The 67,535-nt window shown below is 46.0% G+C and overlaps 1 protein-coding gene across 5 annotated transcripts; it reads left to right on the top strand.

Moving 5' to 3' along the window:
- The first annotated feature begins 40,161 nt into the window (after positions 1 to 40,161).
- LOC135006851 (nuclear receptor subfamily 1 group D member 1-like) lies at positions 40,162 to 50,517 on the top strand. 5 transcript variants are annotated; one of them, XM_063952065.1, is made up of 8 exons: positions 40,162 to 40,861; positions 45,416 to 45,703; positions 46,231 to 46,319; positions 47,224 to 47,368; positions 47,472 to 47,890; positions 48,576 to 48,761; positions 48,850 to 49,060; positions 49,924 to 50,517. In XM_063952065.1, exons 1-8 carry the CDS (start codon positions 40,831 to 40,833, stop codon positions 50,121 to 50,123), a joined length of 1,569 nt encoding a protein of 522 aa, XP_063808135.1. In that variant the 5' UTR covers positions 40,162 to 40,830; the 3' UTR covers positions 50,124 to 50,517. The 5 variants fall into 5 exon arrangements, with proteins under 5 accessions (XP_063808135.1, XP_063808134.1, XP_063808133.1 ...); XM_063952064.1 differs by lacking the exon at positions 40,162 to 40,861 and adding an exon at positions 41,583 to 41,665; XM_063952063.1 differs by lacking the exon at positions 40,162 to 40,861 and adding an exon at positions 42,230 to 42,322.
- Positions 50,518 to 67,535: the final 17,018 nt, after the last annotated feature.

Raw genomic sequence — 67,535 nt, 5'->3', positions numbered from 1 at the left:
TACAGTGCGGTAGTTCACGGCTGTGGCTACCTCTGTGTCGGCACACGGCAGGCAGTCCGTCCGACCAGAATTGTATTATTTATTATTATATACCTACCACCTAACCGTGGTTTTTTTTTCATTCTTTATACCGTCATAGTGTCATCCTAATTGTTACGAGTATACTACTATCTCTTTATCAACCAGTGTACAGTGCGGTAGTTCACGGCTGTGGCTACCTCTGTGTCGGCACACGGCAGGCAGTCCGTCCGACCAGAATTGTATTATTTATTATTATATACCTACCACCTAACCGTGGTTTTTTTTTTCATTCTTTATACCGTCATAGTGTCATCCTAATTGTTACGAGTATACTACTATCTCTTTATCAACCAGTGTACAGTGCGGTAGTTCACGGCTGTGGCTACCTCTGTGTCGGCACACGGCAGGCAGTCCGTCCGACCAGAATTGTATTATTTATTATTATATACCTACCACCTAACCGTGGTTTTTTTTTTCATTCTTTATACCGTCATAGTGTCATCCTAATTGTTACGAGTATACTACTATCTCTTTATCAACCAGTGTACAGTGCGGTAGTTCACGGCTGTGGCTACCTCTGTGTCGGCACACGGCAGGCAGTCCGTCCGACCAGAATTGTATTATTTATTATTATATACCTACCACCTAACCGTGGTTTTTTTTTCATTCTTTATACCGTCATAGTGTCATCCTAATTGTTACGAGTATACTACTATCTCTTTATCAACCAGTGTACAGTGCGGTAGTTCACGGCTGTGGCTACCTCTGTGTCGGCACACGGCAGGCAGTCCGTCCGACCAGAATTGTATTATTTATTATTATATACCTACCACCTAACCGTGGTTTTTTTTTTCATTCTTTATACCGTCATAGTGTCATCCTAATTGTTACGAGTATACTACTATCTCTTTATCAACCAGTGTACAGTGCGGTAGTTCACGGCTGTGGCTACCTCTGTGTCGGCACACGGCAGGCAGTCCGTCCGACCAGAATTGTATTATTTATTATTATATACCTACCACCTAACCGTGGTTTTTTTTTCATTCTTTATACCGTCATAGTGTCATCCTAATTGTTACGAGTATACTACTATCTCTTTATCAACCAGTGTACAGTGCGGTAGTTCACGGCTGTGGCTACCTCTGTGTCGGCACACGGCAGGCAGTCCGTCCGACCAGAATTGTATTATTTATTATTATATACCTACCACCTAACCGTGGTTTTTTTTTTCATTCTTGTATACCGTCATAGTGTCATCCTAATTGTTACGAGTATACTACTATCTCTTTATCAACCAGTGTACAGTGCGGTAGTTCACGGCTGTGGCTACCTCTGTGTCGGCACACGGCAGGCAGTCCGTCCGACCAGAATTGTATTATTTATTATTATATACCTACCACCTAACCGTGGTTTTTTTTTCATTCTTTATACCGTCATAGTGTCATCCTAATTGTTACGAGTATACTACTATCTCTTTATCAACCAGTGTACAGTGCGGTAGTTCACGGCTGTGGCTACCTCTGTGTCGGCACACGGCAGGCAGTCCGTCCGACCAGAATTGTATTATTTATTATTATATACCTACCACCTAACCGTGGTTTTTTTTTCATTCTTTATACCGTCATAGTGTCATCCTAATTGTTACGAGTATACTACTATCTCTTTATCAACCAGTGTACAGTGCGGTAGTTCACGGCTGTGGCTACCTCTGTGTCGGCACACGGCAGGCAGTCCGTCCGACCAGAATTGTATTATTTATTATTATATACCTACCACCTAACCGTGGTTTTTTTTTTCATTCTTTATACCGTCATAGTGTCATCCTAATTGTTACGAGTATACTACTATCTCTTTATCAACCAGTGTACAGTGCGGTAGTTCACGGCTGTGGCTACCTCTGTGTCGGCACACGGCAGGCAGTCCGTCCGACCAGAATTGTATTATTTATTATTATATACCTACCACCTAACCGTGGTTTTTTTTTCATTCTTTATACCGTCATAGTGTCATCCTAATTGTTACGAGTATACTACTATCTCTTTATCAACCAGTGTACAGTGCGGTAGTTCACGGCTGTGGCTACCTCTGTGTCGGCACACGGCAGGCAGTCCGTCCGACCAGAATTGTATTATTTATTATTATATACCTACCACCTAACCGTGGTTTTTTTTTCATTCTTTATACCGTCATAGTGTCATCCTAATTGTTACGAGTATACTACTATCTCTTTATCAACCAGTGTACAGTGCGGTAGTTCACGGCTGTGGCTACCTCTGTGTCGGCACACGGCAGGCAGTCCGTCCGACCAGAATTGTATTATTTATTATTATATACCTACCACCTAACCGTGGTTTTTTTTTCATTCTTTATACCGTCATAGTGTCATCCTAATTGTTACGAGTATACTACTATCTCTTTATCAACCAGTGTACAGTGCGGTAGTTCACGGCTGTGGCTACCTCTGTGTCGGCACACGGCAGGCAGTCCGTCCGACCAGAATTGTATTATTTATTATTATATACCTACCACCTAACCGTGGTTTTTTTTTTCATTCTTTATACCGTCATAGTGTCATCCTAATTGTTACGAGTATACTACTATCTCTTTATCAACCAGTGTACAGTGCGGGTAGTTCACGGCTGTGGCTACCTCTGTGTCGGCACACGGCAGGCAGTCCGTCCGACCAGAATTGTATTATTTATTATTATATACCTACCACCTAACCGTGGTTTTTTTTTTTTCATTCTTTATACCGTCATAGTGTCATCCTAATTGTTACGAGTATACTACTATCTCTTTATCAACCAGTGTACAGTGCGGTAGTTCACGGCTGTGGCTACCTCTGTGTCGGCACACGGCAGGCAGTCCGTCCGACCAGAATTGTATTATTTATTATTATATACCTACCACCTAACCGTGGTTTTTTTTTTTCATTCTTTATACCGTCATAGTGTCATCCTAATTGTTACGAGTATACTACTATCTCTTTATCAACCAGTGTACAGTGCGGTAGTTCACGGCTGTGGCTACCTCTGTGTCGGCACACGGCAGGCAGTCCGTCCGACCAGAATTGTATTATTTATTATTATATACCTACCACCTAACCGTGGTTTTTTTTTCATTCTTTATACCGTCATAGTGTCATCCTAATTGTTACGAGTATACTACTATCTCTTTATCAACCAGTGTACAGTGCGGTAGTTCACGGCTGTGGCTACCTCTGTGTCGGCACACGGCAGGCAGTCCGTCCGACCAGAATTGTATTATTTATTATTATATACCTACCACCTAACCGTGGTTTTTTTTTTCATTCTTTATACCGTCATAGTGTCATCCTAATTGTTACGAGTATACTACTATCTCTTTATCAACCAGTGTACAGTGCGGTAGTTCACGGCTGTGGCTACCTCTGTGTCGGCAGTCGGCAGGCAGTCCGTCCATCCATAATTGTATTATTATTATAATATATACCACCTAACCGTGGTTTTTTTTTCATTCTTTATACCGTCGTCATAGTGTCATACTAGTTGTTACGAGTATACTACTATCTCTTTATCAACCAGTGTACAGTGCGGTAGTTCACGGCTGTGGCTACCTCTGTGTTGGCAGTCGGCAGGCAGTCCGTCCATCCATAATTGTATTATTATTATAATATATACCACCTAACCGTGGTTTTTTTTTCATTCTTTATACCGTCGTCATAGTGTCATACTAGTTGTTACGAGTATACTACTATCTCTTTATCAACCAGTGTACAGTGCGGTAGTTCACGGCTGTGGCTACCTCTGTGTCGGCAGTCGGCAGGCAGTCCGTCCATCCATAATTGTATTATTATTATAATATATACCACCTAACCGTGGTTTTTTTTCCATTCTTTATACCGTCGTCATAGTGTCATACTAGTTGTTACGAGTATACTACTATCTCTTTATCAACCAGTGTACAGTGCGGTAGTTCACGGCTGTGGCTACCTCTGTGTCGGCAGTCGGCAGGCAGTCCGTCCATCCATAATTGTATTATTATTATAATATATACCACCTAACCGTGGTTTTTTTATACCACCTAACCGTGGCAGTCCGTCCATAATTGTATACTAGTATCCAATCCATCCATCTCCATTGTTTACCTGAGGTGCCTTTTAGTTCTGCCTATAAAATATGGAGAACAAAAAAGTTGAGGTTCCAAAATTAGGGAAAGATCAAGATCCACTTCCACCTCGTGCTGAAGCTGCTGCCACTAGTCATGGCCGAGACGATGAAATGCCAGCAACGTCGTCTGCCAAGGCCGATGCCCAATGTCATAGTACAGAGCATGTCAAATCCAAAACACCAAATATCAGAAAAAAAAGGACTCCAAAACCTAAAATAAAATTGTCGGAGGAGAAGCGTAAACTTGCCAATATGCCATTTACCACACGGAGTGGCAAGGAACGGCTGAGGCCCTGGCCTATGTTCATGGCTAGTGGTTCAGCTTCACATGAGGATGGAAGCACTCAGCCTCTCGCTAGAAAACTGAAAAGACTCAAGCTGGCAAAAGCACCGCAAAGAACTGTGCGTTCTTTGAAATCCCAAATCCACAAGGAGAGTCCAATTGTGTCGTTTGCGATGCCTGACCTTCCCAACACTGGACGTGAAGAGCATGCGCCTTCCACTATTTGCATGCCCCCTGCAAGTGCTGGAAGGAGCACCCGCAGTCCAGTTCCTGATAGTCAGATTGAAGATGTCAGTGTTGAAGTACACCAGGATGAGGAGGATATGGGTGTTGCTGGCGCTGGGGAGGAAATTGACCAGGAGGATTCTGATGGTGAGGTGGTTTGTTTAAGTCAGGCACCCGGGGAGACACCTGTTGTCCGTGGGAGGAATATGGCCGTTGACATGCCAGGTGAAAATACCAAAAAAATCAGCTCTTCGGTGTGGAGGTATTTCACCAGAAATGCGGACAACAGGTGTCAAGCCGTGTGTTCCCTTTGTCAAGCTGTAATAAGTAGGGGTAAGGACGTTAACCACCTCGGAACATCCTCCCTTATACGTCACCTGCAGCGCATTCATAATAAGTCAGTGACAAGTTCAAAAACTTTGGGTGACAGCGGAAGCAGTCCACTGACCAGTAAATCCCTTCCTCTTGTAACCAAGCTCACGCAAACCACCCCACCAACTCCCTCAGTGTCAATTTCCTCCTTCCCCAGGAATGCCAATAGTCCTGCAGGCCATGTCACTGGCAAGTCTGACGAGTCCTTTCCTGCCTGGGATTCCTCCGATGCATCCTTGCGTGTAACGCCTACTGCTGCTGGCGCTGCTGTTGTTGCCGCTGGGAGTCGATGGTCATCCCAGAGGGGAAGTCGTAAGCCCACTTGTACTACTTCCAGTAAGCAATTGACTGTTCAACAGTCCTTTGCGAGGAAGATGAAATATCACAGCAGTCATCCTACTGCAAAGCGGATAACTGAGTCCTTGACAACTATGTTGGTGTTAGACGTGCGTCCGGTATCCGCCGTTAGTTCACAGGGAACTAGACAATTTATTGAGGCAGTGTGCCCCCGTTACCAAATACCATCTAGGTTCCACTTCTCTAGGCAGGCGATACCGAGAATGTACACGGACGTCAGAAAAAGACTCACCAGTGTCCTAAAAAATGCAGTTGTACCCAATGTCCACTTAACCACGGACATGTGGACAAGTGGAGCAGGGCAGGGTCAGGACTATATGACTGTGACAGCCCACTGGGTAGATGTATGGACTCCCGCCGCAAGAACAGCAGCGGCGGCACCAGTAGCAGCATCTCGCAAACGCCAACTCTTTCCTAGGCAGGCTACGCTTTGTATCACCGCTTTCCAGAATACGCACACAGCTGAAAACCTCTTACGGCAACTGAGGAAGATCATCGCGGAATGGCTTACCCCAATTGGACTCTCCTGTGGATTTGTGGCATCGGACAACGCCAGCAATATTGTGTGTGCATTAAATATGGGCAAATTCCAGCACGTCCCATGTTTTGCACATACCTTGAATTTGGTGGTGCAGAATTTTTTAAAAAACGACAGGGGCGTGCAAGAGATGCTGTCGGTGGCCAGAAAAATTGCGGGACACTTTCGGCGTACAGGCACCACGTACAGAAGACTGGAGCACCACCAAAAACTACTGAACCTGCCCTGCCATCATCTGAAGCAAGAAGTGGTAACGAGGTGGAATTCAACCCTCTATATGCTTCAGAGGTTGGAGGAGCAGCAAAAGGCCATTCAAGCCTATACAATTGAGCACGATATAGGAGATGGAATGCACCTGTCTCAAGTGCAGTGGAGAATGATTTCAACGTTGTGCAAGGTTCTGATGCCCTTTGAACTTGCCACACGTGAAGTCAGTTCAGACACTGCCAGCCTGAGTCAGGTCATTCCCCTCATCAGGCTTTTGCAGAAGAAGCTGGAGGCATTGAAGAAGGAGCTAACACGGAGCGATTCCGCTAGGCATGTGGGACTTGTGGATGCAGCCCTTAATTCGCTTAACAAGGATTCACGGGTGGTCAATCTGTTGAAATCAGAGCACTACATTTTGGCCACCGTGCTCGATCCTAGATTTAAAGCCTACCTTGGATCTCTCTTTCCAGCAGACACAGGTCTGCTGGGGTTGAAAGACCTGCTGGTGACAAAATTGTCAAGTCAAGCGGAACGCGACCTGTCAACATCTCCTCCTTCACATTCTCCCGCAACTGGGGGTGCGAGGAAAAGGCTCAGAATTCCGAGCCCACCCGCTGGCGGTGATGCAGGGCAGTCTGGAGCGACTGCTGATGCTGACATCTGGTCCGGACTGAAGGACCTGACAACGATTACGGACATGTCGTCTACTGTCACTGCATATGATTCTCTCAACATTGATAGAATGGTGGAGGATTATATGAGTGACCGCATCCAAGTAGGCACGTCACACAGTCCGTACTTATACTGGCAGGAAAAAGAGGCAATTTGGAGGCCCTTGCACAAACTGGCTTTATTCTACCTAAGTTGCCCTCCCACAAGTGTGTACTCCGAAAGAGTGTTTAGTGCCGCCGCTCACCTTGTCAGCAATCGGCGTACGAGGTTACATCCAGAAAATGTGGAGAAGATGATGTTCATTAAAATGAATTATAATCAATTCCTCCGCGGAGACATTGACCAGCAGCAATTGCCTCCACAAAGTACACAGGGAGCTGAGATGGTGGATTCCAGTGGGGACGAATTGATAATCTGTGAGGAGGGGGATGTACACGGTGATATATCGGAGGGTGAAGATGAGGTGGACATCTTGCCTCTGTAGAGCCAGTTTGTGCAAGGAGAGATTAATTGCTTCTTTTTTGGGGGGGGGTCCAAACCAACCCGTCATATCAGTCACAGTCGTGTGGCAGACCCTGTCACTGAAATGATGGGTTGGTTAAAGTGTGCATGTCCTGTTTTGTTTATACAACATAAGGGTGGGTGGGAGGGCCCAAGGATAATTCCATCTTGCACCTCTTTTTTCTTTTCTTTTTCTTTGCATCATGTGCTGATTGGGGAGGGTTTTTTGGAAGGGACATCCTGCGTGACACTGCAGTGCCACTCCTAGATGGGCCCGGTGTTTGTGTCGGCCACTAGGGTCGCTAATCTTACTCACACAGTCAGCTACCTCATTGCGCCTCTTTTTTTCTTTGCGTCATGTGCTGTTTGGGGAGGGTTTTTTGGAAGGGACATCCTGCGTGACACTGCAGTGCCACTCCTAGATGGGCCCGGTGTTTGTGTCGGCCACTAGGGTCGCTAATCTTACTCACACAGTCAGCTACCTCATTGCGCCTCTTTTTTTCTTTGCGTCATGTGCTGTTTGGGGAGGGTTTTTTGGAAGGGACATCCTGCGTGACACTGCAGTGCCACTCCTAGATGTGCCCGGTGTTTGTGTCGGCCACTAGGGTCGCTAATCTTACTCACACAGCTACCTCATTGCGCCTCTTTTTTTCTTTGCGTCATGTGCTGTTTGGGGAGGGTTTTTTGGAAGGGCCATCCTGCGTGACACTGCAGTGCCACTCCTAGATGGGCCCGGTGTTTGTGTCGGCCACTAGGGTCGCTTATCTTACTCACACAGCGACCTCGGTGCAAATTTTAGGACTAAAAATAATATTGTGAGGTGTGATGTGTTCAGAATAGGCTGAAAATGAGTGTAAATTATGTTTTTTGAGGTTAATAATACTTTGGGATCAAAATTACCCCCAAATTCTATGATTTAAGCTGTTTTTTAGGGTTTTTTGAAAAAAACACCCGAATCCAAAACACACCCGAATCCGACAAAAAAAATTCGGTGAGGTTTTGCCAAAACGCGGTCGAACCCAAAACACGGCCGCGGAACCGAACCCAAAACCAAAACACAAAACCCGAAAAATTTCCGGCGCTCATCTCTAGTTTTAATACGTAGAGAACCCGAAATGCTGTTGCTAAGGGCAACAGCAAAACCCTAAAGGGTTACCAACGGGTGTGGCAGCAAACTCCTTGGTCAGAGATGGAATAGTAGGCACAAGGAGAGTCTCCACAATCCTAATTCTCACTTGCAGGGCCCAGGTTCAGATTACTGCCACTAAACTGACACATGGACGCCCTGCACAGTGAGAGAGGATTAAGCATGCAGGTCTGAAAGTACAGCCACAAACCTGCTGGGTTCACAGAATAGCAAAAGAACCTCAGCAGGCTAAACGACTGACTCCAGTCTTACTGCTAGGTCTGGATTGGCAGAGTGTAGTACCAAATCCCCAGGCCTATTTGCAGTAAGCAATAACAAATACAAAGCTACACAGTACTGGCTAATTTTCAGGAACTGACTAACCAACAAAGATTCAGCAGCATCTGCTTAATCTGAGAAGAGGCCTTATAAAGCAGGTGCTGTCCACGCCCCACTCAGACCTCACAGACTGTGAGCACAAAAACCAGCACCGGATCCCCTGCCTGTAACCACTGCACAGCAAAAGACCCGAACCGGAGTATCAGCTGCGCTCAGGTTACTCCGCTAGCACTTGTCTCCCGGTTGCCATGACGACGTGGCAGCACAGGGCAGGAGACCCTAACACAGCCATCCTCTAGGACGTAAGAGAAATGGGATAGTACAAATGCTTTAATTGCATTGCTTTAAATTTCCTGGGGTAGAAAAGTAGTAAGGTACTACTGTAGTTAAAATACATTTATAAAGAAAGTGACACTTCATACTGTATCTACAAATGTGGAGAATTTATAAATAACCCTATTCACTCATTTGTATTCATAGTGGAGGCAAATATAGACAGAAAGATAGATCGATCAATCTGATGTGGATTGTTAGGTATACATGAATAAGCTGTTCATACACATGTGCACATGTATTTATATCATATATGAGTGCTCTGGGTTGATGTCCCTCCCAACGTGACGAGCAGCTTCCTGCAAAGTGACTTTGAGCAGTCACCGTCTCCTCCTCGTGAGGCCTTCCCTTGCACATGTCTCTGCAGCAGGCTGTGCAGTGTGATAGGGAAGTGTCTCATTGTGTCACATGCAGGGGCCATGTGACTACTCCCAGACTCCCTTCTCTGCTGTACAGGAGATGTTTTCTCTCTCTCTGACTCACATGTGTCTGGGAATAAAAACACTGCTGTTAAATAATACACAGGAATTCTTTGAGGCTAGTATTTAACCTTTTGTTATCCACACCATCTTTGTTGCACGTTTAAAGCTAATATGAATTTATGACCAATCACAATGACCAAAGTCAGTTAAATTCTTTATGAACTGACATGTTATCCCACTAAATACAGTATGGAAATGACCCATGTTCTGAGTTAATTATACCGGAGTTTGTTGACATCCAGTCATCCTGTAATATGTAAAAGGACCACTTTTGCGCTGTACTGCCTAACTGGAGAATAGACAAGGTGCGAACGCAGCTCTGCGGTTGGGAGGCTGCGGTCATGTGACCGACGCCAGAATCCCACACCATTCAACAGACCGGCACTGGATCACCAACAGCTGACATCCCGAAGGCGAGTACCGGGGTTAGGGGTTAGGGCCCAGGGGTTTAGGGTTTGGGCACTATGGGAAGGGGGGGGTAGCAATAGCCGCCACCCCAGGAGGGTTAGCCATAGCCGCCACCTCCTGATGGTTAGGGGAGAATAAAAATGCTTACCCCGTCCACTGTCAGGATAGTCAGCGTTGGGATGCCGCTGTGTCGGTCATGTGACCGCCAGTATTTAGATGTATTCCGCTATACCCTTTGCTTGTATCACTGTAATGAGTTTATGTGACAGGTGGTGCATGGTTTCCGCTTATCAATTACACCAGAATCTGTCCAGAATGGTCTTTATATTAAACTACCACAATCTATGTAACTGGGGACCTTTGCAGTTGCTCCCAAGGTGCTGTAAATGCAACAACTGACCTTCATTTTCTCAAAAGGTCTAGTCCAGGAGGAGGGTGGATGGTAGGAATGATATTTATATCATTACAGTATATCCCCTCCCTCCTATGAAATTGCTTTTCAGATTGCTTTGCCATAGAAGTCCAGCTCCTCTATGGATGTAAATAAATGAAACACATAGCAGAATGAATTGTTAGTCAGTTAGTTAGTTAGTTAGTTAGTTAGTTAGTTAGTTAGTTAGTTAGTTATGCAACTAAAGAAAGACATGGACATTTCAGTCAAATAAGATTTTGTATAGTATTTATCTTGCAGATAACAGAAACATGTTTTTATCCTAATTTCTATGTAATAGAGAAGTGATGTTCCAGTAGTCTGTGTATTGCTATTATTAGTGATCTTCTTATTACTTTCCATGTGCATAGCAGAATGGGGGAGTCAGTGTAAGATCAGCTCTTTTGGTGTGCTTTCCCTTATGCCATGCATAAAGAAACTCCTTATTTACGTGGTGAATGTACAGACCTGCATACTAGCGACCTACATTTTTACACAGGCCAAAATGCGGTAACACTAGTACAAACTAACCCATATAAATATCCTCCATATTACCAAAGATCTAGATTGCCCTGGTCAAATCCAGTGTTCCCACAACTGGTAATTGGAATAACAGACCTTTATCTATGCAGTGAAAAATATTACATAGTTCTTTAAGGAGAATGTTTTATAAATGTACACAAACATACACTCTAACATTAACATACACTCTAACATTAACAGCTACAAGTGAAAACGTGGAGACCCAGAGGAAACTCACAAAAACATAATGAAAACATACAAACTCCAAACAGAAGTTCACACAAATAGTATCCTTGCTAGAATAGAGCCTAAGGTCATAGCATCAGTGTGAAGTCAGTAACCTAATAGCAGCTAGACAAAATACATTGGGACTGCCTTAGTATACCGACAGCGACATCCCGGCCACCAGTATGCTGGCAGCGGGGCGAGCACTAGAAAGCCCCTTGCGGACTCCCTGCGCTTGCCACGCTGCAGGCACGGTGGCTCGCTACGCTCGCCACAGATTATATCCCATAGAGGAAGAAGCACCTACCTCACCAGTAGTCCAGCAGCGGCATTTCACCGCTAGTTGGGATTCCGGCATTGGCATTGTGACCGGCAGGATCCCGACTAGCGGTATTTGAACCGCTTCCCCTCCGGAACCTCTCTACAGGTCTTTATGGCTACATCTACAGGAAACACCAGGATTAAGTAAATTCCGTAAAATAATCTATCTATTGTGATAATAGCACTGGTAAAGTTATAAGTGGGAGATAAGTTATAAATGGGAAATATGTTTGTCCCAGGTTTCTGACCTACATGATTTAGAACCCCAGGAAAATGTCTGTTTCTGAAAAAAAACTGATTTGGTAGATTTTGGACATTAGTAAAAGGTGGTTAAGGGTTCCTGAGGATATGGATGGAGAGAGAGGGCGGGATCCATCCATTAGGTCTATGCCAGGTCTGCAACCTGAGAGCAAGCTAATTAGTACCTGCACCTGTAAGAACCTTGTATAAGGTGTGTCAAAGCATTACTCAGGGTCTCACCAGTTGAGGTCACAGGCAGTAGGCTGGTTCACAAACACTGTGATGTACTGACCGAGAGTACTGTGCATATGCCTATGTTTGTGGTGGTGGGCATTAGGTGCTACCACTTAGAGTAAGGGAACCATTGTGTTTAGTATTGTGTATCTGTACTGCACAATTATCTATCTATCTATCTATCTATCTATCTATCTCTTTATAAAATGTTTTAATGTACTAAACTATAGATGTGTATTTTGTTTGTTAAACACATAAAACAACACACACATGGAAAATTGATAATTTGGTTTACGCTGAAAGCTAGCACATCAGTGATCCAATGTTACAGCTAATCGATATAGAAATACGAAAGCCCTCTTTCACTGACTGACTGACTGACTGACTCATCACCAGGGGTGTATCTAGGAGTCCGAGCGCCCCTCGCAAAGTAAGGGGATGCCCCCTCCCCCCATATTTGAAATAGGGAAGGCGTGTGTGCTGAAAACAGGGCATGGCCACAAAATAGTACCACAAATTCAGATTACAACACACAGTAGTGCCCCTTACTAATTTTACGCCACACAGTAGTACCCCTTATTCACATTATGCCACACAGTAGTGCTCCTTACAGTGTGAGCTTAATTCAGACCTGATCGCTGTGCTACAAATTTGGTTGTCCTGCGATCAGGTAGTCGCCGCCCAAGGGGGAGTGTTAATTCGCCCGTGCAAGTGTGTGATTGCATGTGTAAAATATCCCTTAGTCAGCGGACAGCTGCAAATCCGTTTACAACTCACTCACCACTGAATGTTTTTTCCAGTGTGTGCAGTCCAGGACTAACTCCTACAGTGCGAAAAGAACAGGTTGATCGGGTTAGGAGCCGACGTCACACACCCTCCCAGAAAACGCTTGGGCACGCCTGTGTTTTCCCTGACACTCCCAGAAAACCACCAGTTACCACCCACAAATGGCCTCTTCCTGTCAATCAGCTTGTGAATGGCTGTGCAATCAAAATTTTCACACCAGCTTGTTGCTGTTTGGTGACACATGTGCATTGTGGTGAATACCCATGCACAGTCACTCGATAATTGCCCGCTGTGCCCACAGCAGCAATCAGTCTGAATCAGGCCCTGTGGCCAGTATTTAGCAGCAGCAATTTACCATGATTTATTAACCTGCCCGGAAAAGTATTTATGGTCAATGTAGTAGGGAATACCAGTGCTGGTGGCTGCCAATCATACAATATGTGAACAAACAGAAGCAAATCCTGTCCCTCACCACACAATTGAACCTATGGATGACATATAAACACAATTTACTTAATGTAATATTTCTTCTAAATTTCTGAATAATAAACTTTTGGCCTAGCGGTGCCGTGAAAAAAACAATTCTGATTCTCTAGGGTGCCGTGATTAAAAAAAGTTTGGGATCCACTGGGGTAGTGTGTTCTCCATATTCCCCCCACCCCCTACACACACACACACACACACACACACACACACACACACACACACACACACACACACACACACACACACCTGGGCAGTGTTCTCTTTTCTATTACCCCGTGCAGTGTGCGCCACTGTACATCCTCCCTCTCTCCACAGTGTGCAGTGTGCTCCTACTCACAAAAGGATCTGTTTGAACAGCGTGTTTTCCCTGGGCAGGGGGGCTGACACTTGTCACCTCCCGGCCGCTCCTCACCCCTCCAGCTGGACCTGCAGGAGCTGCTGCGCCCGCTCCCCTCATCAAGCACTGTGGCCCGGTGTCTCACACTGGTCGGCTGGAACGGGACGGGTGTCACCGCATGTACTTACTGTTAACAGCGCCGGTGCCCGGTACCGCACTACCGTGATAAAGCGCTAAATAAACTACAGCTCCCAGCAGCCCTTGCTGCCGGGGGCTCCCAGCAGCAAGGGCTGCTGGGAGCTGTAGTTTTAGAGCATCCTTACTGTAGTGCGGTACTGAGCACCGGCGCTGTTAACAGTAAGTAGATGCGGTGCGAGTCTCCATCCTGGCCAGGCACTGCTCAGAGGGACTGGGGCACACTAGGTTCTACCCCTGGCCGCGGATGACACTGCCGGGTGGCGCCCCTCTTCAGCCGGCGCCCCTGGCAAGTGCCTTCCTGGCCAATGGGTAGATACGCCCCTGCTCATCACTAAGGGGGACATTTACTAAGCAGTGATAAGAGCAGAGAAGTGAGCCAGTGGAGAAGTTGCCCCATCAACCAATCAGCAGCTCTGTATAAGTTTATAGTATGCAAATTATAGATGTTACTTCAGTGCTGATTGGTTGCCATGGGCAACTTCTCCACTGGCTCACTTCTCTGCTCTTATCACTGCTTAGTAAATGTCCCCCTAATTCTCTTACTTTCCAATATGTTAGGAAGCTGAAATGCAACGTAGGTATTCTTCAGGTGGGAAATAAAAAAAAGTACGTAATTAGAATTTTAATAAACCTCCCCTAAGGGGATGAAAAGGGTGTTGACATAATGAAGTCATTACCGATGCGGGGCTTGCGTTGCGTGAACGATAACGCCCAAACAGACAATAGGATCAAAATTTGGATTTGCACCTCCAGTTCTAGAACTTAATAAACTACAAAAATGGTTGTCATACCGCCGCCGCGGCCGCCGGCCTTGTCTCTCCGGGGGTGCTGGCTGTCCGGGCGGTCGTCCTCGCTGGCGGCCTCTGCCTCCCGGCGCTCCGGCGCCCGTAGTGTGGACGTCGCGGGTGCGCCCGACGTTCACTGGGGACGGGTGACGTCATCGGCGCTCCTCCAATCAGGTGCTGGCGGGAAGTACAAATTCAGACGCCGGGCAGAGCTCCGGCGCCTGAGTATCATCGCTACTACTACTGTACCTGTGATCTCCAGAGCTCCGTGCCTCAGCACCTCCGTGCCTCCAGCATCTCCGTGCCTCAGCACCTTCGTGCCTCAGCATCTTCGTGCCTCGGCACCTCCGTGCCTCAGCATCTTCGTGCCTCGGCACCTCCGTGCCTCCAGCATCTCCGTGTCTCAGCACCTCTGTGCCTCAGCACCTCCGTGCCTCAGCACCTCCGTGCCTCAGCACCTTCGTGCCTCAGCATCTTCGTGCCTCGGCACCTCCGTGCCTCCAGCATCTCCGTGCCTCAGCACCTCCGTGCCTCCAGCATCTCCGTGCCTCAGCACCTCCAGCATCTCCGTGCCTCAGCATATTCGTGCCTCGGCACCTCCGTGCCTCCAGCATCTCCGTGCCTCAGCACCTCCGTGCCTCAAAGCACCTCAGCGTCTCTAAGCGCCTCAGCGCCTTCAAACACCTCAGTACCTCTAGCATTTCAGTGCCTCTAGCACCTCAGTGCCTCTAGCACCACTACATCGCTCACGGTGAGCTTTTGGTACTCTCCACCAATTCATCAGCACCTTTACAAGTCTTGTCTTTCAGGAAACCTTCAAGCGCCCACCCGTGCCTTCTGCCTACCGTCCTAATCCTGCATGAGGAAGACCTACATCCGGCCATCTCTGCTGCGACCCAGTAGCGGTTCCTCTTCCCGGTCACCGGAAGAAGCCCCGAGTCCACAGCACTTCCAGACCAGGTCAGTGATAGAATACTCAGGCCCCATGGACCCGGGGGATTGGAACACAGAGTCGAGTGCCATCCAAAGTTTGGCTTCCCGAGTTCAGACTCAAGAGGCGACACAGGGCCAGGTGATGCAATATCTCCAGGAATTGTCCGGCCGATTGGATCAAATTCAAGCATCCTTAGCTTCCGTAATTCCGGTCCCAGTTCCCGTAACTGCTCCAGTTGCTGTTTCCAGTAATGTCCAACCTCCGGCTGGTACCAGGTCACGTCTTCAGCTTCCTACTCCTTCCCGCTATAATGGGAACCCAAATAATTGCTGTGGTTTTCTAAATCAGTGCGAGGTGCACTTCGAGCTTCTCTCTCATAATTTCCCTACGGATCGCTCTAAGGTAGCGTATATCATTTCCCTGCTTGAAGGGTCAGCGTTGGATTGGGTGTCTCCGTTATGGGAACGATCTGATCCCGTGGTTTCCAACTACACCAACTTCATCACGTCCTTTCGAAGAATCTTCGACGAGCCCGGCAAGATGACCACTGCTTCTTCCGACTTGCTCCGTGTTCGTCAGGGCTCCCGTTCCGTGGGTCAGTACGTGGTTCATTTCCAGACCATTGCCTCTGAACTTCGCTGGAATAATGACGCTCTGAGGGCTGCCTTCTGGAACGGTCTCTCCGACCGGCTGAAAGATGAGTTGGTCACTAGGGATCTGCCAGATCCATTATAAGAGTTGATCTCCCTTTGCGTCAAGGTGGATCTTCGGATGCAGGAGCGTGGAGGAGAACGTAGCCATTCAGATCGTTCAAGGTTGCGGCATCCTACTCCTAGACCGGCGGCTGGGCCCAGCTCTGACGAACCCATGCAAATTAACCGTTCCCGACTGTCTCCGGAGGAACGACAGCGTTGTCGTGAGGGTAAACTTTGCCTTTACTGTGGAGCCGCAGATCATTTCCTTAAGTTTTGTTAATCCCGTCCGGGAAACGGGCAGGCCTAGCTTGTTCCGGAGGAGTCAAGTTGGGGGTCACGACTAAATCTTCTCCAATTTTGGATTGTTTGCTTCCTGTGTCTTTAATCACCAATTCAGTCTCCAAGTCTTGTGAAGCCTTGTTGGATTCGGGAGCTGCGGGAACTTCGTTTCTTCCTCCTGTGTCCAAAGCATGGATTTAAAGGTACGGCCTATCGAGCGGCCTATTTCGTTGACGGCTATTAACGGTACTAGAATTTCCAAGGGTCTCATAACGTGGCGCACGGAGCCAGTTAAGCTGCAGGTCGGGGCTCTACATCAAGAATGTCTGGAACTCTTGGTGATTCCGGAAATGCATCACGATCTGGTCCTTGGAATGCCTTGGCTCAAAATTCATAATCCCCACATTGACTGGAAGTCTTCTCAAATTCTGTCTTGGAGTTCTTTTTGCCACGCTAACTGTCTCACTCCCGTTTGTCCGCTCCGTGTCTCTTCCAAGTCGGATGAAGAGCATATTCCGGAGGCGTATCAAGGGTTCAAGGATGTGTTTTCGGAACAGGCGGCTGATCAGTTACCACCTCATAGGCCTTGGGACTGCCCTATTGACCTTGTCCCAGGGAAGATGCCACCCCGTGGCCGCACATATCCTCTGTCACTTCCCGAGACTCAAGCTATGTCGGACTATATTAAGTCCAATCTGCTCAAGGGATTCATTTGCCCCTCTTCCTCCCCTGCTGGAGCAGGCTTCTTTTTCGTGAAAAAGAAGGACAGGGGGTTGAGACCATGTATCGACTACCGCGGCTTAAAACGATATCACCATCAAGAATAAATACCCCTTGCCACTAATCACAGAGTTATTTGATAGGGTTCGTGGCGCCCGCGTTTTCTCCAAACTCGACTTGAGGGGAGCTTATAATCTTATACGCATCCGAGAAGGGGATGAATGGAAGACCGCCTTCAATACCCGGGATGGGCATTACGAATACCTGGTGATGCCGTTCGGCCTTAGTAATGCTCCTGCTGTCTTCCAGGGATTCGTCAACGAAATCTTCCAAGACATGTTGTATCAAAGTGTTGTGATTCATATTTGGACGACATACTGATTTTTTCCAAAGATCTTCTTGAACACAGGACTCAAGTCAAAGAAGTGCTCCACCGTTTACGAGAGAATCATCTCTATGCTAAGCTCTCCAAATGTACCTTCGAAGTAACATCAATTCCATTCCTCGGTTATATCATCTCGGGGACGGAGCTTCACATGGATCCGGAGAAGCTCTCTGCCATTCGTGACTGGACTCAGCCTCTCTCTTTAAAAGCAATACAAAGATTCCTGGGCTTTGCAAATTACTACAGGAAATTCGTTAGGGGTTTCTCCACCATTGTTGCGCCCATTACTGCCTTGACGAGAAAGGGCTCGAATCCGAGTTTGTGGCCTCCCGAAGCCATTGAGGCTTTTTCCCACTTGAAGTTAGCTTTCATGTCCGCTCCAGTTCTCCAACAACCAAATTTTGATGAACCTTTCTTCCTAGAAGTTGACGCATCTTCGGTCGGAGTTGGGGCCGTTCTCTCTCAGTACTCCTCAGATAAGAAATTACATCCGTGTGGCTTCCACTCTCGTAAATTCTCTCCGGCCGAACGGAATTACACTATTGGAGACCAGGAACTTTTGGCAATTAAATCTACCTTGGAAGAGTGGAGATATCTCTTAGAAGGGGCCAAACATGTGATTACCATTTACACGGATCACAAAAATTTGTTGTATATCAAATCCGCACAATGCTTGAATCCCCGCCAAGCGAGATGGGCACTTTTCTTTACTCGATTTTCTTTTGTTATCAGGTACCGGGCCGGGACTCTCAATACTAAAGCGGATGCACTGTCCCGTTCACAAATTTCCACAGACGAGGATGATTCTTTTGAGCGGAGTTTAATTCTAAATCCAATTTCTGTCTCCGCTGCTTCAACTACTCAAGCTCCTCCTCCTGGAAGAATGTCCGTACCAGCTAGATTCCGGCCGAGAATACTACAGTGGGCCCATATCTCCAAGTTTTCCGGTCATCCCGGCGCCCAGAAGATGTACAAGTTTCTGCAAAGATCTTACTGGTGGGACACCATGAGGAAGGATGTACAGGATTACGTTAATTCTTGTCCACAGTGTACACAACATAAATCTCCTCGCCTGCCTCCTGCTGGGTTGCTTCGTCCTCTGCCCATTCCTGTGAAACCCTGGACTCACATTTCCATGGACTTCATCACTGACTTGCCCTGTTCCAAAGGTTGCAACACCGTCTGGGTGATCGTCGACCGTTTCTCGAAGATGGCGCACTTCGTTCCATTGACTGGTCTGCCGACAGCTCCTAAACTAGCCCTACTATTCATCTGAGAACATTTTCGGTTGCATGGGTTGCCTCAGGAAATAGTCTCTGATCGAGGGGTACAGTTCACCGCAAAGTTTTGGAAAGCCCTCTGCTCAGCCTTACAGATTAAACTTAAGTTTTCATCCGCCTATCATCCCCAAACGAATGATCAAACGGAACGAGTCAATCAAGATCTAGAGACTTTCCTTCGCCTTTATCTCTCCCCTTCACAGGACAACTGGGTGGAGTTGTTACCTTGGGCGGAGTTTGCCCATAACCATTCATTTCATTCTTCCACTGGTGAGTCTCCGTTCTTCGTCAACTATGGGTTCCATCCACGAGTTCCGGAATTACCAAGTCTTCCGACAGAAGAGGTTCCAGCTGTAACGTCCACTCTACTGCACTTCAGACAAATTTGGTGTAGGATTCATGCTAGTCTTAAAAAGGTTTCTGTCCGATACAAGTTCTTCGCCGATAGGAAACGACGAGCTGCTCCTCAATACAAGGTTGGTGATAGGGTATGGCTGTCCACACGTAATCTCCGGTTGAAGGTGCCCACTATGAAGTTTGCTCCAAGATTCATCTGTCCTTACTCTGTGCTACAAGTCCTGAATCCTGTGGTCTGTAAATTGGGTTTACCTTCTCACCTACGTATTCCAAATGCCTTCCATGTTTCTCTTCTTCGTCCTCTCGTCCTTAATCGTTTTCATTCAAAGTCCTCTAGCCCCACCTCAGTGGAAGCTGAAACAGGAACAGACTTCGAGATCAAAACAATTCTGGACTCTCGTTACCTTCACAAGAATCTGCAATATCTGGTGGAATGGAAAGGGTACGGTCCTGAGGAGAGAAGTTGGATAAAGGCTTCTGAGGTCTCGGCTCCTCGACTAATCCTGATTTTCCATTCTAGACATCCTACGAAGCCAGGAAAGTGTCCAGGGGCCACTCCTAGAGGAGGGGGTACTGTCATACCGCCGCCACGGCCGCCGGCCTTGTCTCTCTGGGGGTGCTGGCTGTCCGGGCGGTCGTCCTCGCTTGCGGCCTCTGCCTCCCGGCGCTCCGTCCGGCGCCCGTAGTGTGGACGTCGCGGGTGCGCCCGACGTTCACTGGGGATGGGTGACGTCATCGGCGCTCCTCCAATCAGGTGCTGGCGGGAAGTACAAATTCAGACGCCGGGCAGAGCTCCGACACCTGAGTATCATCGCTACTACTACTGTACCTGTGATCTCCAGAGCTCCGTGCCTCAGCACCTCCGTGCCTCAGCACCTCCGTGCCTCCAGCATCTCCGTGCCTCAGCATCTTCGTGCCTCAGCATCTTCGTGCCTCAGCACCTCTGTGCCTCCAGCATCTCCGTGCCTCCAGCATCTCCGTGCCTTAGCACCTCTGTGCCTCAGCACCTTCGTGCCTCGGCATCTTCGTGCCTCCAGCATCTCCGTGCCTCCAGCATCTCCGTGCCTCCAGCATCTCCGTGCCTCAGCACCTCCGTGCCTCCAGCATCTCCGTGCCTCCAGCATCTCCGTGCCTCAGCACCTCCGTGCCTCCAGCATCTCCGTGCCTCAGCACCTCCGTGCCTCCAGCATCTCCGTGCCTCAGCACCTCCGTGCCTCAGCATCTCCTTGCCTCAGCACCTCCGTGCCTCCAGCACCTCCGTGCCTCAAAGCACCTCAGCGTCTCTAAGTGCCTCCAAACACCTCAGTACCTCTAGCATTTCAGTGCCTCTAGCACCTCAGTGCCTCTAGCACCACTACATCGCTCACGGTGAGCTTTTGGTACTCTCCACCAATTCATCAGCACCTTTACAAGTCTTGTCTTTCAGGAGACCTTCAAGCGCCCACCCGTGCCTTCTGCCTACCGTCCTAATCCTGCATGAGGAAGACCTACATCCGGCCATCTCTACTGCGACCCAGTAGCGGTTCCTCTTCCCGGTCACCGGAAGAAGCCCCGAGTCCACAGCACTTCCAGACCAGGTCAGTGATAATGGTCCTGTCACTTTTTACCGTATCTGCTACGGGTGCTCCTCAGGTAACGCCAAGAACCATGGATTAATAATTACTTATATTAAGACGTCTCAAATTTACACCTCTATAGATTTACCAAATTTGTAACACTAATTTATTTACAATCGTGAAAATCAGAAACTTCCATGTGATGAACAGCAGGGGCATATCTACCCACTGACCAGGATGGCACTTGCCAGGGGCGCCGGCTGAGGAGGGACGCCTCCCGGCAGTGTCATCCACAGCCAGGGGTAGAACCTAGTGTGCCCCAGTCCCTCTGAGCAGTGCCTGGCCAGGATGGAGACTCGCACCGCATCTACTTACTGTTAACAGCGCTGGTGCTCAGTACCGCACTACAGTAAGGACGCTCTAAAACTACAGCTCCCAGCAGCCCTTGCTGCTGGGAGCTTCCGGCAGCCCTTGCTGCTGGGAGCTGTAATTCATTTAGCGCTTTATCACGGTAGTGCGGTACCGGGCACCGGTGCTGTTAACAGTAAGTACATGCGGTGACACCCGTCCCGTTCCAGCCGACCAGTGTGAGACACCGGGCCACAGTGCTTGATGAGGGGAGCGGGCGCAACAGCTCCTGCAGGTCCAGCTGGAGGGCTGAGGAGCCCCCTTACCCAGGGAAAACACGCTGTCCAAACAGATCCTTTTGTGAGTAGAAGCACACTGCACACTGGGCCTAATTCTGAGTTGATCGCAGCAGGAACTTTGGTGGTCATTCCGAGTTGTTCGCTCGCAAGCTGCTTTTAGCAGCTTTGCACACGCTAAGCCGCCGCCTACTGGGAGTGAATCTTAGCATAGTAAAATTGCGAACGAAAGATTAGCAGAATTGCGAATAGACACTTCTTAGCAGTTTCTGAGTAGCTCCAGACTTACTCGGCAACTGCGATCAGTTCAGTCAGTTTCGTTCCTGGTTTGACGTTACAAACACACCCAGCGTTCGCCCAGACACTCCCCCGTTTCTTCAGACACTCCCGCGTTTTTCCCAGAAACGGTAGCGTTTTTTCACACACACCCATAAAACGGCCAGTTTCCGCCCAGAAACACCCACTTCCTGTCAATCACATTACGATCACCAGAACGAAGAAAAAACCTCGTAATGCCGTGAGTAAAATACCTAACTGCATAGCAAATTTACTTGGCGCAGTCGCAGTGCGAACATTGCGCATGCGCAATTAGCGGAAAATCGCTGCGATGCGAAGAAAATTACTGAGCGAACAACTCGGAATGAGGGCCTTTGTTAGCAGTTGGCCAAAACCATGTGCACTGCAGGGGAGGCAGATATAACATGTGCAGAGAGAGTTAGATTTGGGTGGGGTGTATTCAAACTGCAATCTAAATTGCAGTGTAAAAATAAAGCAGCCAATATTTACCGTGTACAGAAACAATATACCCACCCAAATCTAACTCTCTCTGCACGTGTTATATCTGCCCCTCCTGCACTGCACATGGGGAATAATTCCAAGTTGATCGCAGCAGTATTTTTGATAGCAATTGGGCAAAACCATGTGCACTGCAGGGGAGGCAGATATAACATGTGCAGAAAGAGTTAGATTTGGGTGGGTTATTTTATTTCTGTGCAGGGTAAATACTGGCTGCTTTATTTTTACACTGCAATTTAGATTGCAGATTGAACACTCCCCACCCAAATCTAACTCTCTCTGCACATGTTATATCTGCCTCCCCTGCAGTGCACATGGTTTTGCCCAATTGCTAACAAAAATCCTGCTGCGATCAACTTGGAATTACCCCCATGGTTTTGCCCAATTGCTAACAAACTTTCTGCTGCGATCAACTCAGAATTACCCCCATTGTGGAGAGAGAGAGAGGATGTACAATGGCGCACACTGCACGGGGTAATAGAAAAGAGAACACTGCCCAGTGGTGTGTGTGTGTGTGTGTGTGTGTGTGTGTGTGTGTGTGTGTGTGTGTGTGTGTGTGTGTGTGTGTGTGTGTGTGTGTGTGTGTGTGTGTGTGTGTGTGTGTGTGTGTGTGTGTGTGTAGGGGGTGGGGGGAATATGGAGAACACACTACCCCAGTGGATCCCAAACTTTTTTTAATCACGGCACCCTAGAGAATCAGATTTTTTTTTTTCACGGCACCGCTAGGCCAAAAGTTTATTATTCAGAAATGTAGAAGAAATATTACATTAAGTAAATTGTGTTTATATGTCATCCATAGGTTCAATTGTGTGGTGAGGGACAGGATTTGCTTCTGTTTGTTCACATATTGTATGATTGGCAGCCACCAGCACTGGTATTCCCTACTACATTGACCATAAATACTTTTCCGGGCAGGTTAATAAATCATGGTAAATTGCTGCTGCTAAATACTGGCCACAGGGCCTGATTCAGACTGATTGCTGCTGTGGGCACAGCGGGCAATTATCGAGTGACTGTGCATGGGTATTCACCACAATGCACATGTGTCACCAAACAGCAACAAGCAGGTGTGAAAATTTTGATTGCACAGCCATTCACAAGCTGATTGACAGGAAGAGGCCATTTGTGGGTGGTAACTGGTGGTTTTCTGGGAGTATCAGGGAAAACACAGGCGTGCCCAAGCGTTTTCTGGGAGGGTGTGTGACGTCGGCTCCTAACCCGATCAACCTGTTCTTTTCGCACTGTAGCAGGGACGTGCAGTCAGGGGAGGCAGGGGAGGCAGTGCCTCCCCTGTCATTATGATTAAAATAATAGAAAGAAGATACATAAGACACATATTCTGTGTCATATGTATTGTACCCTCTTTATATTAATTTAATCATTTTAGCCCATCTAATACGTTTGGGAGGCACTGACAGCTAGTGCCTCCCGTAGCTAGTGATAACGGGACAAAGCGGGGGGGGGGCGGGGCCATGCGCTGGGCTGGAAAAGCCCATTACAAAAAGACTAGAATGCGGCACTTATACAAGTGCCTCGCTGGCAGGGAAAGCACGCCCCTGCTAGCGAGGCACCTGTGATTGGACAGCGGATCCAGTGCTGGATCCGCTGGTCCAATCACATAGACGCGGCCGGGAGAAGCAGCGCCGGGACCAGTCATACTGCTCCAGCTGCGGCGGCGCCGGGATGCCCAGGAGTCCATGCGGGGCTGACTTCATTAAGTGCAGCTCCCCCTCCCTGCCTCCTTACTCACAGTGTCCTTGCTGTTGCTGCCGCTGCTGGTCCGGCGCCTGTCACACACAGGCAGAGCCTGAAGACAGTGAGTGCAGCAGCAGCGGTACAGGGAGGAGGGGGAGAGCGGAACGGCAGATCTTCCTACTGTAATCTAGGTAAAGTGTTTTCCGTGTCCCCCCCTCCCCCTACTAGCTAATGTGTGTGTTCCATGTCCCTCCCTCCCCCTACTAGCTAATGTGTGTGTTCCATGTCCCCCCCTCCCCCTACTAGCTAATGTGTGTGTTCCATGTCCCTCCCTCCCCCTACTAGCTAATGTGTGTGTTCCATGTCCCCCCCTCCCCCTACTAGCTAATGTGTGTGTGGCATGTCCCCCCCCTCCCCCTACTAGCTAATGTGTGTGTGCCATGTCCCCACTCCCCCTACTAGCTAATGTGTGTGTGGCATGTCCCCCCCCTCCCCCTACTAGCTAATGTGTGTGTGGCATGTCCCCCCTCTCCCCCTACTAGCTAATGTGTGTGTGCCATGTCCCCCCCTCCCCCTACTAGCTAATGTGTGTGTGGCATGTCCCCCCCCTCCCCCTACTAGCTAATGTGTGTGTGGCATGTCCCCCCCCCTCCCCCTACTAGCTAATGTTTGTGTGGCATGCCCCCCCTCCCCCTACTAGCTAATGTGTGTGTGGCATGTCCCCCCCCCCCTCCCCCTACTAGCTAATGTGTGTGTGCCATGTCCCCACTCCCCCTACTAGCTAATGTGTGTGTGGCATGTCCCCCCCCTCCCCCTACTAGCTAATGTGTGTGTGGCATGTCCCCCCCTCCCCCTACTAGCTAATGTGTGTGTTCCATGTCCCCCCCTCCCCCTACTAGCTAATGTGTGTGTGCCATGTCCCCCCTCCCCCTACTAGCTAATGTGTGTGTTCCATGTCCCCCCTCCCCCTACTAGCTAATGTGTGTGTTCTATGTCCCCCCTCCCCCTACTAGCTAATGTGTGTGTTCCATGTCACCCCCTCCCCCTACTAGCTAATGTGTGTGTGCCATGTACCCCCCTCCCCCTACTAGCTAAAGTGTGTTCCATGTCCCCCGCTGGCCCAAACGCTGGCTAATGTGCACGGCGACAGCGGTGGGAAGCCACAGACCCAGCGTGAATTGAGCGGCGCCCGGTGCTCTCCTCCTACGCCATCTCTCAGACAGAAGCCCCTGCTTGACGGCCGGCGGCTGTGTAGAGCGCACAGCCGCTCACCGCCGCCAGCCGCCCACCGCCGCCAGCCACTGACCGCCACCAGCCGCAACAAATGAGTCAGGTAATGTTCACCTGCTGTCACCCTCTTTCCCTGTCGTTACTGTCCCTGTCCCTACTGTCACACTCTCTCTCCCTGTCGTCAATCTCTCTCCCTGCTGTCACTGTTGTCACTCTCTCTCTCTCCCTGCTGTCACTGTCGTCTCCCTCCCTGCTGTCACTATCGTCACTCTCTCTCTCCCTGCTGTCACTGTCGTCACTCTCTCTCCCTGCTGTCACTATCGTCACTCTCTCTCTCTGCTGTCACTATCGTCACTCTCTCTCTCCCTGCTGTCACTCTCTCTCCCTGCTGTCACTCTCTCTCCCTGCTGTCACTGTCGTCACTCTCTCTCCCTGTCGTCACTCTGGCTCTCCCTGTCGTCACTCTGGCTCTCCCTGCTATCACAATTTCAGCTCATTCAGTGTGCTATAATGTGAATTTCGGCTCATTCAGTGTGCTATAATGTGAATTTCGGCTCATTCAGTGTGCTATAATGTGAATTTCGGCTCATTCAGTGTGCTACAATGTGAATGTCGGCTCATTCATTGTGCTACAATGTGAATGTCGGCTCAGTCAGTGTGCTACAATGTGAATGTCGGCTCAGTCAGTGTGCTACAATGTGAATTTCGGCTCATTCAGTGTGCTACAATGTGAATTTCGGCTCATTCAGTGTGCTACAATGTGAATTTCGGCTCATTCAGTGTGCTACAATGTGACTTTCGGCTCATTCAGTGTGCTACAATGTGACTTTCGGCTCATTCAGTGTGCTACAATGTGAATTTCGGCTCATTCAGTGTGCTATAATGTGAATTTCGGCTCATTCAGTGTGCTACAATGTAAATGTCGGCTCATTCAGTGTGCTACAATGTAAATGTCGGCTCATTCAGTGTGCTACAATGTGAATTTCGGCTTGTACCATGTGCTATAATGTGAATTTCGGCTCCTACCGTGTGCTACAAGGTAAAAGGGGCACCAGTACTAGATAGTATAAGGTGTTCTACTACACTGGACACGCCACCTATTGGGTGACCACGCCCCCTTTTCTGGAGCGTGCGCGCCTTCGACGCGCACATACTTGCATCCTTAACTGTTGCATACCCCCACCTCAAAATTTCCACTTCAAACACTATATATATATATATATATATATATATATAAAAATGTATATATCAGTGCCTCCCCAGCCAATGACCTCACCGCACGTCACTGCACTGTAGGAGTTAGTCCTGGACTGCACACACTGGAAAAAACATTCAGTGGTGAGTGAGTTGTAAACGGATTTGCAGCTGTCGGCTGACTAAGGGATATTTTACACATGCAATCACACACTTGCACGGGCGAATTAACACTCCCCCTTGGGCGGCGACTACCTGATCACAGGACAACCAAATTTGTAGCACAGCGATCAGGTCTGAATTAGGCTCACACTGTAAGGAGCACTACTGTGTGGCATAATGTGAATAAGGGGTACTACTGTGTGGCGTAATATGAGTAAGGGGCACTACTGTGTGTTGTAATTTGAATTTGTGGTACTATTTTGTGGCCATGCCCTGTTTTCAGCACACACGCCTTCCCTATTTCAAATATGGGGGGGGCGCCCATCCCCTTACTTTGCCAGGGGCGCTCAGACTGCTAGATACACCCCTGATGAACAGTAGAGCAGCTAGTTATAAATTTATAAGAGTAGTCCAGAAATAGTATGTGCTGCAGGTTTGGAATGAGAAGAGAGGATATGGAGCAGATAGAGCTGTATCAAACCTTTGAGAGAAATTAGGTGGAGAAGTTGTCCATTGCAATCAATCACCTTATAGCTTTAATTTATCTAGCTCTAGCAAAGTCTGTAAAATGATAAGCAGAAGATGTTTGTCATAGGAAGCTTCTCCACTTTATCTCACTTGACCAGTGGTTTCCAAACTCGGTCCTCAAGGACTCCTAACGGATCCCGTTTTCCAGGTCACCCGGCAGCTGCACTGTGTATCCTCAACTGTCACATTTTAAAAATCCACAGGTGTCCTGGAAAGCATTAACTGTTAGTGCTCCTTGAGGACCGAGTTTGGGAACCACTGCTCTAGAAGGTTTGATACCTCTCCCCAGATAGATTGTGCACACTGTAGCACTTGAAAAGGGGTCATGGCCATGCATCATCAGTGTGTAGCCTCACATTATCATCTCTCCCATCATCTGTGAGTTCAAATTTGGGATCCTGCATGTGCCCAAAAAGGGAATGTGGCCTTGTGGTATGCTCCCGTCTATATTACTTGCTGTGTGCATCTATTCACCCACTATGCAGAGCAGTGGTGTGAGAGTGCTCCCCCCCAATTTCTCTGCCCCCTCTATGTGACACCATGGCCCACCGTTTGGATGGGACAGTCCTATGTGACAAAGTTACAATGGTAACTCTTATAGCTCTGTAGGCATGCAGGCAACGCAATATTAGATATGAAGTGGGCGCTCGTTAGTGTGTGCATCCATGTCCATTCTGTTTTGGACTAACAGGATTAGAGTGCGTTTACCAGGAGCAAGCAAGCCTGCGCAAGCATTGAATGTGTAATATTACCAACCATGTGTACAAGCCTTTAGTCTATGACTAAGTAATGAGTCTATATTTATATGTGTCATTTCTATGCTTCTCCCAGGAAAAAGTGTTATATCTTTCTGTGTCTATCTTTGTATTCTGATTCTACAGGCAAATCGTTGTTTGCCCGTCAGATTCGTGTCTGCACATGTGTGTATATGTGTCTACATGTGAGTGCTGCATCAAAAGCGTTAAAACTGCAGGTGACACGTGCTATACTGTCAGTGAATCTGTTACATGGCTGAGGACACCCGCCGCCTGCCGGTTACAATACACGCGTGACTGGCACTGCTAATCCTGGCTGAGCCACGGTGCAGTCAAACAGCAGAGCACAGAGCAAAGCTCTTAAACTGAGTGCTTAACCCATACTGCTCTGGGGACACACGTGCGTAACTATATTATTATATTTTCTAAGTCCATCTATCAAGCTCTCTATCTGATCTGAACTGCATATGGTTGTATCATTGTTTAAGTATGAATATATAGGTTTGTGTGCATGTACACACAGCACACACAATGTATAAATACAGTAAGATCACGAGTAGACAGAAACGTGCAGAGGATGTTCTCAGACACCTGCTGTCTGCCTCACATATAAATGAGGACAGCTGCACAGAGTCCCTTTGAGAACACTATGTCAGGATGTAATATGCAAAAAATAAAAATAAAACGTGTGTGTTTTTTTCTTTTTCCGACACAGGTTTACAAGTGCATAAGCAGTAACCATAATATGATATAGATTTATAATTCACCCCAATAATTACAAGCTTCTATAGCCAAGCTGACATGATTTAGCAGTGTTCTTATTGCATATGTCAATATCCCCGGATATAATTACTGACCAGCTGCACAGTGCCATGTCTAATTGCACTTAAAGGTTGTGTCTCCCTTACCCGAAAATCCTATATCCAAAATCCAATTTTTTTTTTTAATACTGACTGAGATAGTGCCACCTTTGCTGTCTGATGGTTGAATGTATACAAATTGTGTTTGATGGACCAAATTGTAAAAATATTGTTTAAAATTGCCTTCAGGGTATGTGTATAAGGTGCGTTTGAAACATAAATGCATTCTGTGTTTAAACTTGGGTCCCATTCCCAAAATATTTAATTATGGTATTCAAACATCCCAAAATATGGAAAAATCCAAAATACTTTTGGTCCCAGACATTTAAGATATGGGAGACCTAACTTGTATGGATATGTGTTCTTATTAAGTAAAATGGAATATTATTTTATGTACGAGGCCTGCATTACCATTAGGCAAACATAGGTTTTAAATAGGGTAAAATGGTTTGTGGGATCTTAAAACACATAGGGGGAGATTCAAATTTTTGAAAAGTCAGTTGGGAGTCTGATTTTTCCTGTCTATTAGACAGGAAAAAACAGACACCCAACCGACTTTTCAAACATTTAAATCTCCCCCATAGTATCACTCAAAAAAATTTTTTCACTGCACTGTCAGCATCTGAAGCTGGATTGCCGATCACTGACTTGAAGGAAAAGCAGCCAGCAACTTCTTACATGAAAAGCTGCTGACTGCTGCTACTCCACATCAATGTTACACTGAGAGTGCATCCCTTGGCTACGATATCACTGCCAACCGCTACACTCCCCCCCCCCCTCCGCCCCCCAGACTGGAGAGCCTAGGATGCCGTCCCCACCAGCGATCTGGTAAGGGGTACGGTTGTTTAGGGCACTACAAGCGCTTCTGCCAGCTCTGTGTGAATGCAAGGTCATTTACTTGCATAAAGTTCACGAGCAGTGGTCAGCACAATAAAATGCAATAATATATGGATTGGGGGGGTAATTCCAAGTTGATCGCAGCAGGAAATTTTTTAGCAGTTGGGCAAAACCATGTGCAGTGCAGGGGAGGCAGATATAACATGTGCAGAGAGAGTTAGATTTGGGTGTGGTGAGTTCAATCTGCAATCTAAATTGCAGTGTAAAAATAAAGCAGCCAGTATTTACCCTGCACAGAAACAAAATAACCCACCCAAATCTAACTCTCTCTGCACATGTTATATCTGCCCCCCTGCAGTGCACATGGTTTTGCCCAACTGCTAACCAAATTCCTGCTGCGATCAACTTGGAATTACCCCCTGGGTGTAGTTATACTATTATTATCTTTAAGAGGAAATCAGACAGCTTTGGGTGCCAGTGAAGAAGTAATCCATAAAAAAAGGTTGAAACGGTGCATTATATGGCCCATAATAAACAATTCGGGAGGGTCTGGAATTACCAGTACACTCTTGCAGGTGCCTGCTCTTTTTTTCTCTACATCGGCGGGATGTAATGGAGTCCGAGATTGCAAGAGGTGCAGGATGACAGATGATCTCTGACTTTTTTTTAGAGGGGCAATAACTTACAAGGCATGGTTTTGCCAAGTAAGTGTTTGCCCCTTTAAAAAAACGTCTGAGATTGGACGGTATCCCGCCCCTCCGGCGTTCTAAGTCTCCGTTACATCTCACAACATGTGTGAGTTGGCATATGGATAGAGAAGCTTGGCACTCATGGAAGTTCTCCACAGGAAAAAAGAAAATGCAAGTGCACACTCTAAGCACTAAGAACACTGGTAATCGGATCAATTATAATATACCCTACAACTTGGCATAATTGCGAGCCCACCTACCTCATCACAGTGACCTCATCAGGTGGGTCCCTAACATCTCTAATACAGTGTACTCACATATTATATACATTTAACCATGTCTTATATGTCATAGTGCCTATTCTAATATGTAGACAGCAAATGCAAGGACCCATACTAATTAAAAACACCTAAGGACAGGTGGGTTGGATGCTAGTCCAGATAGGTGTCTCTACCTTCAAGTGTATATACAAACACAATTACAGAGTAAAGAGAGAGAGAGAGAGAGAGAGAGAGATGGAATGCACACCCTAATTTTCAACATAAGAGGTGCTACTTTGCTGAGACTTGTACTGCCACACAGAAAATAAAAGAAAATGCAGGTTTCATGTTGTGGGTCAAGAGGAAAAAATTGGTTTATACGCAGACGATATGATATTATTTCTGAAGGATATATCCATTTCATTGCCTGCCCTTCTGGACTTGGTAAAGGTATTTGTCTCTTTCTCAGGTATCTGTATTAATTGGGACAAATCAGTGGTGTTTCCGTTAAGTCCCTCCACGTCACCTCCCCCCTCCTATGATCTCCCCCTTAAATGGTGTACACAGTTTAAGTATCTCGGCATTCAAATTTCTCATTCTCCTAAAGATTTTGTCGCCTTGAATTTGAGCCCCCAGATTGATAATTTACGTATAAAGACGCAAATTTGGCAGAAGCTCCCTTTAACTGTTACGGGACGTGTGAATGTTGTCAAAATGATTATCCAACCCAAATTTCTTTATATACTGCAGAATACGCCGGCTTATATCCCTGTCTCACAATTTTTGTTGATTTCCAGATATATTGCCTCCTTTATTTGGGGTGCTAAACGGGCCCGTATCGCATATAAAACACTTAGCAGACTCAGAGCAGAAGGTGGTCTGGCATTGCCGGATATGCGTCTGTATTATTTAGCTGCTCAGCTGGTACAACTCTGTGAGTGGGTTGCCCCTGGGGACTATGGGAACCTCCTAGTGACCCTTTTGGATAAAGCTGGCCTATTGTTTTCTCCGTTGCAGTTTCTACTAGCACGTACTTCATTGTCCTCTCTTCCCCATTGTTACAACAGGCTCGTAGAGTATGGCTAGCACTGAGAAATTAATGGGAGATTCCATGATGGACCCCTGTTCTCCACTCTGGAATAATTTGTATTTTTCTGAACTTTATGGTTTGGAGGGCAGCTCTGGCTGGACCTCTTTTGGGGTGTCTGCCTTGGGGCACCTTTATCAGGATGGTGTGCTCCATAGTTTTGATTATTTATCTACTACATATGCCATCCCTAGACATTATTTTTTTCGGTATTTACAGCTCTGGCATGCACTCTCGGCACAGTGGCGGGGTTCTTTTCCACAACTCTCTGAATCCCCTGTTCATACAATTATCCATACGCTGCCTTCTTGTGGAAGGGTCTTGGTTCTCTACTCCTCCCTCCTCTCCTTCTCTGGTTTGGATGGGCTGAGCGTCCTCCGGGCTAAATGGGTACTAGATTTGGGTCCAATTAATGATGAAGATTGGGACCATATCCTGGCCTCCCCGTGTGTGGCCTCGGCGAGTGCTAGATTCCAGCAGATACATCTGTACATCCTGCATAGGGTCTACTGGACTCCTTGTGGTTTGTTTAAGTTTGGAGGCTCGGCTTCTGATAGCTGTCCGAAATGTTCTGCTCCAGCTGCTGGGTTCTGGCACTTGCTTTGGCAGTGCTCACGGGTGTACGCCTTCTGGGAGGATGTCACGGCCTCTGTGTCTCACACGGGTATACGGATTCCGCTGATGACCCCGCGTATTTGTATATTTGGCCTTGATTTACAGGAATCACTCCTGCTTCATTCTCGACTTTATGTCAACACTGCTTTAACATTGGCTAGAGTGTGTATAGCCCGCACCTGGATGGCTCATGCCCCTCCGTCGTCTGCTGAATGGGTTGCCTTGGTGAATACTACTCTCTCCCATGAGCGTTTTATGTACACTAAACGTAACTGTCCACTGAAATTTGAAAAGATATGGGGTTCTTGGAGGAAATCTCTGCACTTTATTGATCCTCCGTCTTACATATTGTGTGATAGTGTTGTGTACATAGGTGTGCGCAGGGGGGGTGCCTGGTGCGCACAGGCACCCCCTAATGTCTGGCACCCCAATCTCACATGCCTGATGCAGCGATTGCCGAGCAGGCTGATTACTGTCCCCTCTGCGCTGCACCCTGTCAGGACTGCATTACTGACCAGACGCCTGGGTTAATCAAGGGTGCCATTGCCACCGGCTTTCAAACTCCCGGCTCCACCTCCATGTACAAAAACAGCATGATGTGATTACGTCATGCTGCTCGCACGCCCACCCGTCACATGCCCACCTCTCTCCTTCTATGCTATGCCAACGCCAGCCACTGATGAGGATCAGCATGCAGCCAGTGTTCCTCTTAGGAAGACAAATTCAATACTGGCAGGTGGCCGGCATCAGCTTTGACACGTCACTCGTTTTTCCAGCAGCAGCAGTACTAGTCTGCAACTGTCAGTGAGTGACTGACTTGTAAGTAGGCTGCTGCAGCTTGCAGGGGAAAGAGAGGGGCAGCCAGACCAGGCTGAGGAGGAGCAGTGTAATTGCAGTGAGTGCCATCAGGGGTGTTTGTTTGGTGCACACCACAACATCTGACAATGTATCTGCTTTATTAGGATTGGTACAAGGGTGGATATTTTATATTGCGTTGACCGTCAATAGATGTGCTAGACACGCCCAAAAGGCGGTGCTAGACACACCCCTCCGACGGTGCACCCCCTAATAAAATGTGCTGCGCACGCCTATGGTTGTGTACAGTGCTGGGTTGGTCCCGGCACGGTCCAGTCTACCTCCCACACATCTCGACACGCAATTTAGCCTGAAATATGTTTGCGGATTGTATTGGTACTGAATGGCTATATGCTTGATATATAGATATACCTCCTTATCATGCGGCATAGCTGATGTTTGGTGAAAATGTCTGAAAAGCACAAGTATGGTTTTGTAATTGTTTATTTGTACATTTGTACTGTTTTATGTTGTTCTGTTTTTGAAAAGCAATAAAAAACACTTGATTAAAAAAGAAAAGAAAATGCAGGTGCACACTCTAAGCACTAAAAACATGGTAATCAGCACAATTATAATATACTCTATGATTTAGCATGGAGTAAAATTTAGGTTCTTAGCACAATTTTTGGCAAAAATGTGAGCCCACCTACCTTGTCACAGTGACCTCATCAGGTGAGTCCCTAAATCAGGAATCTTGATATAAGAATTACATTATAAACATCTAATAAAATGTAGTCGCTTTTTAGGTTGGAAAGGAACTTCATAAATACTTGATAATTGACCATTCAGGTATTGGTTTGCATTTTAACTGTCTTCTGGTGAATACAATTATATGTATCCTACCTACTTACAAGTAGCTATTGGCGTTACTATTGGGCAGCTTAATGCCTCTGAGTGCCTCCCATCCTGTAAGCCCCCACATCTCAGTTATAGTTTGCACCATCAAGCCAATGCCTAAAGGGTTATATCCAAGAGCAGGGGACGTAGTCAGAACTTTGTGGGCCCCAAAGCAACATTTTGAGGGGGCCCCTATACCAATGCTTCTGGAGAGACACCTCTCCGCAACAGTTAATTTCTTACCCCATAATGGTGCTCTAGCTCGTTTTCTGAACTATAATAGTGCCTTAGTTAATATAATGCCCTATAATAGTGCCCTAGTTTATTTTATGAACCATAGTAGTGCCCTAGTTCACATTATGTCACATTGCAGGCTGCCAGTACACATTTTGCAACACAGTGCCACCAATTCACATTATGGCATACGGTGTCCCCAACAGTGGCAAATTTCCCATTAGGCACATGAGGCACATGCCTAGGAGTAGCACTTGTTTGGGGGCGACATTTAGATAGTTGTGTAGGTATTGTCAGCCCAAAATGTACCAGTAACTGTAAAATATTTCCACTGTACTGTACCATATGCCATCTAGAATGGAGTTTAAATGGGAAGGACATGCACATACTGCTCCTGTAAGCTGTTCTACGTAGTAAATATGTATACATATAGTAATTAAAAAAAAAATCATAGTGGGTTTTTATTATTGTATTAAATTGGCTATCATTAAATGAGAGCTTATAACCAATAAATGAAAATAATAAAATTAGGCAAAGGGGGGAGGGGTATTATTGTTGTGCCTAGGGGGGCCCTCACCATTAAATCCACCCCTGGTCCCCAGTTCATATTATGCCACATCAGGGACGTGCAATCAGGGTAATCAGGGGAGGCAAAGATTCCCCTGTCAAACTCCTGAGATTTTATATAAAAACTATTAGAATGATACAAAGTAAATATTTATAACATAAACATCTTCTTTGTTTATTGTAATCCTGTTTATAGATAATAGGGCCCACAAATTTGTGCTAGGTGCGTTTTTAGCCTTTACAATGTGTGCTATGCGATTTGGACTAAGTGGGTATGCTATTTGAACTAATTTGAACTACATCCAATTTTGAATCACTACAATGTACTATGGGGGTGATTCCGACTTGATCATAGCTGTGCTAAATTTAGCACAGCTACGATCAGGAACACACATGCGGGGGGACGCCCAGCACAGGGCTAGCCCGCCCCGTATGTCAGTCCCTGCCCCGTCGCAGAGGCGCAAAAGCATTGCACAGCGGCGATGCTTTTGCACTTCAGGAGTAGCTCCCGGCCAGCGCAGCTTTTGCGTGCTACTCGTCGCTGCCCGGGATGCAGCGGCTGTGTGTGATGTCATGCAGCCGTTGTGGCCCACCCCCCGCACGGTCCGGCCACGCCTGCGTTGACCAGACCATGCCCACAAAATGGCGGCCAAATGCCGCCGTGCCGCCCCTCCTGCCCAGCGACCGCCTCTGCCTGTCAATCAAGCAGAGGCGATCGCTAGGTAACGACAGCCACCGGCTGTCAGCCATGCACCGGCGCATGCGCAGTTCTGACCTGATCGCTGCGCTGCGAAGAACTGCAGCGAGCGATCAGGTCAGAATGACCCCCTATGTGCGATGTAGTACAAAAATACCTGCCTGCACATACAATTTTGCCTTGAGATATGGACTAGACGGGAGCGTGCACACGGTGCGATTTGAACTAGACGCAATGCTATTTGAACTACATAGATCAAATAGCATGCGAGAATCGCACCGTGTGTGGGCACCATGATACTCGTAAGCTTTGTTTAGATCCCTGGAGCTGCAGGGAGATGAGAGATGAGGCAGCAACAGCCCTGCCTTGGTTTTACAGTCAGACACTGCTTTGCAGAGCTGAGGACGAGGCCACACCACGGGCAGTAAAGCTGCACAGAAAGGGAGCCAATAGAGGCATGTCTCTGAGTGTGGGGTGGGCCTTGTGCACTGATGGACACTTGGATGTGTCATGTGGCCAGGAAGTGCACTGTAGTTGGAGCTCAGTCAGCAGCAGCAAGAGAAGACACAGGGATGCAGGTAGGAGACTAAATGGACACTGTAGCTTAGTGTGGCGAGGGGAGAGTTACAGTGAGTAGGAGGGTAAACAGGCTACCAGCATTCAGACCCATCCCCATGTGTGCATCCCCAGCCATTCACCTTACTGTGCCACACTATATTGCATCCACTTCATATTGTGCCACACTGCAGTGCCTCAGTTCATATTATGTCACATTATAATGCCCTCCTGTTCATTTTATACCACATTACAATGAGCAGGTCCAGGTACCTAGATATATTACAGGCACCAAGGCTAAAGTTTGCTATACCAGACAGTGAAAAATGTATATAGCACATGTAACTGTGACAGGGAAGGTGGGCCCATCTCAGTTCTGGGCCCCAGAGCAGCTGCACTGCCTGCACCAATGGTAGCTATGCCCTTGTGTAAGATAAATCATTGTAGGCAGCAGGTTGCATGTGAGGGATGCTGATGGTCAGATGGACAAGAAAAAAGAAAGATGGTGACCATGGGGGTATGAGAGGGATAATCTGGTGATTTTAATTTGGATTTATTTTGACACAGTTAAAATATACCCTTTGGGTCTGATTAAAAGTGACTGCATCTACAAATTGTAGAAATGAGCATGCATCTGAGGCTATCACAGGTGTATAAACATCTCTGCAGATCTGTGGACTTTTCAGAGTAGCACTGAAGTCAGCTGGATTACCACTAAATGGATGGAACTGGGCGACAATGGGACATTCACATTTGGATGTTTGCTGTGGGAATGTAGATGAATTGCGGGCTATTTAGAAGTGAGCATGCCTTGGCCGGCAATGTAGCCTGGACAATATTTTGAATCAGACATCAGTACATCTGGCCTGCAGCCTTGCTAGCCAACCAGATATTAGGTTACAGTTTATGTATTTTTTTTACAAAAGACAAGTGTGCAAGTAGATGTGAAGTGGGTATTGGTGGAAGGGAGGGGCAGTAGACTGCAGCTTTGCCTCAGGCACTAAGAAATCTAGCACTGCCTCGGCCTACAGATGGGTACACACGGAGAGATCTGTGCTTAAATTCTAAGCAATCGGACTAGATTGCTTAGAGATTAAGCAAGGATCTCTCTGTGTGTAGGGTTCCGGCGACAGCGCGTCGCTATCGCCAGCTCTAGCTTTGGCATGCATGCATGCCAAATCTAATGAGATCACCGCTGTGTTAAATGAGCGCTCCCCCCTCCACCCCCGTCTCTCCCCCTCGCTCAGCACACATCAGCTAGATCGCCCGGCACACATCTCCCCCGCCTGTACGAGGTTTACTTCTGTCCTGTCAACTAACAAGTATAGCTTCAATTTGGAAATACAGACTGGGCTTTATATTGGCTTTAAGGATTCTTTTGTTTCAACAAAGTTTCAGGTTTACAACATAACCTTTTATTGAGGCAGAGTAGCTACTATTATAAATTAGTCCTATTGTGTACCAATTTATAATTGAATTAATCATGTTTCATATTTTTTACACTAGTCACCAGTGTCCTCCTATTGTTACATTTTTAACAATAATAAACAAAGGACAGTACTTAAACAAACTACATTATTCATGAACAGCTGAACTGAAAGGTATGTTATTAATTGAAAACTAATGTATAATTAGTATCTTTAGAAAACTTTAGGAAGTTCTGAATTAATTGGTTATCTTCAACTATTTTGCTGCAGGAATATTTTAATTAAAAGTAATCAACAAAAGCTCTTTGCCATACAGCGTTTCACCCAATAGTTTGAAAATGAGTTTCCATTAACAATGTTTCATTGGCAGGAGCAGGTAGACAATCGCCTGGCAGTCACAGAAATCAGGGGATCTAGCTGGTGGTAAGATCCCCTGAAAATAATATTTTACTAGAAGACAAGTCCTTCTAAAGCACTCTAACCTATACAAATAATAATGCATACTCAGGGGAGAGTGGAGTAAGATGAGACAGTGGATAGGCTTACCCACTCCCTGTATATAAACAACACTTTGTTGCCATGTGACAAGAAATTCAGGAAGCACTTGACTCATCATTCCTCTCTGGCTGTGATGGAGGTAAGCACATGGTAAATTGCATTTTTTATATATTTTTTTTTTACAAGAAACTGTTTTTTTGCCATGTCAAAGGAAATTTTCTACATGTCAGGTATAATGTCTGTTATGTCACAGAATATTTATCCAGGTCTAAAAATATACATAATAGATGTTGCTGATTTGCCAATGTATAAAACCATATAAAGTATTTAGATAAAGATTAGCCTGAATTACTTCTACCTCTTTCACACTGAGCTTTTGACCTGAGTTATTGCCAGGTTACCTCTGGTCACGGCTTGGTGCGAAAGGATCCAAAGGAGGGAAACATTCTTCAAAAGGAAGAGAAGTATTAGAACTCGAGGACATACACCGAGACTGGAGGGGGGGAGGTTCAGGGAAAATGTAAGGAAAAATTACTTCACAGAAAGGGTAGTGGATAAGTGGAATAGCCTCCCATCAGAGGTGGTAGAGGCTAAGACTGTAGAGCAATTTAAACATGCTTGGGATAGGCATATGAATATCTTTAGAAAGAATTAAGGTTCAAAAAGGGTTGAGATTGCCTAAAGGATAAAAAAAAAAGGGGGCAGACTATATGGGCCAAGTGGTTCTTATCTGCCATCAAATTCTATGTTTCTATTATCCCCCCAAAAAATAACCCATGTCCAGTTACCAGGTAATGCAACCCAGGTAGCTTGCAGGATTGGTTCCAGGAAGGACCTGGATTACCGGTCAGTGTGAACCGGGACCTGGGTCTAGTTCACAGCATAGGGAGAGCAGCATTCCCAGCGCTTGGAGATGATGTCATCACTAAGCACCAGCACTGCACCTGTGTGCAGTATAAATAGTGCTGACTGGGAAAAACCCAGGCCAGAGCCACGGTATGAAAGAGGTCTATCCCAGGAATACCTATATTGGAACTGAGTTCCATAACCCTGGTCAGACACGGGACTTTGGTGTGAAAGGAGTATGAGCTAGGCAGTTTATTCCAAAATGGTGGCTGTGGGATAAATGGAGCTAGTTTGAAATTGAGGGAGACAAAGTGAGTGCAAGATTTCACAGAAGAATCCAGAGGAACAATGGCAAAGAGAAACCAAGTTTTGCATTTAAGAAAAATGAGGTGGCATATTTCCCACAAAGGGGGAGCTGTATCAAAGCTCTGACAAAGTGGAAGGAGATAATTGTGGGCGGATGTCTTCACCTGGCCAAATCAGCGCGTCAGAAGCTGCACTTTATGGCAGCCCAATCTTATACAAACTGCTCGCACCCCCATATGGCCGTGAGAAGTTTTGTGTAAATATGGGCGGATGAGGGTTGTGAGATGCGGTGCTGTTGCCTTTGTTTAAACACAGCACAAATGGCAATTTGCACCCTCCTCCCGCAATTGAGTTCCCTCCAAACCAATAATTTCCTGTCATTTTCAAACACAGCCTGTAATGACAGGGTTGTGTCTATGTTACCTTCGTGCTCAGGACCTGGAAGTGACAAAACGAGAGGGCAGGAGAGAACTTCCGCCCTTACAGCACCTAGATGTTTTCTTTGTTCTCCGCTCGTTTGGGGTCAATTTTTTTTCTATGCAGCATTGGACCCTCACGGGCTCGATTCACTCGCCATGCTTCGGGCTCTGTGTCTCGCTCCGCTCCCCACAGGTTACTATTCCAAATAGATTGTGACATGGACCCAGGGGGTTATGGGAAAGGTTCTCTCCACGAAGGTAAAGTAGACGCTACCGTAACGACAGGTGCTGCTTTTTGTACAACTTATCTCTCTCTCATTTATTGTTCTCCAAATTTCCCTCTAAGTGATTTGCTGAAGATGCTACTACAACCTCAAAAAGCTGGATAGATAAATGAACAACAATGTAAAAGTATTCTGCTGTTCCTTTTCTGAATCCTCATCTAATAGAAGATTGATCTGCAAATATGTGGAGAAACCAAGGAGATTGCGTACCGCTGTCTGTAATCAAGTTCATACATAAATGTATTGTAACATTCTACAATCTGCGAGAACATTTTTTGTAATGAACAGTAATCTTTCAATTTTCTTTATGAGAACGGTTTGGAGGGTTTTGCATGCCTGATAGCAGTGGATAAGTGATATAAACAACAAGTGTCATTGTTTATTCTCTGTAACTGTAAACAAAGTTTAGTGAGAAAAAAAAAATAAGAAAGCCCAGTGGACTCCCCTGGCCGCAGACCTAACCGTGCATGCGCATTGCGAGACTGCTGTAGAAAGTGTGTCACTGGGGCACGAGGCTCTCCCAGGAGTCACGTGGTCCTTGCTTCAGTGCCGCGTGCCGGGCCCGGAGGGACAGCCGCTTGTGCGCAGGCGCAGTGCTGCAGTGAGCAGAGTCAAGCTGTCTAAAGCAGACTGGAGGCGTGCGAGGGAGAACATTGCAGAGCAAGGAGGGTGGAGAAACAGGACGTGTGTTGCCGAGCTCTCCTCTCGGGGAACAGTCTGGATAGCTGCAGCGCTGCTCGTGTTTTGACAGGAGATACTGCAGAGTGAACAGCATTCCAGTAAAGGGTGCACTGGCATATAATTTTTTTTTTGTGGATCTTCATAGATTCATTCTGCCAAAATCCCGTTGATTTAGCTCCTGATTGGCAGTGCTAGTGTGCTCCACGGCTGGCTGCAGTCCTATGCTTATTGTCATTTTGGTAACGCAGAGGGCATCAGACTCATCACCTCTGCAGGACGCAGCTCCCATTTTTTTTCTTAAAGGAGCATCTAGAGTAGAACAATATATATTTGGTTCACCAATGCAGCAGCTGCTGGCAAAATATTCTATAAATTCTCCATGTAAAAGGAATTACTACAGTGGATCGCTGCACCCAGGGGGTATATAAAGGACACGAGGACTGCAGTGTAATATTAGACGTCTTGCGGTGAATGATCCCGGAATTTCAACCATGACCACTATGGATTGCAGTAACAACACAGGTGAGCGGGGTTTGAGGGTGTAGACACTGCGATCATCGAGTCCCTGCTAGAAGGGGCAGGTCTTTGCTGTGACATGTTACATGTCTGCTTGCCTCTGCAGTAGCCTGGTTACAATATTGCTATTTTTTTCGTTGTTGTTGTCATCCTGCTATTTCTGTTCCCAAGCGTTAGATACTCATTATTATAACATAATGCAGCAACGGTCACTGAGATTCCTAGCATGTATGGAGGGATCAGAGTAACGGCATTCCTTCGTAGATCACGTGTTGTGGGATCCTGGCTTCTCTAGCACAGAAGTTGTAATCTGCCACTGATATGACCCTATAGGGCGCAGTTAACCATTCTAATCACTAGATTACCACTATGTATCTTCAGTACAGGCTGTCTTATGTATTTTTTGGCTGTATTTTTTGTATCTGCACCCTCTGCCTTTAAAAAAATAAAAATAAAAAAAATGCATTATTGTGATCAACTACATTAAAATATAAATATACTTTCAGCAATGGATGTTTCATATTTAGAAGTCATCCTATGTATAAAATGAAAGCATGAGTGGGAGGGTACCCTGGCCTGCAGAGCTTGCAGTCACATGGAATGAGGAAAGTAGGTCATCCGAGCTGTGTGTGAGCCAGATCCTCCCATCTGCTTCACGTGTTCTCCCGCCCTAGCCATGTGCACAGTGTTTTCATTCCTGCTTCTCTAGTCTGAGTCCTGATTGGATAGCTGCTGTAGCAACGCCCCCGGAGGGAACTTCATGGACACGCCCACAGATGGGCATGGGACTGGAGTCTGGGTTACTGCCTGGTCAGTTTAACCCCATTCATAATCTGGAGGAGATGTACTAAACCTTGGAGAGAGAGAAACTACCAGCCAATCAACTCAATTGTCATGTTACAGTCTGTGTTTGAAAAATGACAGTAGTTGGGTAATTTCTCTCTCCCAAAGCTTAGGACATCTCCCCCCCCAGTGATATGGGACAGTGTAATTTGTCTCCAGTGCCTGTAGAGCAGAGTGCAGTTTTGCAGATACTCTGCTTTGTCCATTTGTAGTAGGTAAATGTGGTTCCTGATCAGATCCATCTGCTCTGCCACTTTGAGAATGGACAGCCAAAACATGGTGGAAGATGCCTTGGGCAACCTGTGCTTTTATATTTTATGATATTGAGTTTTTAACTTGTATGAGACTTGTAGTTCCACAGTTGCAGAGAGCCTGCTGTCGTCTAGATTTTCATTGTGATAAAAACAGGCAGTGTAGTTTTTGTTGGCACTATTCTAATTCATACTTGCCTACCTGACCCTCTCCATGAGGGAGAAAATGCTCTGTTCCTGGACTTTCCTGGTAATGTATGATTGCCATCACCTGTGGTGAAACACCTTTCTTATCAATTACCTAGCTCACCACAGGTAATGGCAATCATACATGTCCAGGAACAGAGCATTTCTCCCACATGGAGAGGGTTAGGTAGGCAAGTGTGTTCTAATTGTTTCAGACCTAACAATTTCTTTGAGCCCATATTAAATAGAATAACAGGCTAATCAGGGAAAACATACTTTGCAGCGATTTGTTGCCCAGCATGAGACCGGATAAGTAATGTAACTAACATACCCTTAATACTTCTATTAAATTACTAATCTTGCAAAGTTAGTGACTCGTGCAGAACGTGTACTGGTAGCAGATAGGTTAAAGCATTGCAGGGTGGTGCCATTCGTAAAAGGAGGAGAAATGTGTCATTAGGACAGCAAGATTGGCCGCAGGCTCATTGGGTAGGTGTGACTCAGGAGTGCATGTGCAATGGGAACATGTGCAGTGACAACACGTGGAGTGTGTGCGTGAGGTAGGAGGGGACGAGTAACCTGAGGTCAGTGAGTTGGTATTCATTACATGTGGTTGGACACAGTTTATATAACCTGGGGAGAATCAGGAGTGGGGGATGAGTAAGGGACAGGTGAAATGAGTAATGAGAGAAAGGGAGTATGTAAGCAATAGAAAGGGTTCTAGATCTGGAAGTTAGTGGATGGGGGATCTGGCAAAGCTAGAAAGAAACAAATGGATGTATTTTTTTCTGGGAGCTGTATATGCAGGAAGGGGACAATGTTTCTGTAAGAACATGAAGCTTATTCTGGAGACAGTAGCTGGAGAGCACTACTGTCAGTGACATGCTAAATTTAATAGTACCAGTGATAGGGGAGAGCGGTGTGAGGTATTAAAAAGGTTACCTCAGTTTAACAATATGCAAATCTAGAATGGCACATACATGTTCTACCACTTCTAAGAGCTAATCAATTCAGTAGGCATTTGTTAATCCCCAGGAATGAGTGCCCAGAGATTTTCAATTGCAGACTTCTACCTGCAGCCTCCTGAGGCTTAAACAGAAATCCATGCTAACTAGTGACTGGTTAGATGCAGTGTTACTGTGCGTGGTAACAGCATAGTGTCTGACACTTCAGATGGTAAATGCAGTTTACCATGATTAATACCCATGGCTTAGTTGCGGTAAACTGCATCTCCCAACTTAAATGATTTTACACAGTGCAGGCAATTGAATAGCTGCGGGTACGCATACCCCGTAACTAAGAAGCTCTCGCTGAATTGAATTCCCCATGTGTGTTGGGTTGTTCATATAACATTGGAAAGGCTCCGCATTACCGTTCAGTTGGTTCTGACTAGAATTTTAGTGAAGAATACCCCAGTTGGGTTTCCATGTCCTTGTCTACATCCTAGCCAGTGTTGTCTGTATCATATGGGTTCATTTTATTAACATTTCTCTGTGCACAAGCATGGATATCCTTAAAAAAAAGGACTGTAAGGGTGACTTGATTGTTGGAGAGAAAGGTACAGAATGACTTCGATGGGGGTGATGCCACTAATTCTAAGGGAATTGGATTTCTTTGTTACGTCTGCACACAGGTTGGCAGTATCACTGTGTAGGTAACGGGTCAGCTAGAAAGAAACAGTTTTTTTAGATTAAATATACAAGTCTAGATAGTAACAGAAACTGGTGTTCAGAGAAGATTCCTTTCATATGTAGGTGTCTAGGCAGGTATGTAGGCCTTTGGCAAAAGTTACTAAAACTTTGAAGCAACAGAAATCCATTAGAGCATTACTTACAATAAATTAAATTGTAATAACCCTAAAATGTGTGCAGCCTTACCTTGGTCTGAATTGAATGCCGCCCTAAGAAAACAAGTATTTGAGTTGCTGTGATGTTAGTGCAAATCTGCACCTACATACAGTGTTCGTAAATGAGCCCAACCGTCTTTGTGTTTTATATGGGAACCGGTCAGACTGCAGTGTCATCATCATTATTATCACTTGGAGTGTGAAAGTTGCAGATTAATTGCTTCCTGTTTGCATCATTGCTTCCTGGAAATACTATGCATTCTAGGATTGTCTGCTGTGACATCAACAGCGGCGTTTCTGCCTATGTCCTCGTGGTTGTCCTATGTGAATATACCTTTTGTGTTGAAGATATGTGGATTGTTTGTCAAATTTATATTATTTTATTCCTTTCTAATTATTTTGCGTCAGGTGACATTTATCCACCCCCATTATATGTATGTGTGTGTGTGTGTGTGTGTTTATAATTATAAACTGCCATTTGAGCAAACCATGAGTTCCTGATATGCGGTAAAAGGGAGTTCCTCTGAATATGCTTTAATCTCTGCATGCGTTACCCAGAATGCTAAGCGGTGCCTGCAGTGCAGAGTCCCAGACATTAACCCTTTATGTGCCATAACACTGGGTATCTTGCAGAAATAAGTTTTAATCCACTTGATATCATATATATCAATAGGGGATTAGGTTTGTATAGTTTATATAAAATAGAGCGTTAATGATGTATATGCTGCATTTAAAGGCAGAATCTGCACATTGTAAGCACTTGAATTATTAGGTGTAAATAGTAAGTTACTTTAATACATTTTGTTTTAAAATGTTTCTATATTGCGTCTTCTGCTGAAAATTCCTATCTGCTGTATAAAGTTTGCCCAAGTAACCTGGATATATATAATAGGCCAGGAAACAATGGGGGTAATTCAGACCTGATCGTAGCAGCAAATTTGTTAGCAGTTGGGCAAAACCATGTGCACTGCAGGGGGAGGGGGAGGGGGGGGGGGGGGGGGGGGGGCAGATAGAACATGTGCAGAGAGAGTTAGATTTGTGTTAAATATGTTATATCTGCCACACCTGCAGTGCACATGGTTTTGCCCAACTGCTAACAAATTTGTTGCTACGATCAGATCTGAATTACCCCCATTGTTTCCTGGCCTGTTATTTCTGATCTCTATAGCAACACACTTGTTACAGGTTTTAAAAAGCGCCAATGTCCTAGCCTGAGGAGGCAGCCATTTTGTGGCTGAACCACCATTCTTGAGAAAGGCATTTATCCGTTCACTAGGAAACAAACAGTGAGGCGCAAAAACTATATTCTCATTGATTGGTTTAGCCTAGTCATTGGCTGTATCTGTTATATATGTGTGTGTGTGTAGGGAATATTTATAATAAAATTTGTTATTTCCATTTCCGTAATCGCATTGTTCTCATCTTTCTCTCTAGGTGGAGTTATAAGTTATGTCGGCTCTAGTGGCTCATCACCCAGTAGGACCAGCCCGGTCTCTCTGTACAGTGAATGCTCAACTGGCAGCCCTCAAGGTGGAGCCCCTCACTATCCATCATATCTGCCGCCTTCCCCTTCCCACTCTTATAGCGCCAGCTCCTCTGGCTCAGGAGGGGAGACTTCTCCACGCTCATCATATTGCCTGGCTTCTTCTCCAGGAGGACTTCATGTGGCGCTAGATGATGGCAGTCGTGTATCCCCGAGCAAAACATCCAGCAATATCACAAGTAAGTATGCAGCAAGGTCTAAATACACCTTCCGCAAGAACAGGGTGGATGTTTGGCATCATTTCATACGGAGACCGACCTCTAGTGTCCTGGTATGAAAGGTGTATATAACTGAATACATACTGAATACCGGCGGACGGGATCCCGTCCGCCAGTATGCCGGCAGCAGGGCAAGCGCTAGAAAGCCCCTTGTTGTAGACACCCACAGAGGGAGATTAGCCTGTGTCGCCGGTATTCCGGCAGTGGTATTTCACCACCTGTCAGGATTCTGGCGTCTGCTTTGTAACCGCCAAGATCCCGAGTGGCGGTATCTGGATTGCCTCCCTATGTAACAGTATGATCCCATTTATCTGTATAGCTGGTCATTGTTTAACAAATGTGCTCTCTGCGCATGTGTAGATTCTAAGAGGACACAGCCATCACAAACATTAAAACCATTACACTAGGCACTGACAACCTGAGTTTAACATGCTTACAAATGATTTCAGGCTGATATTAAACATGCCTTCCGTTTTGCTATTTTTCAGAGCTGAATGGAATGGTTCTGTTATGCAAAGTCTGTGGTGATGTGGCCTCTGGATTTCATTATGGTGTACATGCCTGTGAGGGCTGCAAGGTGAGTTGAGATCAAAATCAGAATATTAGGTTGACCAACTGTGTGTGTGTGTGTGTGTGTGTGTGTTTTTTTTCTATTGTGTGATTGGTTCCTGGGTAATGACACCAGGAGTGTGGATTCTGGGAAACTACCAGTTTGATCTGGTAACCAGGTCATCAGTAGTGTTTGGTATTTAAAGTAACTGTAGGTCTTCCTGTCCCCTGTACACAGTTACTTTCACATTCTCACAGCCAGTATAGCGATAGCATCTCCTCAAGGAGCCAATATACATTACACATGGCTGAACCTGCACCAAACAATTAATGTCCTTATAACTACTCTCCAATCATGGTGAGGCAACAGTTGTGTTTATCCTATATAATTTGACGCTGTTTTATAGATTACCCTATTGTTGCTTTTTCCTGTTTTTTTTTTTTTTATTTTTTTTTATTTTAAACCAATTGCAGAAGCTTCTACAGATGTCTGCTATAATTGGTCTGTTACACACGTGCTTCAATTTTGTGGTTGGTCTTGCATTCTTTTGGTTGTTTCATTCCTGTGTGAGTGGTATGTTTTTTGTATCTTAGCATTAATGACGAATGAGTGTTGTCTTGCATTTTTAGTGGCAGTGGGGTTCAGGCCTCCTTGTCTTGTTTATATTAGAAGATGTAGCTGGTTTCAAGGCGTGCATGACAATACAAGTGGCATGGTTGTCATAAGCGCATTGCCTTGATAGTTATGATGTGTCATATCACATATCTCATGCCTCAGGGTAGCATAATTGTTCATTGAGGACTTCATATCCTTTGTTCCAGTAATTCTGGTTCTATGAGGTGTGAGTGTTTTTGTGTTCCTGGCAGTGGAGTGGTGCGAATATAGCAGCCATCACTTAATTAATCTGACACTTATGCATTTTCTTTTTCAGGGTTTTTTCCGACGCAGCATTCAGCAAAATATTCAGTACAAGAAGTGTCTGAAGAATGAGACGTGCTCCATAGTGCGGATTAATAGAAACCGTTGCCAACAGTGCCGCTTTCGAAAGTGTCTTTCTGTGGGCATGTCTAGAGATGGTGAGTTCAAGTTTGTCAGGGCATAGTCGTTTTATATTGCGCAGTCTGACTTTTTTTTTTAGACTTCTAGCATAGTAACACTTTTTAATTTCTTCATCTTTAGCTGTGAGGTTTGGACGCATCCCAAAGAGGGAAAAACAACGGATGTTGGCAGAAATGCACAGTGCTATGAGTCACATTGCTGGTGGCCATTTTGGGAGAAGGAGTCCTGTTCCACTTCAGCCACAGCAACTTCGACCTTCCACTCCTCCCCACTTGGGTCCAACCTCCTGTCCTTCACCACCTTCGATCCCAGAAGCCTATCCCCATTACCCACAGCAACTGACACCTCCTCGCTCTCCCAGTCCAGACCATGTCGATGATGTTATAGGTCAAGTGACCCAGGCTCATCGACAGATATTTGTCTACGCCCATGAAAAAGTGAGCGGAAAGTTAGCATCATGGGAGCACCATGACGTCTCTCCGTCAAAATGTTGGACGCAAGACAATGGAGAAACCAGAGGCAATCGCAGTGTCTTTCTGGTAAGACATAGCATCGCAAACTTTTCCCAATTTCAAAAATGCATTTCTTTAACAAGTGGATACATTTTCTCAATAGTTAGGCTTATTCATCTGACAGGATCCGTTTTGAAAATGTGCAACATTGCAAAAATTCAGATGTGTTTCCTATAAAACCATTAGAATTACAAAAAATGTTTTTGCAGAAAGCTGCTTATACAGAACCATTTGCGTTCCTATTTGAAACCACCTGTTAAGCCATTTAATAGCCTCTGTCTGGCTACAGCCCTCGCCACCACACAGTGTGGGTCACAAGGGTTGAGGTAAAAGGCACTGTTCTATTTCACAAATTATTCCTTATAAAAATGACTGATTAATATTTTTATTGGGTGGTCATTCAGCACCACATGCTGAACATCATCCCCTCAGGTGCAACATCACCCCTTGAGGTGCAGTAGACATGATTTAAATGCATTTGTTACCTTGCCCCCTTAATGCAATGTGCCCTGCTGCAGCCCTGGTTGCATTCATAACATGGTAACCCCCAGTTTGTGCATTAATACATCCAGACACAGAGTGCAGACCTTATTTATGATTTGTATATATTTAATATGTGTACAGATAGTACATGGAGTAATATGTATATTACTAAAGCTATTTGTCCATACATTGCAGATAGTTAATGCTTTATTAATTTTCCACTTTTCAGGCATGCCCCATGAATGCTCTGCCCCGTGGAGGAAAACTCTGCTCTGTACAGGAGGTGTGGGAAGATTTCTCTCTCAGTTTTACCCCAGCTGTGCGAGAGGTGGTTGAATTTGCCCGTCACATTCCTGGTTTCCAAGACTTAACTCAACAAGACCAAGTCACCTTGCTAAAGGCTGGTACATTTGAGGTGAGTGGTGAACTCTTTCTTTATTTTCCACTGTGGTCTCCTCACTTTTTCCATCTGTCTTACAGCCTCATTCTTTATCTGCTTCCAGGTTCTCATGGTCCGATTTGCCTCCTTATTTGATGTGCGTGAACGCTCTCTCCGCTTCCTCAGTGGAGCTACATATTCTCTGCCAGAGCTCCAAGCTATGGGGATGGGTGAGCTACTGAGCTCAATGTTTGACTTTAGTGAAAAACTGGCGTCTCTCAACCTGAGCCAAGAGGAGCTGGGGATCTTCACTGCGCTGGTGCTCGTATCTGCAGGTGAGATTCTACCTGAAGCAAGAATAATGATATAGTTGGTTTCTACGGCCTTTTTTTTGAGCCAGAAGTTGCCTAAGTGTAGACCAGGGATGGGGAACCTTCGGCCCTCCAGCTGTTGTTGAACTACACTTCCCAGCATGCCCTGCAACAGTTTTAGCATGGCTAAATAGCAAAACTGTAGCAAGGCATGCTAGTATGTGTAGTTCAACAATAGACAATTTCACTATGGTGCCAAGGCATTCTTTTTTTGTTGAGGGGGGGGGGGGGCGCGGTTAAAATGGCGGGTGATGCTGTTTGTTTGTGTACTATGTTATTGTTGAAAAATAACTAAAGGTGCATACACATGGCGTTGTGTGCTTACAATTTTGACTATATAGTCAAAATCGTAAGAAGAGTTACCACATATCGCACCGTATGTATACAGCTTGTGATACCAATGCGTGCTCCTGTGGGTTCGGTATCACAAGAAAAAAAAAACTGTGCAGGCATGGCAATTTTGACTAGAAAGTATACAGTCTGGTTTCTAGTATAATCAAAATTGGTGATTCTGGGCTCCGGGGAATTCAAGGGAAATCGCATAGTCAAAATTGGAATTTAGTCAAAATCTCACCGTGTGTATGCACCTTAAGTTTCCCATGGCCAGAATAAATCCCTGTAACATCCTATGACCTTGATTAAAAATGCAGCAATTTGGTATTATAGTTCCTAGTTCTCCGGAATACAGTAAAACTCCTATGTAAAAGAAAGTTTAAGTGTCCAAAAAGTTAAAGTACAAATCAAATACATAAGGCTATGAGAGAGATTTTTTTATTGTTGTATATGGACTTCCCTTTTGTAATGCTTTCTTCTTTTCTTTGCTGCAGACCGTTCAGGGATGGAGAATGCCTCATTGGTAGAGCAGCTGCAAGAGACTCTCATACGTGCCCTTCGCTCTCTCATCTTTAAAAATAGTCCAAATGACACTTCCCGTTTCACCAAACTACTGCTGCGACTGCCCGACCTGCGAACCCTTAACAGCATGCACTCTGAGAAACTGCTGTCATTCCGTGTCGACACACACTGATAGCATGATGGGATCTCCGTAGAACTGCTAAAGCATGGGCACTAAAATAATAGGGGTTTTCTGGTGTTGAAGTCACACTGTCACTTCCTGTGGAAGGCTAGATCACACAGCTACGACCTCAGGAGAGAGATGGGTGTTGGAAAATGCTTCTAGACTATATCTCCATTACAGTGATGATGGCTTGAGAGGAGAGTTTCCCAAGATATCACTAGCATGAACTGTTCCGTGGAAGGGTGGGGTATAAGACACTTATGAAAGGCAAAACCTGCAGAGCAATGTATATATTTATATACATATACATCTGTAAATAATTTACTGTCATACAGTGTAAACCATTGTGTAAATATATGTGTGTATATCAGAAGTTGTGCTAAATATAAATATTTTATGACTACTCTGTCTTCTGTCACGCTATCTAATCATCAAACCAACCTTTGCCAGCGAGGAGGATGAGCACTAAAAGGGACATTATTATTGAACCACGCATGTATTTTATCCAAGGCTCTGGAGAATGAAGCTTCTCACTTTGCTAGGAACCAGTGTATAGACACATTACAAAACATTGCCACTACATGTGGTAGTAACTAATTCTAACGTGATTTCTGTTGGATCAGTCAAATAGCATACTGGACATATTTACTGCAGTATAAATATTAGTTATTTCATGAATATTATTTTATTAGAAAAACCTTTTTAGCAGTGTAAACTTTTGCTGCTGGTTCCACCATGACAGCTGCTTATTGGAGTAGCTATCCTGGCTCGGGGGCAATGATAAATAATTCCTAAACCTGTTCTGAAATCGCCACACGTGGCAACGTTAGATCTTGGGACATTTGTCACAATCTCAGTTCTGGCTATCAGAAATTGTTCCAACTCTTCATTGGAGAACTCCTAAAACTTAAGTGACTGGGACATGAATTTCTAGGTTTTCTTAATAATTAGATTGTACACATTCCCTTGGTTGTGTGCTCCTGGCTACACAGAAAACCCATAGCATTAAAGATACAGTATGCCGCCCACCTCCCATGTTTAACAAGTTAACAATAATGTAATGTCTAAAAAACTTTTATGGGTTAAAAAAAAATAGTGATTGTACATTAAAGTGAGCACAACGATATATACCGTTTAAAGTTTTAAACTTTTTTGGAGAGGTATATTAGTACCCCTAGCAGTTTAGTTTAAGGCTCATATTACTAGCAGAAGTGGTGCTTAGTGGTGGATGGCGTCTAGTATATTTGAGATTAGATTTCCTTACATGTCGAGCCCTTGTTTCCCTTACACTGATTTAAACAACCATATATATTCTATATATGTTCTCTATAGAAATGAGTGCCATCTGGTGGTAAGATTGTGCATGTTCCATTACACATAATGGCCAGAGGTGACACCTAGTGGTCATGTGTACTCCTGGTTTGTAATATGTAGGTTTAATTTTAGGTTCTTTACCTGATTAAATTATTAAACATTTAAGAAGATAGGACAATTTTGAACAATTAGTTTAAAAGTACAGGACATGGCATATTTTATTTAAATGCATGACAAGTTATTGAAACTTAAACTGCACATGATGACTACCCATAATTGGGGCCACACTATGGGTGGTATCCTATTAGCAGCGGTCCTACTGCTAATAGGATCTCCAGGGACTGTCCTATTATTAGCCCCGATGCCGCCGCATATTGTGGATTATGCTTCGGGTGCCTCAGACCTGAATCTGCAAATGCCTAGCAGAATCCCAGATACAACGCAGTGACCTTTTGTGTCTTCTCTTGTAAGTTTTCTCTTGAAATAAGGATAATGTGGCATTTGTGGATTGAAGGCTGCTTACATTACAGCTGCTGGTTCTCATGCAGATAATTTTTTATGCCATTTGCATATTCACAGCCCAGCAAATGACGGGTCCAAAATACTAGGATGTTGATAATAGAGAGTGATGCATATAAATAGTGTTGTTGCGACTACATACCTATGCAGAGACCAGGGAAACAAAAGGTGCTCTATTTTAAGAATGAGACAACTCCTCTAAAACCCTTTAGTACTAAAGGGTTATGTCTGCCAGTCTGTACTTAACAAACAGCAGTAACCTTAGCTTACAGCTGTTTGTCAGTGTACCACTTATGCCATCTGGCGTTATTGGTACGGACCCCATTGCTGGCAATGGAGACCTTTCCGGCTTCAGCAAAGCCAGGTGGAAGTGCCATGAGCATACACATTACTAAGCAGCCTGTGGTAGGCTACCAGCAAAAGAGCAGAAGACGCCACTGAGGAGAACATAGTTCAATATAACTGGAGTGGTCTTGTTAAATGCCAGTGGCATATTCATGAGTATTAAACAAATTATGCAGCCGGTAGCAAATATAAGTAAAAAAACAGCACAAAACATCCACTCATATAAAAAAAAAAAAAAAAAAAGAATGAGTGGCAACAATGGTCAGATACAATCCAAAATCTTGGCAGGCTGTTAACACAATGGGGCATATGTACACACCTTGGAGAGTGATAAAGTGGAGAGAAAGTACCAGACAATCCGTTTCTAACTGTTACAGTTAAGACTGATTGGCTGGTACATTGTCTCTCTCCACTTTATACCTTTCCAAGGTTTAGTACATCTGCATCAAAAGGGGCAGATTAAGGGAATAATTCAGCGTGGATCGTATATGTGCGAAAAATCGCACATCTACGGTCCATTACTCTGACATGGGGGGATGCCCAGCACAGGGCAAGTCCGCCCCGCATGCGGCTATGCTTTAGCATGTTTAGGGTAGAAGGGCGAAGGCAGGTGGCTAACCACCATGTTTCGGGTCGCATCACACACAGCTGCCGCTGCCTGCCCCGCAATTGTCCAGACATGCCTGCGTTGTCTGGATTGCGCCCCCAACGCTGCCACGATTCCCCTTAAATGCAGATTTGATGGCCTCTCCTGCCCTGTGAAAGCCTCTGCCTGTCAATCAGGCAGAGGCATTCACACAAGTGAGATGCTTTTGCATCTCACTGTCTGCGCACACGCAGCGCGGCTGCTGCGCATGCACACTTCACAGGGCTTCAGCATGTGAACACAAATGTACCTGCGTTCCATGCTTGATTAGCCCCTAAGAGAGAAGAGGACCCCTTGTGCACACTCCATGCGGGCCCCCTCCTCACTGCGATGCAGTAGACTCTGCACATGTGCTGGTTTTTGGAAAATGGCACCCGCCATGTTCCCGGCGACAAATCTCTACTGCGCATGCATGAATCACTAGTAAAATGGCCACAGCGCTTTTTGCTGAAGCAGCAGTGCCGACACATGACTCTGGAGAGTAAAGTAATTGAACATGGATGTGTGGTGTGGGCCCCCCTGGACCCAGGAGCCCTTGTACACTGCACCCATTATAGATACGCCTTTGTGCTTCAATAGGTCTTAAATCATGTCAGTGCAGGCAGTAGGCAAGAATAATCCAATTAAGGACTAGGTTATGCTACATAATGATACAGAACACAGGGCCTAATTCATGATTTTTCGCAAATGCAATTACGATTCTAGGCTATGGAGCTGCTAATGTCAGTAAGTGAAGCTGCTGCCCAGTAATGAAAAGAGACACCCACCGGACTGATCGCAAGCATCAATTGTGTACACATTAGCAGACTATATACAATTATGGAGAACTTCAAAGCTAAGGGTTGGCCTATAGCTGCTGAGACTGGCCACAGCAGTAATCACTCAAAGCCATGTATTTCCATGTACGATCATGCAGCCATTAGAAGATACACGCTCTGATAACAGCCATGACACGCCTGCGTGTCACCAACCCTCCCCATAATTTCCCATGAACACCTCCAAACAGCTATTTCCTGTCAATCACTCTGCAACAAAGTTCTCGGGATCGCAGCAGCACACAGTTTGCAGATTATCGCTCTGTTCATCGGCTATTGCGTACAAACATGAATTAGGCCCACAATGCGTAAGTATGCTACCAATACATGACCACAAATGCTGGATAGTTTTATTTTAACACTGTCATTTAGATTTGAGTTTGGACAAGCCACTCTGACATCTAAAGCTTAGTAGGCTGGGAGTGTTGATGATGATTTGTGGGAATAAATATTTAAATGATAATCAAGAGGTGGAAAACCCCATTCTCTAGGCCAGTGGTTCTTATCCAGGGGTACCTGCACCCCCTGGGGGTATGAAAAGTTCCCACTGGGGGTATAAGACATGCCGCCCCACATCATTTCATATAGTCATTATTACTTGAACAGTGCGTGTTCAATGTGTTCTGATCAAAGAACAATAACAAAAGAGCCACTAGGAATGTGTTGGTGTGTAATGTATAACCTCCGAAGGCCCCAGGAGGCCAGATGGAAATTCCAGATTCTATTGCTCCATCGCAGATCCGGAAGGGCATGCATGAGTCCAGATGCAATGGAGAAGCAGGATGGTGAGAAATGTGGAAGCAGGAGGAGAAGAGACATGAGCAAAGGGAACAGTATAAAAGAGAAGGGCAGGTAGAGATAGGATCTATAATGGAGGGAAGAGTAAAAACTGATGCAAGAAATCAATAGAGGGTAAAGGGAAAAAGAGGAGAGGTCGGTGGAGGTGAGGGGTGAGCCAGCTGGATATCAGGGAGGAGGAGCAATTCGGCATCCTGCACTGATTGGCTGTACACCCTAAGCCTAAGTATCCTGTACTGGGGTGACAGAAAAAGCTCTCAGTCGCTTTACCATGAGACTGAACTCCGCTGACGGCAGCAGAACATTTAGGCACAGATTTATTAAAGCTTAGAGAGAGATAACGTAACAATCAATCAGCTCCTAACTATGTTTCAGAGCGGCCAGGCAGCATTCTCTACCTGAATCCCAGGCTGCAGCAAGACACCAAATGGCTGTCAGCTTGCTGATTGGTGGATGGCTAAAGCTATCCACCAATCAGAGTGCAGCATTTTCTATCTCCTTTCAGTGAATGTGTGTCAGCTTGCTGATTGATTGCTTGATAACTCCAACCATTCACCAGAGTACTGACAGCCATTCACTGTATGGAATCATGTGGAGAGATAGTGCCCGTTATCATTTTTTATTTTATTTATTCCTGAAAATAGGTATATAGTGGCCGCAGTACATGGATTTGCTCAGGGCCTTCAGTGCTGTTAAGACGGCCCTGGTCAACCCAACCTAAGAACAACAAGTCCGTTGCTGAAAGGCCAGAGCTCTTCACTACACTTCCAGGGCTTTGGGTGCAGAGGTAATAGTATAAAGAAAGTGAAAATAATGTTGCTCTTTACAATTTGACTACAGGTAACAGCAAGCCTGCCCGGGCATCATGGCATACTTCCTAACCATGTCCTAATGCGTTTTTTTCTTATATTTTTTTTAACACTTTGAAAGCATATTAATAAAATGATAACTGCAAAGATCATAGTGATGTATATAGTGCTTCACACCAACTCGTCTGCAGAGAGGACTATTATTTGGCCGGGTTTGCCAATGGGTTTGCGGTGACTTCTAAACCCAAAGCTTTCTACTGTTGTCTGTGTTAAATAATCGATAGTTGGTCCGATGGTTTTCTAAAAATTTAAATTTACCCGAGTGCGGTAAAAAAGAATCAAAAGCCATAGTTGTTGTGCGCGCTTATCACTACTATTGCAGATTTGTAAAATCTACAAAAAATGAGGTGACCTTGAAGCTGGTTGTAGGCTTAAATGTTTTGATCAAATTTTTAACGGATTACATCATATCATGCTTTCACCTTGCTAGACATACACAGATTTGCAATAGTAAGGAATAAAACATTTATGTTTGTATACACCTCGTATGGTATATACTAAGCACACGCTTATCTCTTTTTTTATTTTGTTTTTAAGTTCAGTAGGGGCACATATTTGAGATTAGATCAGAGGTGGACACCCCCACAGATATGCCTGTCAGCCTGTGACCTAGCTAGGAAAGGCTGGATTGGTCACATTTTAACAGTGAAGTCCACAGTATGTGGTCCCTCTGTCATTTTTTCATAGTGTGAGACAGCTGTTCGGATGGGATGGTAGCAGGTGGATCTCACATGTGGACTCCATTAAGTTCATTGATAGAATGTATTGTATCAATGCTGGTGCCCGCCAAAGATAGTGCCAGATAGCAGCAGACGAGTCTGGTTCTATTTAGTGGGATCAGGAGTTGGAGAATCACAGTCAGAGGGTCGGAGTTCTGGCCTCACAAGTAAGGGAGTTCCATAAGTCTTGAAGCATAGGTGAAGTCTTGGAGGCAGGAGTGAGAGGTAGTTATCAGATAGGAAGAGAAGTAAGGTCAGAGGTAGAAAAAAAGGATGCAAGGGAGTGTATCTCATAGCAAGGTCTGAGATCTATGAAGGGGAGTTGGTCAGAGTTTTGAAAGAATTGAGTAGCTATCTGGAATTCAGGAGGGTAAAAGTCCACATATTTTCTTTCTTCACTTTCCCTTTCTTTCTAAGCAGGGTTCACCATTGCTGTGATGTGATATCATGCAACCCACCTAGAACCTTTGCAATCCGGTGGACAAATATGCAATAGATAATGCCTTTCCTTGTGTAGCAATGCCTATTTCCCTATAGATTGTAAGCATGCGAGCAGGGCCTTCCTACTTCTGACTGTTTATTACCCAGTTTTGGTGTATCATTGTGTCCAATTATAAAGCGCAATGGAATTGGCTGCGCTATAGAACAAACTGTTAATAAATAAAAGTCAGTGTAGGGCTTGCAGAGTTGTTCAGTTGATGTAGAGCGCAGACAGAGGAAGTCTTGCCGTGGATTTAAGACAACTTGTACAGGGGAAAATCGAAAGAGGGACAGGCCAGACAGAAGGTAATTGCAATAATCAAGGAGGTAGATAAGGTGGGTTTTGGTAACGTCCTGAGTAATATAGGAGCACATTCTACAAAGGAGGAAGCAACAAAATATCATAAAGAGTAATATGTCTGCTGAGGATGGAATCAAGGATGATACCAAGGTAGCAGATTTGACGAATAGGGGAGAGTGTGAGATTGTTAACATTGAGTGAAACTAGAGGAGATGTAACACTATACGTGCACTATAAGACAGGGCTGGCTCCAGGCATATTGGCTGCCGGGCCACGAGCTTTGATTGGCTCATGGACCGGTGCCATATTTGAGATGACCGCCGCTGGAGACAGGAGGAGAGGTGTGGACCAGACATCGCAGTGAGTGAGCCCAGGGTTATGAGGGCAGGACGGGTTCCCTAACAACCTCAACATTGGGAGCCGGCTATTCCGGCCCCCAGCAACATGTGTAATACAGCAGCTTGGTACGCTTGTCCTTTGTGCCGTAGCTCTCTGCCTGCATATAGCATTGAGGTGCCGGGAGTGAAGCTCCCAGACCTCAGCATTCAGCACACTGCGCACCCCCCATCCCCACCACACTGGGATCTGGTTAGTCTGGGTCCCCTGTGTGCGGCACACTCCTGGCGGCAGCAGTTTCCTGTGCTTATAATGTGTATCTGGCAGTGCTGCTTGGGGCATATAATGTGTATCTGGCAGCACTGTGGGGGCATTTGTGTATCTGGCTGCACTGCTGGAGGCATATAATGTGTATCTGGCAGCACTGCTGGGGGAGTATAATGTGTCTGGCACTGGGAGCATTTGTGTATATGGCAGCACTGTGGGGGCATTTGTGTATCTGGCAGCACTGCTGGGGACATGTGTATCTGGCAGCAATGCTGGGGGCATATAATGTGTATCTGGCAGCACTGTGGGTGCATTTGTGTATCTGGTAGCACTGCTGGGGGCATATAATATGTATCTGGCAGCAATGCTTGGGGCATATAATGTGTATCAGGCAGCACTACAGGGGGCATATAATGTGTATCTGGCAGCATTGCTGGGAACATATAATGTGTATCTGGCAGCACTGTGAGGGCATTTGTGTATCTGGCAACACTGCTGGAGGCATATAATGTGTATCTGGCAGCACTGCTGGGGGCATATAATGTGTATCTGGCAGCACTGCTGGGGGCATATAATGTGTATCTGGCATGACTCTGTTGGGGGCATAAAATGTGTATCTGGCATTGCACTGCTGGGGACATATGTGCATCTGGCACTGCTGGGGGCATATGTGTATCTGGCACTGCACTATTAGGGGCGTATGTGTATCTGGCATGGCACTGCTGGGGGCATATAATGTGTATATGGCATGTCACTGCGGGGGGCAAATAATGTGTATCTGGCATGGCACTGCTGGGGGCACATGTGCATCTGGCACTGCTGGAGGCATATGTGTATCTGGCACTGCACTATTGGAGGCGTATGTGTATCTGGCATGGCACTGCTGGGGGCATATGTGTATCTGGCATGGCACTGCTGGGGGCGTATGTGTATCTGGCACTGCTGGAGGCATATGTGCATCTGGCACTGCACTATTGGGGGCGTATGTGGATCTGGCACTCTACTGGAACATTTTGTGTATCTGACATTGTACTGGGGACATTATATGTAAGGAACACTACTGTGGGTGTTATGTGTAAGGCTACTAATTGTGTGTGTAGAGGGGGTGTGAAAATAAATATATATTTAGCGTTTGATAATATAAAGTTGCGAGGCCACGCCCACTTTCCCAGGTGTGCAAGCGCCCTCTCGTAGGGGGCGCTTCGAAATTTCTCACTCAAGGTGCTAGCAGATCTGGAACCGGCCCTGCTATAAGATGATAAACTCCATTTTTGGCATGTTGAACTTCAGATAAGTTTATCTGAGAGAGCTATTATTATTATTATTATTATTATTATTATTATTATTATTATTATCTTATATTTATACGGCTCCTCAAGGGGATGGTATTGGGATTCTGGCATTTGGAATGCCGACAGATTACCATCACTGGCATCCCGACGCTCAGGATCTCAACACCTAGTTGGTAAGTATAGTACCCCTAATCCCTAACCTTCCTAACCCTAACCCTCCTTTCCTGCAGCCTGACTCTAGCCCTCCCTCCCAGCAGCCTAACCCTAACCATTCCAAGTGGTGCCTAACCCTAACTACCCCTCCCCGCAGCCTAAACCTAACCCTCCCTCTTCCGCAGCCTAACCCTTCCCTGGGGTGGCTAACCCTAACCCTCCCTACCCCACAGCCTAACCCTTTCCTGGGGTGGCTAACCCTCCCTCCCTGCAGCCTAACTCTCCCCCAGCGGCTTACCAGTCAGGAGTCTCGGCAGTCCTTTGTTTGGGATCCCAGCATTCGGGATCCTGACGCCAACATTTAGATCCATGTCGGGATCCCGGCATCAGTATACCGAGCAGTGCCGGGGTTCCGATGTTGGTATTCTGAGTGCTGAGATCCCAAACGCCAGGATCCTGACCAGATCCCGTTTCAAGGTGTCCGCTGTTCTGCGCAGAGATTAAACAACACAATTCTACATCAATACATGGGAACACAAATCAATTAAACAAAGTGAAACAACCAAAGGCAGGGTGAATTATGTAGGAACTAAAGGGTAGGGTACAGCAACTCACTGCAGTCACGAAAATCAAGTAGTGGTAAGTCTCAAGGGGGAGGAATAGGAAGTGAATCAGCAGGCAATGAACCTGTACCTAACAAGTGGGCAGACTGACAAGATCAGAGTCACTGGTGGGAGGCGGGCTATAAAGTGCACAGGCATAGTGCTTCAAGTACAGAACACAGAAGGAAAGATGAACCCACTCATGAGGCATGAAGTTGAAGAGGGAGTGACGTAACCAGGATGGTGAACTAGAAACAAGGTTTGTGGTAAGAGGGTCTGAGTAATGAGTTATGAGGGGGCTGATAAGCTTTAATGAAATGTGAGTCTTAAGGGCTCATTTGAAGTGTAGATGGAAGAGAGTTTGACAGGGTAAGTAAGTGAGATACAGGGCAGTGGGCAGCATTGAAGAAATATTGGATGCAGGAGTCAGTGAAGGGGCTTTGAGACCTGGAGTGTGAATAGAAACGAGGATGGAGAAGAAGCATATAGGAGAGGATGTTAGGGATACTGGATGGGGGGGGGGAAAACAATGAGTTCAGGTTTGGACATATTAAATTTGAGAAAGTGCTAAGAAATCTAGGCGAAGATGACATACGAGAGGTCAGAGGGAGAGAGAGCAGTAAAGGGAAGAAAGGTACATTTTTGTCAGCATAGAGGTGGAATTGGATGCAAAGGAGCTGATGAGATCATTTCAAACATGGAAATATAAAGGGAAAAGAGATAGGTACCAAGAACAGTCTTAAAGTTTACTACATCAGAGTGAGAGGGGGAGAGGCAATGTGAAAAGAGACAGAGATGCTGTGGCTAGAAAGGTAACAACCACAAACATGAGAGGACAGAATTAAAGAGAGTGAGGGATATGAAGGAGAGAAGAATTGAAAGACTGCTGTGTATCAGTTGTTGTGGGTGGGGCCCATCGAGCATCTCATTTCAGCATTATCTTTCAGGCGCCCTCCTCTAGGCTTCCTGTATAGTAAAATGGCTGAAACACAATTATACATGATATTAACAGGCTGAAAGTGCATTTAAGCACTAAGGGGGTCATTCCGAGTTGATCACACGCTGACGATTTTTGCAGCGCAACGATCAGGCTACTACTGCGTATGCGTATGCACCGCAATGAGCACGCGTGTCATACGGGTACAAACAGCATCGTTGCTGTGCAATGCTTCTAGCGACTAATCCATTCGCACAACCGATCGCAAGGAGATTGACAGGAAGAGGGCGTTTATGGGTGTCAACTGACTGTTTTCTGGGAGTGGTATGGAAAATGCAGGCATGTCCAGGCATTTGCAGGGCGAGTGTCTGACGTCAATTCCGGGACCGGACAGGCTGAAGTGATCGCAAGGGCTGAGTAAGTTCAGACCTACTCAGAAACTGCAAAAAACATTTTCGTCCCGCTCGGCTGCACATGCGATCGCACACTTGCAAAGCAAAAATACACTCCCCCGTGGGCGGCGACTATCTGATCGCTGCTCTGCAAAAAATAGCTAGCACGCGATCAACTCGGAATGAGGGCCTTAGTCCATCTTTTATCCCTAAAAAAGAATTCAGGCGTAAATCTGGAAGAGCAAATTCGTTCAATAAATTGCTACAAGAACCCATATGAGAATCATAATAATTTCTTAAATCAATTAGCAGGGATTCACTCCCCACGAAAATCCCTGACTCCCTTATACCACAAAACAGCCTTTACTCTAGGGGGGCTATGTATTTAGCCTTCTAGAGAGTATAAAGAGGATACAGATAAAGTACCAGACAATCACCTCCTAACTGCCATGTTACAGGCTGTGTTTGAAAAATGACAGGAGTTGGTTAGTTGGTACTTTATGTCTGTCTACTTGATCAAGATAAAAGTGTCCCCCGGCTGTGGCATTATCTCTCTGACTAGTGGAGCCCGGTGCTGGTGTTAAAAATACGGGGGACCCCTGCGCTTTTTGTCCCCCGTATTTTTGGCACCAGGACCAGGCGCAGAGCCCGGTGCTGGTTGTTAAAATATGGGGGAACCCCTGTCAATTTCCCCCCCATATTTTTGCAACCAGGACCGGCTCAAAGAGCCCGAGGCTGGTTTTGCTTAGGAGGGGGGGCCCCGCGCAATTTCTTTCAGTTTTTTAACTCTTTAAACTCTTTTTTTAAGGTACACAATGAAGTCCTGCACGGATCTCACAGATCCGGCCGGGATTCCTTGTGTTTTGTCAGGCAGTGTTTTACTCATAACTCCCGTAAAACACTGCCTGACATTACGAATCACATCGATATCGGAAAAGACGAATGAGGAAAACTCGGCAGCTTAGTAAATGACCGTATCAGGATTCAAAAAGTTGCAGTAAAATGCACCCGATACCATTCGAGTTCAAACACCCTTAAAAACGGCTATAACACGAATATTAGTAAATATACCCCCTGGTCGCAAATTCTAGACAATACTGCAGATTCATTTCTTACTCACAAAGCACCAGTATTAGAGGTTGTGGTAACACAGTTTTTGCTTACGTTGTGTGGTGGTCTGCTATACTCATTCAGAAATCCTGGAAAGATGTGGTATCAACAGGACTCCCAGTATAAACATGCAACCAAACTCTTGGACATCTGTATATCGTAGGCAACCAGCAGAAATGGAGAAACACACCTTTAAAGTAATTTCGCAAATCTTCTTACAAGTAGCTGAGTTGCGAGACCACTGTCACACCCGCGGCGCTGCGGCTGCCGCGCTTACCGCTCCGTGTGCACTGGGTCTCCCGGCGTTCGTCGCCCCCGGTGGGCTCCGGGTCATCGTGTCTTGCTGGCGCTGCCTCCGGCGGGTTCCCGGGGTGTGGGCGCCGCCATTGCGCCCAGCATCCACGAGAGCGTGGTGAGCGGGTGACGTCATCGGCCCCTTCCGCCAATCGGGAGAGGGCGGGAAGTTCAAAGGCAGACGCCGTACAGAGCCCCGGCGCCTGAGTATCGTCTTTCCAATGATCACCAGTGCTAGCAGCGTTCAGCGTGTTCTCAAGCTGAACGTCTCCTGTGTTCCAGCGTTACAGAGTATCTTTCAGTGGGACATTCCCTGTGCTACCAGCGTTACAGAGTATCTTTCAATGGGACATTCCCTGTGCTACCAGCGTTACAGTGTATCACTCAGTGGAACCTTCCCTGTGCTACCAGCGTTACAGTGTATCACTCAGTGGAACCTTCCCTGTGCTACCAGCGTTACAGTGTATCTTTCAGTGGGACATTCCCTGTGCTACCAGCGTTATAATGTATCACTCAGTGGGACATTCTCTGCGTTACCAGCGTTACAGTGTATCTCTCAGAGGGACACCTCCTGTGCTTCCAGTATTACAGGGTATCCCTAAGTGGAACGCCTCCCAAACTTCCAGAGTTACACTGAATCTCAAATCCTCATTTATTTCTTCAGCATCGCTCACAAGTTCTTCATTCTTCTGCGTGCTTCAACATCGTTCTCAAATCTTCATTCATCTCTTCAGCATCGCTCACAAGTTCTTCATTCTTCTGCGTGCTTCAACATCGTTCTCAAATCTTCATTCAACTCTTCAGCATCGCTCACAAGTTCTTCATTCTTCTGTGTGCTTCAACATCGTTCTCAAATCTTCATTCATTTCTTCAACATCGCTCACAAGTTCTTCATTCTCCTGTGTACTTCAGCATCGCCCCCAAGCCTTGGTCACAACTAATTCTTTAGCATTACACGTCGGTTACAATGGCTAAGTTCTGCATGAGGAAATCCTACATCCGGTCCAGCTGTGGTTCCTCTTCCCGATCATCAGAAGAACCCCCGAGTTCTCAACACTCCCAACCCAGGTCAGTGACAACCTCATTACATGAGATTGGAGATTAAGGAGAGCATAAGGCGGATGGATGCAAAGGAAGCATTTTGGGAATATCTATCATAAGAAACTTTTTTTATGTAAAAAAAAAAAAAGACGAAACTGGAAAATGTAATCATTCTTATGTTACGAGAGACAAAGGGTGATTAATTGGGGTTGAGATACACACTTACCATTACTTTTCTTTTTTCTTCATTCCTCTTAAACTCCCATTCTTGATTTTTTTTTCTTTCTACTTATTTACAGTTATAATAGTGCACCAGATAGGCCGCCACACCGATAAGCATTACATTTTTGTTTCTCCTTCTACACTCACAAAACATTTTTTATTTTTTTAGAAACTTCATGTTACTGCTTCTTCCCCTAATTAATTGTAAATCTGTTCCCTATGGTATTCAGGATACTGATTTACATTTCAATATTAAAATACTTTTACTTACAAAATAAGACTTTCCTCTAGTCTCCAAACTTTGAAATGTTCTCTGAAAACTCAACTCTGCAGACAAATAGGGGTTATTCAGAGATGGACGCTGATCTTGCTTCCGCAGCAAGATCTGCGTCCATCTGCTCACATGCTGGGGGCCGTCCAGCACAGGGAAAGGCCTCACAGCATGTGTGTTGCACCGTTCCACGATGCATTCACAATTTAATTGTGAATGCATCAATGTGAGGACGACCCCTGTCTGCGCAGCCTGGCTGCTCTGGCAGGCAGTCTGGCGACATTGTTTTTCTTGGAGAGGGTGCGTGTGACAACATGCAGCCACTCAGAAAATGGTCTGGACATGCCTGCGTTGTATGGACCATGCCCACTAAATGCAGCAGCACCGCCTCCTCCTGTCAATCACTATGTGATCACATCCTTCCGGGGTGTGATCGCATGGTGACGGGTTGCACATGCGCACTATGGCCAGTGCTCGTGCGCAGATCCGATGGACGCGGCTGCTGCTGCGAATGCAACGGCTGTGTCCATCTCTGAATAGCCCCCAAATTCCAGAACTATCCACATAACCTGCGATGCTCTGATTCTCCCACCCACCAGCACTGCTGATCCACTGGGAATCAGAGAAATGAAACATGTTAAAAATGCCCAATTCACCGATCCCAACCAAAAATGGTTGGGATCGGGGAATCAGGATTTCTGCAGCAGGGTACATTGGTTTCCACAGGGAAACATCGGGGTGTAGAGTGGGATCTTGATCCAGAGGCACCATCAGGCAAAGCTTTGACTGTCCCAGGATGCATTGGGGCCTCTATAACCCCGCCTCCAGGCACTGAGAGCTCAGTTTCGAGTGGTGTCTGCAGCAGCAGGTCACCTAACAGGCGGGCTGCACTGGGCTGCCCTGAAAAAGTTAAGCAGACTTCAAGGGCAGCAGCACTGATATGTCAGGGTGACATTCAGTGCTGCGTCTCCGTCACCTCCCAAGCGGCGTCGCATACTCCTGCGGCTCAGTTCTCGGGTACTTGCGGTGGAGACGCTCCGACTTCAGCACACGGTCGCAGACACTCTCCTGGTTCGCATGGCTGCTATGAAGGGAGGAGGTGAAAGGGTCCCCCCGGCGGGACCCGCCACTAAATCGCGTTCCTGATTGCAGTCTAGGGAGACGGACTGCGATGCTGGCGTGGACACTGTTACCGAGCAGGGACCCCACTAAGGCCCTAATTCAGAGTTGATTGCAGCAGCAAATTTGTTAGCAGTTGGGCAAAACCATGAGCACTGCAGGGGGGGCAGATATAACATGTGCAGAGAGAGTTAGATTTGGGTGGGATGTGTTCAAACTGAAATCTAAATTGCAGTGTAAAAATAAAGCAGCCATTATTTACACTGCACAGAAACAAAATAACCCACCCAAATCTAACGCTCTCTGCAAATGTTATATCTGCCATAGCTGCAGTGCACATGGTTTTGCCGAGCTGCTAACAAATTTGCTACTGCGATCAACTCTGAATTACCCCCTATATCAGCCAGGGCGTAGGAGTACAGGGCGGGTGTACTAACGCCCGATTGATAAGGCTCCGTAGTACCGGCAGTAAGGTCCAGCATAGGGGAGCCGGCGCTTGACCTGTAGCCCCTCCCCTGGCCCAGGGCGCCATCTCCTCGCAGATTTCCCACCCTGGAGCTGCCTCACACTCTCCCTCAGTTCCTGACAGAGACACTGGGCGCCATCTTCTGAGCATAGCTGCTGCTACTGGTCTCTGGGATTGCAGGCCAAGGTCTCCCCTGTAAAGCCGCCTGTATACAGCGCTGAGACTTTGCAGACACTTGAGTATTTTACATGTCTTTCTACAGACAGCGTTAGTTAAGAAAGAGTGTACCTATTACAGAATATATTGTACGAGTATTCGGATATATACCTCTGGTCTAGGACTACGTTGTGTTATATATATATATATACACACACATATGTCCTCCTCAGTCATCTACAACTGACCGTGAGTTGCTTACAAGCCCATGAATGGTTGATCAAATGGAAGATGTACTCGATGGTCCCAGCTCAAAGCATGGTGCTCCTAGGGGCGCTTCTGGACACACACAGTCAGAGACTGTTCCTGTCTCCAGACAAGGTCCTAAAAATCCAGGACAGGATAAGACACTTCATCCGTCACCCCAGAGTGTCGATACACTCGGCGATGCAAGTACTTGGCCTGATGGTGTTGGTGTTTGACATAGTAGAGTAAGCTCAATTTCATTTTCGCTTCCTGCAACGATTAATTCTTGCCAAGTGGGATGGCCTGCCTCATCGGATCAGATCTCAAATTATCTCATTGACTCCAGAGGTTCATTTTTTGCTGACCTGGTGGCTCCAGGACCAGCAATTGAGCAGGGGCTGTCCCTTCTGGATCCCCGGCTGGGTCCTACTGACAACTGACGCCAGTCTGAGGGGATAGGGATGATAGGGAGCGGTATTGGAGCAACACTCTTTTCAGGGTCAGTGGACCAAAGAAGAATCAATCCTCCCAATAAACGTCCTAGAGCTGAGGGTGGTGTTCAATGCATTATCACTTGCCCTGCCTCTGGTACAGAACAGGTCGGTTCAGGTAAGATCAGACAGCGCCATATCAGTGGCATACATAAACCATCAAGGCGACACTCGAAGCCGTATGGCTATGAAGGAAGGTCAAAAATCCTTTGTTGGGCAGAAGGCCATCTGCCATGTATATCGAGAGTGTTCATTCCGGGTGTCCTGAACTGGGAAGCGGACTACCTCAGTCGCCAAGGCGTACATGCTGGAGAGTGGAGTATTCATCCAGAAGTCTTTCAACTCCTAGTGAACAGGTGGGCTCTACCAGACGTAGATCTCATGGCCTCTTGACACAATCACAAGGTTCTTGTCTTTGGATCTCGGACCAGGGATCCTCAAGCAGCGTTCATGGATGCACTGACAGTGTCATGAAACTTTCGGCTGCCTTACGTGTTCCCGCCAGTGTCACTTCTGCCCAAGGTTCTACGGAAGTTCAAACAGGAAGGAGGAATGCTGATTCTAGTCACTCCAGCGTGGCCCAGAAGGCATTGGTTCTCAGACCTGCAGGGTCTATCGACAGGGCATCCTCTTCTACTTTCTCAACGACCAGACCTCCTTGTACAGGGCCCTTGTCTCTACCCAGACCTGGCCAGACTGGCTTTGACGACGTGGCTCTTGAAGCATCACTCCTGAGTGCCAAAGGATTTTCAGAGGCGGTTATTCAAACTATGTTGAAAGCCTGCAAACCGGCCTCTGTCCGGATTTATTACAGGGTTTGGAATTCTTACTTCTCCTGGTGTGCTGAGAAGAATTACGATGTCCATAGAATCAGAACTTCCAGAATACTGGCTTTTCTGCAAAGATACCAAATATTACAAGAAATTGCTTAATAACCCTACTGTTAGATTCCAAAAAGAATATACTTCCATGATTAATGAGGCTGCAGCACAAGGAATCATTACGAAACAGGAACAACAATACTTGACAGTGCCTAATCCCAGAACACCGACATTATATTTATTACCTAAGGTACACAAGGATATTACCCGACCCCCCGGCAGACCAATTATGTCGAGGAATGGGGGCCTTCTGGAACAACTGAGTCGCTTTCTGGATTTACATCTTTGTGAACATGTATTATCCTTACCATCATTCCTGCAAGACACATCAGACCTATT

Source organism: Pseudophryne corroboree, unplaced genomic scaffold (genome assembly GCF_028390025.1).
Source record: "Pseudophryne corroboree isolate aPseCor3 unplaced genomic scaffold, aPseCor3.hap2 scaffold_2178, whole genome shotgun sequence".
NCBI lineage: Eukaryota > Metazoa > Chordata > Amphibia > Anura > Myobatrachidae > Pseudophryne > Pseudophryne corroboree.
This window is presented reverse-complemented; position numbering and strand designations above follow the sequence as displayed.

Bases quoted from the DNA above. Each gene is read 5' to 3' on its own strand.
- LOC135006851 (XM_063952062.1), top strand. From the start codon at position 42,876: ATGGGGGATCTGGCAAAGCTAGAAAGAAACAAATGGATGTATTTTTTT. The intron at 47,891-48,575 runs GTAAGACATAGC...TCCACTTTTCAG, and splicing joins GCAATCGCAGTGTCTTTCTG to GCATGCCCCATGAATGCTCT. The intron at 48,762-48,849 runs GTGAGTGGTGAA...ATCTGCTTCCAG, and splicing joins TAAAGGCTGGTACATTTGAG to GTTCTCATGGTCCGATTTGC.